We start from the raw sequence: 72,089 nt of genomic DNA, 5'->3' as shown, positions 1-72,089 counted from the left end.
GCCTCCTAGCCAATTCGATTCTGGCCAAAACCATCTGCGGAAAGTTCTCCGCAACTGTTGACACTTTGTTAGCAATTAGTTGGGTCAATGTGGGAGAGGGCGTCAAATGTTGAAAATGGAGTAATTTTGAGGCAACTCATTGGCCAAGCGGAAAGACACAGCGAAATGGAGAGCGACAGATACAGAATGAGAGATAGAGATCTGGAAACTCTGGGAGAATATTAATTAAAATGCTGCTTTCTTTGCTATTTACTTAACAAATTGCTTCAAATGCGCATAAATCAAATTGTTCACACCATTCGACGGCTGCCAATTTCACAGTGGTCCAGAGTCCGGCAAAATGTATATTCAATTTTCCATCTGTATTTCAATTATTTTGTGTGTGTTTAAAGCCACACTCGAGTGTGGCCACTTGAAAAGGGCACCACAGGACTTTTACAGGATAAAGGGGGGCCCGGCATGTACAAAAAAATAAGAATAAAACGAACGAACACAAAAACATTCCTCTGTATGTGTGTGTGTGTGTGTGTGTGTGTGTGTGTGTGTGTGTGTGTGAGTGTGTGTGTGTGTTTGGTGCCATTTCCTGCGCCTGGCAGCCTGACAGCGTGGCCTGTTTGTGATTCATGCGTTAAATGAAAATTAATCCGATTTAATCTGTCGCTAATTAGGTTTACTCTGGGATTTGTATCGCACCTCTCCAGCTGGCCACATGTTCGGTGTCGATTTCTGTTTGCACAATAAGTATTCTGTGGCCATGGCATCGAGCCATCAATTAGGCCAACCAATTAAATTCTATACTATCCATTAATGCGGCTCGCCTGTGCCTGATTTCTCGATGGCAGCCAGCTTTAATTTCAAATTCCAGCCCATTGCTGACTATCCGAACGCAGCCCAAATCAACGCTGATGATCACACTCATACGCACTGTTGCCTTTCAATCTGGACTGCGGCTGAGCTCAGCCTCCGGCCCAAACTCCTGCAGCACCTGCAATGCTTTTGTAGTTGCTGCTGTTGACAACATTGTTGGTCTAGTCTGGTCTAGTCCTTGTGACTGCCTCATTTCCATAACGCACACTCACACACACAGACACACACACGCACAGATAGCAAAACAAAGCCAAAAATCTGAAGTTTCATTAGGAGAGGATGCGCACCTCCTGCATCCGCCAGCGCATGTTTTTGTGCCTTCGTTTTTGTTCATGTCAAAAACTGGCAAAGCCAAAACAGATTCTGCTCATCGCCTCTGTCGTCGTCATCCTTGTTGTCGTCGTCGTCGTCGGCGTCGTCGTCTGGCTGTCGTCTGCTGTGCCTGCCCAGATAATATGCTTAATACGTTTTTATGTGGCTGGCAGGCTGGCGAGCTGCCTTTTGGAGCCGGTGCCGGGTGCAGCGCCTGCTGCCCCGTTTTCATTGTTATTGCCAACTGGTATTGACTGTTGCCTCGCGTGAAATCAAATTTCCACTGAAATGACTTTTTGGCCCACAGCAGAAGTTTTGTTTTTGCCTGTTTGGCTTCTGGGCCCATTCAAAAGCCATGAATTATGCAAAGGACTCCTGCCAGGCATCGCGACTCATGTTGACTGCCGCTTCGGGCTTTGGTTATCAAAAGCTATTGACCCATTAACGGGTTTTGGTGTTTGGCAGAGGCACTTGTCACTGAGAGCGCTGCCTGCAAACTACAAACTAATTAACATAACGCATTAAACCAGCAAACTCTTTGGAATTATGTCAAGTGTCGAGCGGCAACAGCTGCATCAAAGGATTACGCTTCACTGCCTCACAGCGGCACTGACTGCTTGCCTGATAAGTTTTTGCAACTGACAACCCATTTTTGCATCCACCGAATTGCATTCATAGCCGGGAGCCTGAGTGCAAACGGGTACGCGGGCGGGGGCGGAGGCGGAGGTGGGGCGGTGCTGATGCAACGCGAATTGGACGCGCTTTGACACGCGCTCCCGACACTTAACGCAGCAGCGAAGGCAAGGGCTCAAAGCAGACAGTTTGTTGTTGTTGTTGCAGCGTCTGACAGCAAACAGCTCGCCGTCATTGACGTGGCAGCAATTGGAGGCGAGTCGCGAGACGCTTCGCTGCATATTAAACACCCAAGACTCGAGTGGCGCCACCGAGGAGTGCGTCAAAGGCGACTGCATCTAGTTGAAGCAACTGCATGTGCATTCCAGGCTGGAGCTTTCTTTCAAGTCGTACTTATTAGATAGGTAAGCTGACATTAGACACGACTTCAATAGGGGAACAGTCATCGAGTGCTTATTGACTTCGATGTTGGCATCTTTTCGAACATACATCGAGGCATTCGCAGCTCTTTGGCAGACGGTTAAAAGAATTTATTTGTTGATAAACTCACAGCTACTTCCATAAGGAACACTCTAAGTAAACGCTTTTCTTTTGTTAACCAACATAATTTCCTTACATTATTGCTTCACATTCAATTTGAGTATCCAATGTGTGTACACCGATTCGAGGAAATGCATATCATTTAACCAACATTGTTTCATTTAACTCGACATTAAATTTGCATGTTAATTGCATTATGGCTTTTAAATAAGTCAGGTTGAAATCTGCAAAATCAATTTTAAATTTTAAATTTATAGCAAATACATCCAGTTAATACACTAATACCACAAATTATTCAAAACTGCTCTCTCAGTTTTAATGATACGTCAGCGTAGGATGGATCAATAGATTATAATATGTCGATGTTAAATTGAGTTTTGGAATAAAAGAATCCCCAACGAGAAAAAAAGGTTTGATAGGGTTTTATAAATTTGTGCAATAGGCAAAATGTAAACTAAATACTTGAACAGAATTAATAAAGTCCAAATGACTTATTATTATTATTATTATTATTATTATTATTATTATTATTATTATGATTATTATTATTATTATTATTATTATTATTATTATTATTATTATAATTATTATTATTATTATTATTATTATTATTATAATTATTAATATTACTATTATTATTATTATTATGCACGACGTCCAATTTTAAGGTTTGTGCCAGCCAGAAAATATTAAGACTGCCACATGTATATATTCGCTCAATTTAATTGGGCTTAGTTATTCGAGGAGATGTCTCCAGCCCCGCAGGGGTGGAAACCCTTTATTGTGTCTTTGTCCTCCACCCTCGGTCCACTACTTAATCTGTGATATATATTAGAGTATGCTTAAGAATACTCTGAATCCTTTCTGATAACATCTGCCAAGGGTATCTGCCTGCTGTGTTGCTTGCTTCGAGCATTTGTTCGATTTGGTAACTGATTTTCAATTCTGCAAAACGTTGCCACAATTGCCGACTTTTTGGACTTGTAATTAATGGGACACAAAGCCGGCCATAATAAGCAATTACATAAAAGTTGATGTAATTATTAATTATTTAATGTAAATATGCGTATGTAACATGCAAGTACATATGTATATTAATAAAAGTGAGGCACGTTGCGCTGCTGGCGAATCCTCGTTAGGCCTGTCGCATGTGTGACGCGCAATAAATGTATTTAAATTTATTGCATAATAAAGATTAAATATTTATTTACACAACGTTTCAATTAACTTTCGGCTTTGCCTGCCCCGGCCGGGCCACGCCCACTCGCGCTTTCATTGTTTTCCTTTCGCACCAATTTAATTATAAAATTTATTGTTGAAAATTGCGCCAGCTACAAAATGTCGGTCCAAAACCGGAAGTAAACAAGTTGAACGACCTTCTCGCGTCCGGATACCGGCTACCGAGTGCCATGTCCCTCCGGCTGGGAATGTTCCACATATTATGCGGCCGAGCATATCGTGAATGTGCATGTGCTTGTGGACGTGCATGTAAATCTGGATGTGGGCCGTCGCACCCAGAAACTAGCCATAAATTTAAGGGCCGCACGCGCAGAGCCAAATGGCAAATGGGTTAAGGATTCCCCTAGGAGTCGGGCGACGGCGAGAAGTGGACCATTTGCAGAATTTTTGTGTAAATTTCACTCAATTGACATTGGCTATGATTCGAGTCGAGGCGAGGCGAGTCGAGTCGAGTCAGTGTTGGGTCGGTGGAGTTGAACCGCACACCCCGCTATCTGAATTTGTGCTACCCCCTTTTGGGGCACTTCAAAGTCAACGCAGCTGCTGTCCGGAAAAAACGTGGAAACTGCACGGAAACGGAAGTCGCAGTGGCTGCAGCACCGGCACCGGCACCGTCCCGCACTATGATGACATCAGCTGCGCTGGCCAGCGCCACACTTTGCCCTCCGCTGCCTGTACCCTCCTTGCCGGCCAAATGCCCGGAGAGACAGCCGGAGGCTCAAAGCCAACGTGTGGCACGGGAGGAGCATAGGAAGCGCGGCTGATGTCGCTTTCAAAAATTCATATTCGTAATTGTTGACTGTATTTTCTCTAGCATTGTTGGCAACCGCACAGACGATGGCTACAGTGCACACTCGCTAAATGCGACCGCAGCTTAACCAAAAATTTTCAATGCTTTTTATTTATATACCCTGAACCTATTGAAAATGGGTTTAACAGGCAGAAGAAATGCGTGGTGGACCCCATAAAGCTTATATATTCTTGGTCAGCATCATAAGTCGAGCATATATAGTCATGTCGGGCTGTCCGTATGTATGAACGGGTGGATCCTAAAACCTATTCCGAGTTCGTGCTTGTATTCGGTCATCAATAACCTGTCCGTTAGCAAGCAACTGATGAAAATCGATATCGAAATGCATTTTGTTGATCATCTCTCTTCAATTTTAAGTGTTAGAGTTAGCAACTTTTGCATGAATATAGTATGTACAGATAAAGTATCTTTAATTTTTTATTTTCATATTTTTTAATTTGTTTTTATTTTAAATATAACCGAGTGCTGACCGAACACATATCGGGAGTCCACTGTACTTTGAAATATTTAAGGCCGCCTGTGTATTTGCACTTTATCTCTGGAATTCTGGAGTATGCGAAAACATAAAATATTTTACTGCTAATCTCTGGCGGCGGAACTTTTATGTTCCGGCTCAGTTTTACAAACACTTTCCGTATTTCCGAACGGCTTAACGCATATGTCTTGCATATTCTATGTCTGACAGTCGCCGGGAAGGGATTTGATTTAGGACCATTAAAAGCATATGGAATGCCGTGAACTTCTATGTGGTTTAGTGACCTCTTTCTAAAAACTGATGTCGTTCGGTTTGATCTTCTGGGCTGTCGGAATTATTCACAAACATTTCTCTCTGAGATCAAACCCCCATAGGGAGAAAATATATTTTTACTCTACGCTGATAAGCGAGAAAGTTCTCTCCCAATGCGGCGAGCTCAATGCATACGACTGCACTTAAGAAAATGCCGACTGCTGCCTGCATTATTGGTATAAGATATAACGACCACATATCATATTTATGCTTATTAAAGCCTCTCCACACCCGCACTCGACGGCGACGGCGACTCCCGCGCCCAACTCAGCTCGGAGCCGAAGTCAAGTGCGGAGTCGCTGGCGTTCTGTTAATTGCAGCGGAGGCCGTCGCTGATGAGTTTAATTGAAATAATACGCTTGCCTCTCGGCGGGGGCAGAGCCGGAAAGTGTTTTTGTATTCGGAGCATTAATAATATTTATTCTTTTTTTTTAGTCTATAATGAAGTTTGTGCCGAGAAAGCGAACAAAAAATGAAAGCGACCCTGTCAAAATGTTTAATTGCCAGCAGCGGGGATCGAAATAGTGTTGCGGAGGGAGGGGGCATGGAGGGACGGGGACTCGGGGCGGGTCGATCCATTAGCCAAATGAAGCGCATGATTTGTCACAATTCTGGATTGCAGTTCCGCCCTCTCAATTGGGCCATTTCACATTCTCTCACCCGTTTAGGCAGAGGCAGAGGCAGAGGCAGACCTCATCTGGCAGAGAAAGAACTAGACATTAATGGGTTAAAGTACGGTGACAAATAACTTAATGCATTACAGTGAATTCGCACTAAATGCAACTGTGCTGCAAGTTCGCTCGAGTTGAAAATAATTTGATGTCGCTTCGTCTCAAGTTTTCTGAACTTTGTGCATATTTTAAGACCGAAATGATCTATTGTGCTTATGGGCGGGGCCGCTTTCGCTATTGCCATCAGAGCTTGCGAGGTGAATGCGCAATAAATGGGTTACCCAGACCAATGCGACGAGCATGTTCCCGCCGCCTCCATGGACCAAAACTTGCGGCGGCAACGGCGGCTGCCCAAAAAGTTAAGTGAATTGTGCAAAGTTTTACGCTTTTCGGTCCCAACGAATTTGAGCACAGCAAAAAGTTTTAACCCATCTCTATCTCTCTCTCTCTCTCTCTCTCTCTCTCTCTCTCTCTCTATCTCTCCCTCTCTCTCTATCTGTGCGATAAAAAAATGTGCCCATACCCATGACCGGCGCTAAGGTAAATATGCCCCAGCAGTAGCAGCAACAATAACAACAAGCTGCAGCAACAACAATGAGAAGCAACAATGGCATTGGCAATGGCCACACAATGGGACCCCATAAAATGTGCTGCAAAATGCAAAATGGCTGCTGCGGTTTCAATAGCAACTGCAACTGCAACGTCGACTGCGACTGCGACTGCGACAGAAAGCCGACTGACGCTGTGAAGTTTAACGTTGTGAACTTTTATGGGCCATGATCCCCTGGCTGGCACCAGGTGCAGGCGACCTCGCCCCACACAGCCAGCCACCAGTTGCATGGCCAAACAACATTTAATGCAAGCACATTTTTTTCCTCTGCTGCTCCTACTCCGGCTGGCTCTTGCCGGGAATAAGCAATAAATGTTGCATATAATATATTAGCATGCGCCCATATGATGTGAAATGAGGTGTGTCTGCGCAAACACTCAAGTTGATTTGATCGGGCAGGGCCAAGTGTCAAAAAGTCTCCTAGAAATTTAAAATGTTTCATTCTGTTTTTTCTTTTTCAATTTTATACAACCATTTGAATCTAGTACAAAGCGCATGATGCTGTGCTTCCTCTTCCTTCAGCCCCACACGAAGTGTTCTTAAAGAACTCGCTGAAAGGCTTTCTCAAGATAAAACAGAAATTATAGAAAGCCTAAATCGATATATTTATATGTGATATTAAGTCCCTGGCACAAACTCCTTTGCCGTCCACAGGGATTCGTGGCTAATTTCAAATGGATAGCTTCGTCAAGATGGCACTGAGAATTTAAGCTGACTTATAAAACGTTATTTGTTAAACAAATCGCTGAAAAAATGAATTTATCAAAATCATTTTGATAATGAAGTTCGATATCTGCGGTGTAGTCACTTTCTCATTGATTGGGAGAAGGGTAACTTTAAGCTAATATAGAATTCTCATCACGATGACACCCGTTCACATTGCTCAAAACTGCATATCGCGGATTTGTCTAACACTTCCTATCACAAGTAATTAAATGAAACTTCGTATTAACTTTTGTTTAACTAACTGGTGTAACTCCATATCCAAAGTTATATTTAAGATAAATAAATGATAAAATGCGTTTGAAGTCGATCGGATAATTAACAAGAAAGTTGCTAATTTTCCGATAAATTCTCACAGTGGGTTATTCATTAGGTTCTCATGTAGAGCTAATAGCATTGCCAATAAGTCTAATGTATGTACAAACTCGCAGTCAGCCACTCCCGACTAGAGGCCTCTTACTGTTTAATTAATGTTAGTTGCTTTTTTGCATTGTGAATAATAACAAATGGAATACACTAAGAATTTGAACCGGCGACCTTTTGCTTGTTAGTCTGACGCTTAAACATCTAACTTCTTTCTCATAGTATGCGGGTCGGATTTTTTGTCCTAAAAGGAAGCTTTGTGTGTTGGTCGCCGTTTAGTCAGTTATTCAGTCAGTCAGTTGAGACACATATAAACCGACTTTCTAAAATGTATTTTGTTTAATTTAAGCTGCATAATCTGCCTTAACATTCCGCTTTAAACTAAATCGAGTTACCAACGTGACCACAGGATAATTCGATAGTCGGAAACTTGGAGCTGAAGCTCTAGATATGCTTAAGAGCCAATCGCTTGTATATCAAATACGATAATCGCATAATGAAATTTGGATACCGAACAACGGACACCGTCGCAGGGGCTTAGGGCCGAAAACATGCTCGCTGGCAGCTTTACGGCTTCGGAGAGGCAATTTAAAGACATTACAAGATGATGCCTGGGTAACAGGTACACAGGTATTTCAAATATGTGCGAGCGTAACTCAATACCATAAATCAAGTTGGACACTTCAGTTAAGCTCCCCGCCCCGTTTCGTCCGGCCCAAGCTCCCCTCGCCGACAATGCAGTAAGCCGACTTGGCAGTCGATTAATTGATTGTCTAAATGCACTTGTAAGCGACTCGACAAATCAATGAAGTGTAGAAAACAAGTCAAAGCTGCAAACAATGTTCAAGAGCTCCGTCCTGCAGCCACCATCCCCCATCCCCCATCCTCCATCGCCCAACTATCCGCCGCCTCGATTCCCTGCCACGCCCACACATGACGCTGCCGAGTAGCGTCCATTGACGAGTGAAGAACATAATAGAGAAGGTAAATGGGAAAAAAAAATGCTGTCTGGGAATTGGATTTTGCGGTTTCACGTTTCGAATTACCATCGACAGCAGCTGACAGCAGATCCCCGGCAAAGGCGAAGCCAGCTCCGCGACAGGGTTAGCCATGGTTAATTGTCACTATCGTTGCTGATTTTCGCTACTTCTCTTCCCCTCTTGCCCCTCCCCATTCGCGTTTGGTATGCAATTATGCCCTGTTGTAAGGCAGTGAGCGGGTGTGCGTGTGTCTGTGTGTGTGGCAAGGTTGAGGGAGCTAGTGGCAGCTCTTGACGTAACTCAATCGCAGCCATTGCTGACAATTTGCCAGAATTCACAAGCGAGTGACTTTGGCTGGAATTCGCTTGGAATTCGACTGGGCCACGCTTCGTTGACTGCTCGGCCTCGCCAACTGAGTTGGCAACTTGGCAAGTTCATCAAGTTGTTAAATATTTAACATTTTTCACATCTTTCTCAATCTCAGGCCCAGCTCTGGCCAGCTGGCTTCCTCTGCGCACTGCAGCACGTTTAATCGTGTTAAACATTTTATGAACGCTGCCCGGTTCCCACTTCGGAACCATCCGTAGCAGCAGCGCAGTACGCAGCTCGCCTTTTTGTTGGTGCACCAGAAAACCTTTTTGCGGTTGTCATAATTGTAATTTTGGTCACTGCAGGCTGCAGGCTGCAGGCTGCATGAATTTATGATGAACGACATGGAACCACTCGGCCAGCCTGCGGACCGCTCTGCACGCCATAAATGTCACGGAGAAATATTCGCATGCACATATTGTATGCCCTATCCCGAGTACTATAAAGTCAAATGTAGTATATATTTGAATTTATGTAAATTTTAATTTCCACTGGTCGAAGAACGCAGGCGAAGACCGAAATCGCCCGCAGGATGCGGCTAAGTGCAAGTATTTTTTTATATTTTGGATTTTTTATATAATGGAAAGCAAAAGTTCTGCTGTATATTTAAGTGCATGGTAGGTCTATGTAAATTAAGAGGGAGTGAAACCGAAAATATGGTATGCAGCTAATGTAACTGTATATTTAATCTATCTCTATATATACAACTGTCTGTCCTGGCTAACTAATGCACAGTGCAAGCATACTGAAACTCAAATTTTCAGCGAAGTAAGTGCTTTGGGAAATTCGAAATTCAAAATTCATTTCAGAGGTTTTTAACACTTTTCGGATAATCCTTACCTCCTTGGTATAAATGGTGGGCAAAGATTTGCTGGCTGAAGATTCGTGGTCAATTTCGTTTCCAAAATCTTAATGAAAAGTCATTTGAGAGGTGTTTTACAAAAAATTGAAAGTGCCTCACACTTTTCCCTCCTTTTGGATGATAAATGCGGGACAAAGGTTGTAAGAGTGAAGTATAAAGTTTCCTCCCATCTGCCTAAAACTTATTTTCAAAGCACTACAAAAAACTAAATGAGTGCGTTTTTAAGCGGTTTTGCAAATTACACTTGACAAAAATTTAGCAATTTATTGCTTACCATCATTTAAAAATCTTTGTGAAATGTTATATGGTAAGTTTTCCGCGAAATCCTTATGACCGAAAGTTTATTTTTCGGCTTCAAGGAAACTTAGGCCTGCTAAATAAATTTGGTATGTATAAATTAAATTTATAGTTATCCCGTTCAAATATTTTAACTTAATCTAATCATTGACTATGGTAAACTGCTAGCTTAAAGCAAATAAAAAATGCATGGAATCGAACTTAAAAGCATAAAACATCTCAATTGTGCTTTTTGTTCGTTAGCAAGACCGCAATGACCTGCTCAATGTATTGTTATTTAGAGACTTAGAAATATATTCACTTAGATGTTTGTTTTCAGACCAATTCACTTTTGACTTTTTGCGCAAGGTTTTGATTCGCATTCATTTGGATTCATCTTGGTGCCCTCAGCGGAAATAACAATTGATCCCATTCTGTTGTGCCCATCTCGGGACCTGCCTCAATTTGAACAGCAAACTTTGCAGCCGATGCAACAATGCAATTATTTTTGCGGAGACTGCCGGCTCCTCATCGGTTTTATTGTTCGATGAACATTTGCACAATTTATACGTCAACGTTTATTTTATTTAATACTAAAAACCATTTGCCAGGGCTTAGAGCTGGGCAAAAAACCAACTACCATATATATCAGATAGTTAGCGATATGCAAAAATAGCAAAAATTGCATCAATTGAAATTGTTATCCTCGTTTAAATGGCTGGGGCGGTGGGCCCGGCCGGATTTCCATCTGTCCAGCTGTCCGGCTAGATGGTTGTTATCAATATCTAAACATGGCTGAATTGCTCTTAAATAACCAAACAATAACTGCAAACTAAAAGTTGGGGTGGAAGATGCCAACTGAACAGTTCTTGTATCTCGTATGGTTGTTGTTTATGCTGCGCAACTGTGGACCAAATACAACTGAATAAAAGACCACAGAAATAAAAGTGTTCAATACTCTGGAGTGATAGAACAGGAAAGAGCATAATCGGAGTATGTGAACTATCGAAATCAACTTATTTTATTAGTTAGATTGGGTTACTTAGCAACGTAATTAACTTGAGAAAACATTCGCCAATTGTTCTTTTCAACTATTAATTAAGGGGATTGCAAGTCCCGTCTGTTAAATTGAGAGTTTGAGTCACCGAGCTAATGTTGACCATAATATTTGTCTGTTAATCATGATTTTGGTAATCATACTTTCCATAATTCATCACAAGCAATGTATGATTTGATTTGATTTGATTTGATAACTCTCATTAAAACGTAGCTCAACAATTACTCACATTCTGTTTGTTGAGAATTTTAAAGTGTACTTCGCTTAAAAAATATGCTCTGAGAGTTGAAATCCTAATATACCCTACGCTTGCAGCAACCGCAAAGAACACACATTTATTGGGACGACCAGCTGGACAGGGTGTAGAGCCTCAATTTGTTTTAGCGCTAAAAATACAAATAAAATACGCTCATGCTCATCTGGAAAGTGGACGAGGGTTGCCCCAAACCCGCAGGAACCCGCACCAATTTGCAGCAGCCAACAACAGTTTACGTTAGATATTGTAAATTTTCATAGGACCCGACCACGGGCTAAAAAAAAAACAACAACAACAACGTCAAACCAAAACCATAAAAAAAGGGGGACGTGCAGACAGGATGGCGGGACGAAAAAATATGTCTATTTAAATTTGTTCTGTGGTCTCGTTGTGTTCGTCTGCGGTTCTTTTAGGTAATTTGCACATTTTACACGCCGACAGGACGAGGATGAGTATGAGGATACCGATGGGTATCGAAGGGGCCCCCGGTCGCTATAACGTAAATATTGAAATGTATTTGGCAGCTGTGCTCGAATTTCGGCCAAAAGTAAATAAGACCGATGGCTGTTCCGGCGGCGCCAAGAACAGTAGGCGCGAGGGTCCAGGTCCAAAAACACATTCATGTGTGTACATACATATATGGCATTTTGGGCTGAAACGTGATTTGCATTTTGAAGCACGGGCCTATAATGGGTAATATGTAATCATAACGCAGCGCGAATTAAAGACGCCAAAATATTAATCATACGCCGCGCGGCGCTCATTATGCGGCTCTTGAGAAAATTTGTAAGCCAGCCCAAAGAGGCCACAATGAAAAGTGAAAGGCGCCAGGACGTCAGCCACAAGGCTGCTGCGAAGCCGTCAACTTCTTGCCAGGCACAAGCGGAAGTACGAAAAATGTAATTAGAGCTAGCGGCGCTGCAGGCGCCCACAAAGTGTATGGAAACTCTCAGCCCAGAAGTGTAATTCCAGCCAAGAAAGAAAAGTGGCTAAAGCTGATTTCATTATAGGCGTAGCGACAGCAAGCGGAGCGGGAGTTAAAGTGCGACTTGAAAAACCTTTGCGGCAAGTTTCGCAGAACGTACAGAGTTGCCAGCTAGTGTGAGGTTCGGAAAACAGTTTAAAAATACATCGTACATTGATAGCCAAATTATAGGAGCAAAGGTTCTGGGTGTATGTTGCCTGCAGTCGGACACTTGCATACCTAATAACTAGCGCAGTGGGAGCCAAGCCCCAAGTGGGAGTTGGTGGGCGAGGGGGGCGGGTGGGTTTGGTGGGCGTGTGTGCATGTGGGTTAATAACGTCATTTATTATGCACTTCTTTCCGGCATTTCCGGTATTTACCGCGCACGCGACACGACACATAAATGTTGCCATAAATTTAGCACTGCTGCGCCACAGGACTTCGGGACATGCAGAAAAGTGTGCGGGCGGCTCGAAATGCAGCACACGTAGCAACTACAGCGATGAGGACGTCTTCAGTGCGGTCTCAGGTACAAGCTGCAGGCAGCTCTGAGCTCGGCGACTGCTGCAACTTTTGCTCAAATAACTTGCAATTTATTTAGTGTGTTGCGAAAAGCAACTTCCGTTGACGCCTCCGCCATTTTGTTGGCGCGCCGCAAACGCCATTTTGTAAAGGCAACATGGCCGTAGCGTCGCTAAAAGAAATGCAAATGTGTATGCGAATGTGAATGGGAATGGGAATGAGATGGAGACGGAGACGGAGACGGGTATGTGAACGGGCAGGGGAATGGTAAAGCGAATAGCAACCGCATGCTTCCCACCTGTCTGCCACCTGCCACCTGCTCAACGCTGCACTTATTTATATGTATATATTTTTGCGGTTTATAAATTTTTACATTTCACTCGGTGTTTTTCTCTTTTTTTTTTTGATCTTACGGCGTAAACTTTACGACGTTTTATGCGGCGAAAGTGGCTGTAAATCGAACCCACGCGAAGCAGGCGGAGGAAGCATAAGGAACTTGAGCTGCTCCTGCAGCGTGGCGTTAGCTTCGGCTTATGTGGCGCACATAAATTTCCATTTCGTTGCAGTCATTGGTTTCACATAGAAATTGAGTAGATACTCATAAATCTTGGCGAGTTCAATAACATAAATACCAAATTGAAGGTTGAACTTTTTTAACTTTGCTGCATTTGCATTTATCTTATGCAGATTTCTCAACTGAAAATGGAACCGAACCACAGAATCGGAAGTGCATTAGCTGTGCTTGTATGTGTGTGTGTGTGTGTGTGTGTATGTGTGTGTGTGCTGAATCTAAAGTTTGAGTAAGTTTGTAAGGATTTTGTGGCTTGTATTTTAAACAGGGCTTCAAACCAGCTACTAAGTTTTTGCTCACTTAAAGATTAAGCACAAGTGCACAAGAGTTAAAAAAGGTAATCACTTTAATGTACCCTGTAGCCTGCACTTAACCTACCCTATGCACTCTCCTATAACATTGACCTATTTAAAGCTTTGGTAGAATATACATATGCATATATGCAAGACACTTTACCACTTATTTTGACCCAGACGGGACAAGATAAAAAAACTTTGAATATTCTTAATCTGTGATTGCTAAAAGATACCAACAAAGAGTGTTTGGTTTGGTATTATAATTATGATCTACATTTCTACCGATTTAAACTATTTTGGTTTAATGTAATGAATGGTAGCTCTTAAATATGTCATGAAATGGACGTAATCATACGGATATGCTGGCATGGGCTTAGAACAAATATTATTTCACCAACTTGACAAACATGCCAAAATTGTGTATTTATAAATAAGTTTGTGTGTAGCTAGCTGCTATTTCCCGTCCTTGCCCGGTTCGAGTATTTTCTTCAAATTTTAGACTTTATTCAATCCAATTTCAATTTTTCCATTCCATTTAATCTATCCGATCTTTAAGTCCAAGGCAATTTTTTAGAATGTGTTGATGTTTTAAAAATTACATTGAATAAAAACAAGTTGGCGTCCTTTATTTCAGAAAATATTTTTCGAAATGCTCATATTTAAAAAATCTTTGATAAGTAGAACTTGATCTTTTGATCTTTAAATTATTATTCTACCAGAATGTGTTTTCATATTTATTGAAATTATTGCAGTAAGATTAGAAAAAATCCTAAAATATATTTATAGTTAAGAAAAAAGTTTCCGATGACAAATCGCGAACTAACTTTTAGGGCGAAATATGTCTGTCTTTTTTTTCGTGCGTATATACTCTCATATCTTAATGCTGATCAAAATTATGTTGAGCCATTCATTATACCCCTCTTACTATTATTTTTGCTAGAGGGTATAAGACAATAGACCACACACATTGCACATTGCCGACTAATTAACTGCGAGTTGGAGGGCCACCAACAGCGCAGCTCAATTGAAGAGCATCCAATATTGTCGCTTGAATGCGGCACCATTTGCCGCACCCCCCCCCCCCCCTTTTTGGTGGGAAGTTGACATAAATTACTATCACAACAAATTACAGCTGCTGCTAGAGCGAAGAAAATCAACTCAGACGACGGCTTTTGCTTCGCTTGTGATTGCTCGCCTGCAAGTTTTTGTTATATTTATTGCCATAATTGAAACTCAATTTTTATTATTTTCCATTCGCACTAGACGGGCCGAGTCTAGTGAATTATGCAAAAATAATTATGCGCAAAATGCAACAAAACAACTCGCTTCAGTTTGGTTCGGGTTAGCTTTACAAATTGTGTGCCCCTTCCTGTTCACCCCCCCCCCCTGTCCTCGCCCTGTTACCACACCCACGCATAGAAGCAAATGCAGTTGTAAATATGTGCGTTTATTTGTCTGGCTATCTGGCGGGTCCTGCCGTTTGTTGGCCTGTTTATTTGTTTGCCTTGTTTGTTGTTTTCGTGCACACTGAAAAATTTAAAGCCCATTTGATTTGCATGCATTTTCACACAGCCGCTTTGATATGTGGCACGAGTATCATTTGATTTTCCATACAATTCGACAATGTCCAAAAACTGAAAACAGCAACAACAACAATTTAAATGGGATGCGCATTTATAATTGTTTGGCATTGTGTATTCCACACAGAGAGCTCATTGCTCATCTGCAATGCAGGCCCGGCCCGACCAGAGCTAAAATAATGAAAATGTAATTTCATTGGCGAACAGATCTACCAATTCACTCAATCATTTCAACTAAAACGCATCGCCACGAACCCAACCCCAGAATTTGTTTGCTTTTCGGGTGCTGTTGTTTTTTTGCTGAATGAAATTAATTTTCATTGATTTGGCAAATGTTGAATTCATAATTTTGACGCATTATTTTTGTGTGAATTTCGAATTGTGTTTATCCCAAACGATGGCGCATTAAAAGATAATGAACTATGTGGAACTGGAAACGTGCTCTCTGTACGCCACAAAATTTGCATTTCAATGGGACTAGCTAAGTCTATAATTTTGCGCCTAACGAACCCTAATGGAAACGTAAGAAACTAACAGCGTAGTTGAGGCAACATTTAGTTAAATATATTCACATTTTGCTTTAAATTCTACTTTAAGTTTTTGTCTTAAAGTCGATTACTTGATGGCCTTACAATCTTTTAAAGTGAAGTAAAATGAATTATCTTTTTATACCCTGAACCCATTGAAAATGGGCAAAAGGAGTATTATGTATTTGTGCAAATGTATGTAACAGGCAGAAGGAAGCATCTCCGACCCCATAAAGTATATATATTCTTGATCAGCATCAATAGCCGAGTCGATCTAGCCATGTCCGTCTGTCTGTCTGTCCGTCTGTCCGTCTGTCCGTATGTATGAACGCAACGATCTCAGAAACCTAAAAGAACTAGAGACTTGAAATTTTAGCTGTAGGTCCTCCTAGTCCGATAGTCGATAACTTGCCCGTTTCCAAGTAATCGATAAAAATCGATATCGAAATCCTGTTTTTTGAGCAATTTCGGCAAATAATATGAGCTAGAGTCACCAAACTTGACATGTAGCTTCTAGAAAAGTATATATATATCAAGAATATTTCATTCTATACCTATCGCCTGTCGGAAGAAGAGGGTTCAGGGAGTCGGGAGCTCCCGATTAGAACATCTTACTTGTTATACCCTGAAAAGGGTAAATTTATTTGTGTAAATGTATGTAACAGGCAGAAGGAAGCATATCCCACCCCGTAAAGTATATGTATTCTTGATCGGAACGACAAGCTGTGTTAACATGTCGATTTATTCTCCTATACATATACCTTATTCATTTTATCGACCCATTTCCAATATATCGATACATCGATAATATTCAATATATCAATAAAACGATATTTTTTTAGTCATCATTTTGCCCTTACCCTTGATTTGGGAACCGTTTACCATAGGTCTAGATCGGTGACCAGTTTATGTGGCTAATTGTTAAATTTATTTCATAAAACTGAAACCAAGAAATAACTTCTGGTACAGATACACGCCCCCGCTTTCTGGATTTCAGCCCCAACGAACAGAAACCTTGACATCCTAATTAACCAGCTTGGCAGCTGCTTCATGCCACTCAAGTGGCCAAGCAGCGTGGCCACTTCTCGAGCGACCCCAACGAGCAGCTGAAATTTCAAGAACATTTAACACATTGCCAAATCTAGCGTAACCAGAGCCAAGCCAAAGCCTCGCACTCTGTGCCTTTGCAGCTTTGCAAGGAAACTACAAAATACCCACGCAAGAAGTTCATGAAAATTTTATTTACACGCTGCCAAACGGCCCGAATTAATCTCTTGCCAAATTTATTTGAAAATGTGCCATAAAAATGCATACCAAAAAAATTCAAACACTCTACCTACCCTTCATAGCGAGGGTTGCTGGGCGAGGGTGAAAGGCTGGACAAACAAGCTCTATACAATTTTGCTGGCATTTTCCTTCTTTCTCAGTGCTTGATTTTCGATTTGTTTCTTAATTTTTACGAATTTGTTCTGTGCTCTCGGATTTGGGCAAACACAGCGACAACGAGCTGAAGAGAGCCTGCGGCGAACACTCGTTCCTGCCACATTGATCCATAAATACTTCCCCTGTCAGCAGCTGATTTGCCTCTGATTTATTTGCAAATGCGAGTTTGCTTTTTATGTTTTTATTTTTGTTTACTTTATATTCGCACCACGAATTCAGCAGCAGCAGCCCGCAAATGGGTAAGGCTGTGCCAACTTGCCTTAACTCCCTCTTTGGAGGTGTGAACGTGTTTTCTTTATTTCCACCCAAGCACACACCCTGTCCTCCCACCGATGAGCAATTTTCCCTCATTTTCCCGGCTTCCTCTTGCCTGCTTGCTATTCACTTTTGCCCGAGCAAAACACAGAATAATCATTTCAATTTTAATGCTCCAATAATTTGGAAATAGCTACGAAGGGTTATTTCGATTTTTTCCTCTTCTTCGACTTGTGAACTAGCTGCACGTAAATTCGGCTAAGTATATATAGTCGAGTGTAACCCTGAGTTCATTAGGTAACTGCTTTTTTATGGGAGGTTCTCTAGTTGATTTCTGTTTGCACAAGCTGCAAAATGTGGGTTAAATAAGACGAAGAAAAACTGCAATTGAGGTTGTCCTTAAGCTGAATCTAAATAATATTTAAATAAATAACTTTATCACATTCCTTTTATATCATATTTTGGGCAGATCGAATAAGACTCTCGAGAACTGCCTTTAATTGTGATTGAACTGAATGTAAAGAATATTTAAATATTGTTATCTTATCTCATATGTAAAATGTTCTCTAATGAAGCAATTTTCAACCCTCCACAAAAATGAGTCATATGTTAGAAAGATCAGGCAACTAGGAAATCACAGTTTACGACTATATAACATAGGGAGAGACGCACCCCCAAGACTCTATTCCCAATGCTCGGGTCGCAATGAATAAATGCGACAAATGTCAGTTAACGCCTAACGCCTACCAAGAATAAAAAAGGAGTCACGATGTCTAAATAAATTTGCATTAGCGGCCTGACAGTGGCAGCAGCGGCAGCGGCAGGGATGTTGGAATGGGGGTTGCTTGACAGGAAGGGGTCGTCGCCACGTTCATATGCATAAATTATCCAGCAAAGGACGTACGCAACATTTTCATTTGGAAAGCCGAAAGCAGAACTTGTTTATATTCAAATTAGTAGGCAACACAAACACAAACAGCAACAGCAACAGCCAAATCCAACAACAAGGACGACAGGAGGACCAAGGCTGGCGCCCATGACTCTATAACTGTTTTTATTGTCTGCAAGGACGAAAGGGTGACAACGACTAACGCACAGGACCTTGAGCTTTGCCATTTGCCATTTGATTTGCTTTGGTTTTGGTTTGCCTCGGTTCGGTTCGGTTCGCTTTGGTTTGGTTTGGCGCAGTAATGAGCATTTTATTGGGATTCTCCCCCAAAGCGGAATGAGCCTTGCGAGCCACCATCCTGGCTGACAACTTAATTAAGTTTTCATTGTGTGCGTTAGACGCGGTACACGGATGAGTGGGTGGTGTTCTGGTTAGTTTTCTGGCACAAATACCAGTTACTGGGCAATCAGCGCACATTGTAGGGAACGCGAATGTGAGCCCCGACGCAGATGCCGCTCCCAATCGCACGCCTGCTCCACTGTAACTGACACAGCAGCCGCGCCGCAGTTGAGTGGCACTTCAACACCGGCGGCAGCCCGGCCAACCCACCAGCTCCACAACCCACCAAAGTGGTTCGGCGCCGCCTCGCTATGATAGATCGACCAGGCCGGACCGGAGCAAGCAGCTGACTGTGCAACAAATGGCTGCAATTAATTTCGTGCGTTCGTTAATTAATTAATAACTGTGTCTGTTGCCCGTCCGTCGTGCTTCCCGGTCCTATGTCTTTCGCCACCAACTCCACCCCCCTCCCCACCCCTCATCATGTTGACACTTTGCATAACGACTGCGACACGGGCAACAAGTGGACAAGTGGACCTTGTCAAGAAGTTGTCCCCGCCCTGGCAGCCGTTCGCTTGGAACGAGTCGCTGTTGCTGCCACCGCTGCAACTCATTAGAGTGCAATTGAAATATGATTGTTGCAATGAAAATGCGACAGATGATCAATCAAACAGGTTCGAACTAATTGCCAGAAGGTGTTCTGCAAGCTGACAGTCAAGATACAGTTGTACAACTGTCATTGCGTATACTTAATGTGCAAAGGAAGGGTATGAATGGGATACATTTATTCCAGTAAACTTTGCAGTTTCTCCAGTGTTATTTGTCCCATCTTGTAATAGGGTGCAATATAAAAGATAACAGCTAGGTCAATGTTAGAGAGTTAATTTCAGAGATATGTTTCAGTCAGAAACAACCAATTTGTTTTAAAGACTTTCCTTAATTTAAGAAAATCGCTTCTTACTACATCTTCTTTTTAATATACCGATTTTACGTGAATTTGTATTCTTTAAATCAAAACATTTAAAGATGTGCAGAAGACAATGGAGAACACTTGAGCTCATCTGGAACTTATTTCCTTTTGTATTTAATTCTATAGGACTTGGTTCATTTCTTGAATTCCTCAATATTAAACGACGCAAATGTCTTGGGCACACATTAAGCAACATTTAACACTATTGCGTTCCGCCCCAAAAACAATCATTATGATGCTCAGCACCAGAAATATTTTCATAAAGTGCCCAAAACTGTCAGTGACAAAAACACAAATTACTCTGCCCCGCCCTGCAAATGTGAAATGCAAAGACTCAAAGGCATTGTCTGATGCACGCCCCAACTGGACTCATATTTATTTAAGCAATCAACAGACCGCTGCTGGCCAAGCCTAGCCTGGCCTAGCTGGCATGGAGTCATCTCTGCTCCGTGTGCAAATCAAAAACACAAAACTAATTCCTTTGACAATGCCACACGCCGCCACCAGCCACCAGCCACAGAGCATGGGCTGGGGAAAGGAAAAATGGGCATGGCTATGGGAGCTGGGTCTGTTCGGCTTAACGAGATGTTAGCTGAATGGCAACCGAGCTGAGCTGAATTGAATTGAGCTGAGTTGAGTTGAGTTGTTTCTGCAAGGCAGAGGGGCCTGTCAAAGATGCATTCAAGGATTAAATTAATGTCACAGCAAGTGGACAATAGCCCCTTTCCCAGGGGGCATAGCCAGCTCTGCAATATTAACGCTTAATTGTTTGTAGACAACGGGAGCAGGAGAGGAGAGACGTAAGCTACCTGGCACGGTCTCGGCTACTGCTGCTGCTGCTGAGATGAAGTCATAAAGAACTGGCAGCTGGGTAACCTTTAAATATGGAAATGTATGCCCAGGGTCGTAGATTGCCCCGGGGATCTGTTGCCCTCGTCCATTGCTGCTCACTCCACTTCTTCCTCTTATGTCCATGCCTTTTCATACTTTAAATCAAATCGCATTAACATTTCTTTACAATTTTCTGCTCAGCATCGTGACAAAAAATAAAGTGTTTGTTGGTCGGGGGCCAAAGCGCATAAAAAGGATATTTGACACTTTTAAATGTGCGCTTATTGTGACTAGCCATCTCTCTCCCTCTCCCTCTCTCTCTCTCCCTCTCTCTCTCTCTCTGCAGCCCTGGTCGTTTCTTTTGTCTGTTGAACTATTTGCTGCCTGGCTTCTTGAATTTTTGTTATATTTCTTTCAGACGTTCTTTTTTTTATTGTTTGCTTTTGTGTCTTGGCCTTTGCTGCTTGCCAATCCCATTCCCATTCCCATTCCCGTTCCCGTTCCTATTCCCAATCCCATTCCGCTTCCTGCCTTGGAAAATCAAATCTATTGTCATTTTGCCAGCTACGTCTAGGTTCGTTCTGAGCCTGGGCCCGCGCTTGGTCCTGTGCCTCAGCAGCACTTTGTCGGCGCGTCGTTCCCGTCAACCTTATCGTCCTTGCAGCGTTTAAAAGCCATAAGCGTTTGCTTTTATTGAGTTTTTATTGTTTTTTATACGCTTTCCTTCAGGCTTACTGTTCTTCTTTTTCTCCAAGTTTTTGCTTTTTTTCTACGACGTCACTGCTGATAGTTATATTATCAGAAATCAATGATCTATAAGAATTTTCGCTGCGCCTTCGCGTCACGTTTCTGACTACAGTAAACTCTGCCAATAACTGAAAATCAGTCATTGAATAAAGTTATTATTACTATTTTTATTATTGATTACTATCAATATTATTACGATTAGTTTTATACCCAGAAACCCATTGAAAGGGGCCAAATGCATCTCCGACCCCCTAAATTATATATAGCCGAGTCGATCTAGTCATGTCCGTCTGTCAGTCAGTCCGTCCCTCAATCAGTCCGATCTCACAATCTACAGGTGCTAGAGACTTGAGATGTTGAACGTAGTGTCCGTGCAGTACGAGCTCGTTTCCGATAGCTTGTCCCGTTTCCAGGGAATCGATAAAAATCGATATCGAAATCCTGTTTTTTGTGCAAATTCCTTTGGTTTTAAAATTTATATGCATATCAAGTATCATTAATTCGATAACTACCGACATCCGTCTGGGGCGAAATGCATTTGATGCTGGTAGAGTAGGGTTCAGGGTATCCTCTAGCCAGGTACTCCCGACTTGAGCACTCTAAGTTGTTACTTTTACGATTATTATAAAACTCAATCCATTCACTAGTGTGGATCCTCGTAACTGTTTGTTCTATTGCCGCTTTTTATTTTCTCGTGGTACAACTTTATTTTATTTTGTCTTTAAATATTTAGAGCTAAGCGCCCTTATAAAAATAACTTAGCCCATCGATGCTTATGATAGGTTGATGGTAATCCCCTTGAATGGAAGGGCCTCTGTCAACTGCAGCAACTGCAGACGTTTTCAAAGCCTTCGACTTGCCACTTCATTGCCAGACAATGGGCACTGTGCTCAACACGTCAAATGTATGTCAATAACACTAGCCAACACGGCATTGGGCCCCTGTCAACATGGTCGCAAGCTCTCTCAGTCACAACTGTCTCTATCTCTCTCTCTCTTTCTTATGCTCACGCCCTGGGCTATTGCAATGCCGCAGCGAATCGCATCTCGAAAATTCATTTCATTTCATTTCCAGGAAAAATACACAAAACGAAACGAAACACACAGAAAGCAGCTCCATAAAATTGAGAAATGAGAAATATTTTGCAATCATTCGTTGAAATTATGACAAACGCATTTCTAAGCTGTCGCATTGATTGAATTTTCCTTGCCCTTTCTTTGGCAACACGCGCACCATCCAACTACCCCCTCCCCCCCAATCATGGCATTCTTCTATTGTGCCCGGATTTTTGCACCTTTCAACGCGCGTTGCCCGAAGCCGGATTAAAAATCTATGTCAGCTGTTCGGCTTGTTTGAATTTCATTTTCGGCTTGCAGTTGCATTTCCATCTCCACTTCCAATTCCATTCTCATTGTTGCCTTTGACTGTCAGTCGACACCTCGCCCTTTATGCTCATAATGAGGGATTCCGACAGCTACAACTGCATATTATGGAACGCTTAAAAATCAATTAAAGATATTTTCGCTGCGAAATGCTGACAGCTCGTCTTTGTGGCTTCCCATTGTATTCACCTTTGTGAAAATGTCGCACGGCAAATGAGATTATCAAGCATTAGTTATAATCCAGTGTAGGCAACAAACATTCCCTCATATGAGGTTCCAAATTTGTTTTCTTCTATGTCAGTTAGTTTTCTTTGGAAAGCCGTTCAGTCGGGAGTTTTCCGTATACAATGATTTTTATTTGGTTTGTGCTGGTACTTAATCCACCCAGGCAACCCCCTTTCTATAGCATCCGTAACTGCCTCTAATTGACATTGACATTTGAGTTCGGAGTGCCGTCGAAATCAATTTTCATAAATATTAAGACAGGCGCATAATTGATGCCCCCGCTCCCCTGCCCCTGTCCCTGTCCCTTCCCCTTCCCCATCCCCAGCCCAGGATCGACAGAACTATTTACATTTCCTCAGATAGTTGCAAGTTGATTGATGGATGGACCAGACCATTGACTTGCCGCTTGCTGAGCAGTTGCCTCCAGGCAACCTCCGTAGCCGTAGGCAGTCCCATAATTTATTATCTATTTACCAAATATTTGTTGCGTAAATTTGGATGCCAGTGCCAAGTTGCCCCCTCCATAAGCCAGTCAGCCCCCTACTCATTTCTGTGGCCATATCAAAATGACTACTAATTGACTGATTTTTCCGACTCCCTCTCTCTTTCCCATTCTCTTGGCCACAATCGGGTTTTATTTTCTTTGCGAGAGTTTTTGTTTTATTAATGCGACTGTGGTAGATTAAAATCTGACCGCCCGTTTTCCCCCTCTAAGACAACAACCGCCAGCCGATTGGCCGGGGTAGCGGGGGGTATCTGTGTGGTCGAGTGATCAATCATTTGATTGACATGCTCTGTATGAGAAGGATGTGCTAAATGTGTGGGTGCTTGTTTTCACTTGCAGCTTGTAATGGAAATGTTGACGCCACCTGTTTGGCTAAAACTAAAACAGAAAGTTGTTTGGCCAACCAGCTGATGCCTCTTTAGCAGCTATAGAGAAAGCGCCTGAGAAGACGTAAAATAATGGCTAAGATGTGATGGACAGCATTGGGGCAGCTTCTATAAAACTTACAAATCTGACTGGGCCATAGACCTATGCACACGCGGTACCATAAGGAAAACTATTTCTACACTGCATTTTTGTTTCACAAAATTGATTAAACAGAATATAAATAAATCCTGATCTGCCTTCTACAATTGCATATTGTGTGACTATCATAACATAGAATAGTCTCCCGCCTCGTTCTAAGCCACGTTTGATATCCAACATCAAAGCCACGAAATTAACTCTGCTTGCTCTGAAACGAGCTCTTGTTGTAGGTGCAATGCTGTAGCTGACAGCTTTTGACAGACTGCAGCACAAAGCAGATGTAATTGAATTGCGCCAACTAATTGAGACAAAAGCCTGGCAAACTAATCGCGGAACAAAATTCATTGACATGTAAATAACGCACCAGTTCATCTATATGTGTACACAGATACACCTCTTTTGTTCTCCACCACCTCTCTCTCGCTCTCTCTCTCTCGCATAACTTATAACAAAACAGAGCCGACGAAACACAATGGAACGGGATTTTTGTATATTATTTGATGTGCCTTGAAACGAAACAACAACTAAAGGAAAAGTTGGAAGAGTGGGGTCAGGGACTACGGATGAAGGGGCTATGAGCGGGGGGAGGCGTTGTTCATCACGTGACCGCGCCATTTTGTTGTTAGCTATGGCAGCACATTTTTTTGCCCGAATACACACACACACACAAACGCGAACATTCACAAAAGCTACAACAAAGCAGCAAACAGGCCGCAATGGACAACAACAACTTTTGCTTTCTTTTATTATTGAAAATCGCCAGCACAAAATAAAAATGAAAGAAACGCAAAAACAACGTAACCAAAAATGGGCTGCTAATTGCTTTTAAAACGCAAAAGCCAGCAAAAGAGAGAGAGAGAGAGAGAGAGAGAGAGGCGAGCAGAAGCGAGTGCAGCATCAGCAGGACCAACATTGACTTTGGCAGGACATACGAAAAAGCCGCAGCTGCCTGGCAGTCTGTAATTGTTTACGGCAAAGCCCAGCGAGAACAGGCGCCGGCGCCATCGTGCGGTTAAAATTCGTAATTCGATGCTTTTGCATTTGCTTCGTTTTTGGCTTAATGCTTGTTTTCATTATTGTTTTTGTTCTTTTTTTTTTTGCTTTGCCATTATTAAAAATTGAAAACGCATTCAATTTATTCAGTCGCCGGCAGCAAGGTCGTCCTCATCCATCCAAATCGATTGAACAGCACCGCGGCGGGGGTTGCCCCGAGATGGGAACGGCGCTGTGACTGCCCTGCCCCTCTCCGACTGGGATTAGGGCGTCGCTTGAGTGACGTTTCGTGGCAGTTGTGTGAAATGTTGGCCTCTCGTCGTCGCGTTTTTGTCTTTAAATCAATGTTAAAGCAATTTGTCACGGCCGCCGCATGGTGACAATGAACGGGCCATCCATCAGGGGCAGCCGGGGCGAAGGGGTTGCCACTCGCAGGAGCAGGACAAAAGCGCCATTGTCTGGCAAGAGTGTACGCAGCACTGCCGTTGCCATTGCCATTGCCATTACCTGTCAAGTGAGTTGAAAACAAATCGCAATGGGAATGTCAATAGGCCAACCGCCCAATCGAGAATGCAAAGTGGCGGCAAAAGGGCGACTAGATAGGGGCCGGGCCCCCCAGCTCAATTGATTTAGGATTTAAACTGAACAGAGACATCGATAATGATAGACACGGCCCACAGCCAAATAGAGAGAGAGCGAAAGAGAAAGAGAAAGAGAGAGCAGCGGGGCGATAAAATCTGTCAACGCAAAGCAAGCGACTAATTCGACCCAAATGAAGAGCGTGAAGAGTTCACTTTACACTGAACAAAAATATTCAGTCCACAAATTGATTTTGTTTAATGAAAGTTTTTCAAAGTGTCAGACAGCTTCTTTGATGGGTTTCTTCGATGATCTAAACATTTTCTTTTTTGTTTATGTTTGTATATCACTTGTGGAGATTCATTTACTATACCAAGTATATAATATTTTATTATTATTATAAATATTATTACAATTGTTGCTGATACTTATAAGAAACAGATACGAAAAGTTAACCATACCTATAAAATAGACCTGGCTACCATGGGTTTTGGCTAAGAAACTTTGCTGGCAGCTCAGCCAAACTCTCATGTAAGCCAATGAATCTAAAATGTGCATAATTGAGTATCATTCGGTTGGACAAAACATATCAACTCCATTAAAGTCAAATGCATCCTTATAAGTGCAGAGAAAAGGAGGAGAGCAGCATGGGAGGATGATGACATGAACTGATAATCCATTTAGGCAAGCAGAAAACTAAAATATCAATTAAATAAACCAGCAGCTACGGCATCGATTGCGGCAAGTTCAACCCTTGCAACATTTGCTGCAACTGCAAATGCAACAACAACAACAACAACAATAGCCGCAAACTCAGGTTAAAGTGTTTGAAGTGTGGCGTCGATGTCATTGATAGCCAGCGGGGCGTCGGCTTGCCAAAGGCATTTGTGGCATGCAAAAAGCCGCAGCTGCAGCGGGGGCAGCACACACACACACAGGAGTCATAAACAACGCAACGGATTTCCCGCAAGGAAGGCAACGTCGAAAAGGCGGCAAAGCCAATGCCAGCCAGCCAGCCATGCCGGCAGCTTGGCCTCGGGGAACGGGGGAATCAGCGCGTGCAACGCGTGCAATTCGCATCGATAGCGATAATTACGTGGGCGTGTCTGTCGAGGCGGCGACAACCTGCTGCTGCTGGAGCTGGAGCTGCTGCTGATTCCGCTCTCTCGTGGTGCATCAAAAGCAAATGCCGCACGTGGCGGAGACATCGTCGTCGTCGTCGTCGTCCGCCCATCCGATTCCCCCTCCAATTCGCAGCGTGGGTGCAGCTAACCAGCCGCAACAACCACGGCCGATAATCGCGCCTGATCGGCGGCAGTTTTGCAACTGCGACAACTTTGAGTCAACCTTTCCCCCTCTTCTGGCTTGGCTGCAAAGTTGCACTTCACTTAATTAAATTGCAACCAGCGCCGCCTCACGGATGTGCCGCACTGGAGGCAGTTCCTCTGGCTTTAGCGCGACGTCACTTGAAAGTCGCCGCGCCATAATCGAATTATGCGGCAAGTGCCGGCAAGAAGAATTACGATGGCGAAGCGAAAACATTATTAAAAGCTCATCAGCAATTGGCATGCAACGCAGCGACTGTTACGGGCCCAGTCCACAAGGTGCCCATTGGAATAGGAACAGGGACAGGGATGGGGCGCAGAACGAAACACAATTAAACGGAAACAGCAAACAGCGAAAATGACTTCATTAACCAACATTTTAAGAATGTCGAAAACAATGACAGGTTTCAAGACTCACAAACTGAAGGTAGGCAAAACCCGAAGTGGTCAATAGTTGGGTCTGGTGCGCCATAGCGCATATTTAATCAGCGGTATATCATGATCAGCAGAACTATACATAGAACTATCTATCCACAATGAATATATTGGGCTGTTTTTGGAATTTATTAGAGGTTTTCTCTTTCCTCAAAAAATTGATTTGTAGAACCGTTTGATCATGCTCGAGGTCATGATCAGCAGAACTATACATTGAACTATCTATCCGCAACTAAAATTAGCAACAATAGAATGAATATTTTGGGCTGTTTTTTGGGATTTATTGGAGCTGTTCTCTTTTACGCACAAAATTTATTGACACTTCTTATCTCAGATTAGTTTGAATGTTCTTTATGTGCTGCACTCTTTCATTTAAATAGATAATTCATTTCAAAAACTCGCTTTGTATTTAAAAGTATGAACAAGTATATAGATAATATTCCTGAATGTTCCTCTTACTTAACTTTATCTGACTTAATATCTTAAGGCACAAAATTGTAACTCGTAAGAGAACTCTAGTCGGGAGTGTCCCACCAAGTTTTATCCGATTTGCTTCAAACTTACTTTTAAAGCCCTTACATAAGAACTTAATAAATACATTTTTTCAGCAATTTAGGATATTACATTCGCAGCATTGGTAAATTCATGGAAAACTGTAGAAAAGAGTTTTTTGCTTACCACCCGATGGGCTTCAAAATCATTTTCAGATATTCAGAAATTCATTTGAGACGTGCTTCAAACTTTTCTCAAAATTCGTCACTCTTTTATGATAAATGCGGATCAAAGGTTTAAAATTTGAAGAACAAGATTTACACGGGACAAGATTTACAAGGCCAGGGAATACCCGCTAGTTATGTTATATATACTATGTCAGTTTTCTAAGTGGACTTCTTCAATGTATTCTCCTTGAGCTGGATTTCGATTCATAATAATTGCTTATTCCTCGCTTCCCAGATGCCTTAATGACTCATTCAGAGAACCGAGAAAAGTAATTTAGAATATTTGTACAAAAATGACAACAGAAGCTCGAGTAGAATTTTGTTAAGGGTCCAACCAGAATCACCTCAAGCTGCAATCGCTTTGCAATTCAATTGAAACGAAGCCAAATCAAACACTCACATACCCGTATCCATATAAGTACTCGCAAATGTGCATATAACGTGTGCACATTGCCATGGCCATTATCGGCAACATCAGCCTCATCACCGCCAGCAACAGCAACAGCAGCAGGAGCAGGAGCAGCAACACTCGCAGCCGGCACATCATGACGAGCAGGAGCTGGGGCAGGAGCGGGGCATCGGCCATCGCGTCGCCCATCTCCATCAGCTTCAGCTTCAGCATCTGTGATGCAATTCACGTGCAAGTGTTTTTATGTTTGTTGTTTCTAGACTCGTCGTCGGTTGGGTCGTCATGAATTGAATGCGACAGGAAAATTATGTCCACACATTAAATTGACGCTGGTCGAGGCGGAGGGGCGTTGACATTGGGCAGGAGCAGCGGAACTACACGGAACACGTTTGTACTAGTGCATCAGAGAGCTTGTCAACTTAATTTATGCTCGATTCCGGCCGCCTTGTGACCTGCCTCTGCCTCTGCCTCTGCCTCTCCGCCCCTTTGCCCTAATACCCGGCTGTATTTGGCAAGAGTGCTCAGCTATGGCCATGGCTATTCATCCATCGAGTCCGACTGTATTCGCGGCCCCGCGAGTCGTCATCATCGCTCAAGCGTCTTGTGGCGACATTTTTCATGTCTTCATGTGATCGAAGGCATAAATTATGCACACGTCGAGATCGCAGATCACAGCAGAGTCTAACGAGAGCCACGGCAGGGCAGGGCAGGGAAGGGCAAGGTATCGCAGGTCTGGACCAGGAGCAGGGACAGGAGTGCCAGCCCGTTTGTCTCAGCCCGAGGCATTCAATCTTTGTGTCAACAGAAATTATTTTTAATAGCAACTACAACAGCAGCAGCCAAGCAGCAAAGATCTGAGATGAAGACTCGGCCATGTCGCTGGCATGAGATTAATTGGCTCTGATTACAAATGTATTTCGAATATAGCAAATGCAATGGATCTCGCAACTCGCCACTCTCGGCACTCGCCTCGACTCCATTCGTATTCGTAAAATATGCATTTGGATCCATTAATGCTGAATAGTGTTATTGCCTGACATAAATACTTATGCCTGCCAGCTTTATGTGTACAAAGTTCCCTGATAGATTCAAACATAAACATGGGCAGAAATCATTTCAATCATTCTTTAAACAAGTTTTTATTCTCTTTCGCTCGTGAAATCTCCTACGTTCCAAATCGACATAGCACGTATCTATATATATATTTATATACATATATATATTCTATATATATTGTAATGATAATTTCGATCTCAATCTGAAAATAGATGGCATAAGAATAAAAAAAGCGTTTATAGAATTCCCGATCTGGTAAGGATTTCTGCAAAATCGTTGAAGCATGACTCATATTTAACTAATTTATAAAAGATATAAGAAAATAAGCTTAATCCAATCGGATGGTTAGTGTTAAACAGAATTTTCCAAAATACCGTGCGCTTCCTAGCTCTTGCATTATTCTAAATATACTCGTCCGATTATTTTACTATCAACTATTCGCAGTAAACAGGATTCTAAAAAACATCACCAAAAGAACAAATGAAAGGTTTGAGTAAGAGCAAGAGAAACAAAGGGGAATAAAATGAGAGTGAGTGCAAAATAAGCAATAAAAGTAGTAGGAGTAACGAAAAGTATTTGACTGACAATTAAACTTGAGAATCGCATAGTAGAGTCTTTAAATTTACAGCAAATTTATTCAGCGTTTCCCATAAGAGAACATAGCGTATACAGAAGATTAAATTTCCACAGCTGAGTTGAATTGCTTAATTATATTCTGGTCGATTTACAATCTTCTTTTTAAACTAAGTATGACTCAATTTTTGGTGTTTTTTTATTTGTAATATAACCGCTATAATTGCTGACTATTTCAGTGTGTATTGGACCTGGGCACTTGGCTCTTTATATTAAAAACTCTCGAGTAGGTTGCTAATGCATATGCTTAAGCTTTAAATATGTGTACCTATTATGCCTAAGCCTTATCCTCAATTTACAATATCCCCATTATCCCATTTACTTAAGAAGTTTAACATAATTTCCATCCTATCAAAAGAGTTTTGCGGCTTGCCCAGATCGAGTTGCATTGTCTGTCAAAGTTTCTGCTCGGCGCGAGTAAAGCACTTTGGAGAAATACCTTAATAGTTTATTAATGATTTTGTTGCTGCTTCTGCCTGTTGCAGCAGAAAGTTTATTAAAAGTGCATGCGGCCCGGGAGCCTCGAGAGTCTGACGGCCAGGCCAAAACTATCTGCAACTATCAAACCGGGCCAACACTTTGCTTTCACGTTTCCTTCACGTTTTTTAAACCAATTATAAGAGTATGCAGTGCACAGGAACAGAAGCTGTCTATCGACTGAGTCTGCCTGGCAACACTTCTGCTGCCACTCTGACCTACCTCTGCATCAGCCTCTGCCTCTGCCCGGTGGCGTCTATGAAGCCATCATGTGGAAAAACACTTAATTACTTTAGAGGAGCTGGCGCACAAAAGTGTAAAGTGCCCGGCCACACCCCTTCCATCGGAGCACAACTAGCCGAGGGTTGGGTTCATAAACAGTTAACTAACTAAAGTAACTGCCAGTCGGAACAGAAGTTCTCAGCCGGGATAGAAGCCATCAAAGGTTGCCAGCCTGCGCGCCTGCCTGCCTGCCTGCCAGACCCGACTGATGTGTAGTCATATTTAAATTAGATTTGCCTGAAATCGTGCGTGATTGTCAACGGCGCTAGGAACTGGAACCGGAACGGAACGGGAAGTAGAACTGGTTTGGGGCCTTGGGTAAACAGCAGGCCAAAGAATTTTGCGTGTGTGCTCTCGAAAAACTTGCAAATTGGATTTCGGTTTTTGAGTTTTGGTTCAGCTCAAGACAAGCTTAAGAACTTTGAACTCACACACGCATAGCTCGAGTGTTAAAGTTTCGAGTGCTCGATGGCGTTTCCAGTAACGTGGCTGCCCCATTAGTCGGGCCTCGAAAAATGCGCCCAGCTACGCCAATTCGCTAGTGTCTTTAATTTAAATCTTTCGAATTTTGGGTCAATTAAACTGAAGCTGCTCTCAATCAATTAAAAATACACAGCTGCAATTGTCTGGAGAGGCCCTCCAAAATGAACGCGACATAGTTAAATATATATTTGAGTTCTTTAAAATTCGTCGAGAGGCGAGGAAGGAAATGAATAATTTGGTCGCTCGGTCGGGGCCTTGGACATGTGCTAGCAAATGGTTTAAATTATACGAAAATTTGTCTTAATCAGAAATTGACTTGTGCGAGTCAGAATTACGAGCTGGGAAATAATTTCATAGCATAAACTATCAAGTAAATAGCCAGGCGGTTGAGGGATAGATTCCCAGACACCAGTCTAATGAATTCCAATTTCACGGTCCATTATCATATCAAAAAATCGAATGCACACTTGAGCAGAAAGTCAAACTCGAAGACGAACTTCAACTGAAACTGAAACGGAAGCATAAATAAGAAACAATTAAAGGCATTTTAACGCGCATTTCATGCCGAGGCACCGCAGGACATCAGGCCAAGGCGCTCTTCCTTGGCGTGCATAACACAGATAATAAATGAGGTTTAGGGCACGCCGAGAACGGGGGGGACGAGCTAAACTGTTTTGACTTTGTTAATAAATTGAAAAATTATGATAATGCCCCGAGAGGCAGCTCGAGTACGGGCGAACTGTTGTGTGTTGTGGGCACACAGTAAATTAAAGCAAAAGGACTCGAAGGACGTGCAGTGCGCAACGCAACATTAAACAGGCGACTGGCAACCGCCAACTGGCAAGCAGCAAATGGCAACTGGCGAGGAGGACATTAAGGCCACGGACGAGCGATGATGCAACATATTACCGCTATTCCCCATCCCCTTCGCTCTCTACACGTCTGCTGCTGCTCAGTTTCTCAATGTAACCAAGACGCCGCAAGTGCGCAATTACATTCGACCGTGTCCTGCGTGCATATCCTGCAGCCGGCGCCGGCGGCAACGGCGGCGGCTTCGTTGCAATAAAGTGTCACTATAAATAAATAATAACGCCCACGAAAACGCTCCTGGGCGGCAGAGCTCAGCTGCTGCAGCCGCCCGCTGTGCAAAAATATTGAAAAATTGTAATTGTATCTTATAGATACAATTACGGCACGGCCAGTGACACGTGACTGCCGTAACGCATCACATCGAGTGCCAAAAGTCACCAGCGGCATTTGCCCGCCGGCAACTGCAGCAACGCCGTCACTTAATGGACCAGAGTTCCGAAAAGCAAACAAAAGTAACGCTTGATTGCGAACCCTGGATCACAGGGGAATATTTAGTTGACGCTGCTCGCAAAGGGCAAAGGACAAAAGGGAAGCTGGGAAACCGGGAAGCCGGGAAACCGGGCAGTGCGTGCCAAAGGCGAGCAATGCAAACAAACACATACAAGCGCAAGCCGGAAGCGGCTAACGTGAACGAGATGAGTGCCGCGGGCGCAGGAGAACAGCGCAATGTGTTAAATGTAAAAGGCTGAGAACGACTGAAAGTGTGTTGCAAAAAGTAAAAGTTGGCGACGGTAGCATACACAGAAGGCTAGAAAAGGAAAAAGGTTCTCTTAAGAATTGAAACTATCTTCGAGCGGTTAATTTTAGAAAATTCCCTTCTCGCTAGATGGTTTGTCCTAATGACTGACAGCTGATTTATTAACACATGTTTCTCTCTTCCGATCAGCTTCATTTTAAAGAGCTTTGTGAAAATTTGATAAATACTTACAAATAACACCCATTTCGCAAAAGTCAACCACTCGGAGGGCAGAGAGCGAGAGAGCATAATCTACATAATATAGAGATAGTTGCTAGACTTTCAAAAAATTAATATAATCTCATTAAAGAAGAGATTCATCGGTTACGGAAAATTCATTTTCTTGGCTGGACATGAGGACTCCGGGTAAAAACAGCAGGCCAACAGCGGAAAATTGGTGAAAAAGTGAACGGATAAATTTTAAGAAACTCATTTGAAATGGTTGTATATATGTATTTAAGTGCAACCAACAAAATGTTGGGGTAGCTATTAAACTTGTCAAGTAATCTCCATTTCATTTATTCCACTCTTTTTACCAAATCGTATTAGGATTGGCCATGCTTGGGCTTGTTAATTTCGCCATAATTGCCCCAATGATCTCCGTTTAGACTCACCCAATTACGCCAAACTATTTTATCCCAATTCCAAAGGCTCCCAAAACGCGTCACCTCACAATTTGTTTCGCTTAAAGAGACGCTCGCACATGACCATTCGCAGTGCTCATAACACAGGCTTATCGCAACCATTCCTAATAAAGCCTTGAGCCATTGGAACATGCATGAAACTAAAGCAGGCAGCATGAAAGACGCAGGCGTGCGGAAGCTGGGCCACTTGAAAATCCGAATCCGACAAGCAAAACCCAGCGATGGAAGGGGATGGGGCTGAGTTGGGCTGCCGCAGATTTGAATCCGGGGAGGCCAGAGCGAATCAATTCTGCTTGTGGGACTCTGACATTAATATGACATTTATTTGTCACAAGGCATTGGCTGCTCCGGCCGTTGAGAATGTTTCGATGGCCCGCCAGACGCAGCCCAAGACTGGCAACTGGCGACTGGAGCACTAGCCCCTGCCCCTGTCCCTAAGAACGACAAGACCAGACGCATAAATTCAGTTGCCGTTAAGCACTTGGCCGGTTATCAATGGGTTAATAAACGTTATAAAATATGAGTTCATTACGGCTGAGTTATAAATTTTTGTGCTTGTTGCACTCGACGCGACGTTCGCACTGCAGGGGCTATAAATTCGTGACGCCTGCAGAGACGGAGCAGGAATAAGTCTCGGCGAAGGAGCAGCAGCAGCAGCAGCATATGCCACAGGCTGAGCTCGCTGGGGCGCTTTTGTTGTAGTTGTAATGAGAGATTATATTGCTTTATGCGACTTGGCATCGGGCACACGCGTGTCCTTGTCTGTGGCATGTGCTCGACTAGATCCAGCGCTTTTGAGCCTGGGCTTAAGTTGGACAAGCCGAAACCGCAGTGTCCTTCGTGAGAGATGTGCACCGAGGGTTGCTTCTTGTGATGAGTAGATTGAAATGATAAATTAATCGAATATTGAACATATTATACGACCAAATAACACGAGGATCGCGGTTCGAATCCCTAGTGTTTGGTAAATCCTTGCATATTGTCTTGCCATATCCAAATACTTATAAAAATCATAAAAGAAACGACCCCGTACATAGGGCATGCTTCTCTAAACTACTTACAATGGCTGCTAATTCCGATATTGTTGTCCTGCAAAAATGAATAACTCGAATTACCCATTGTGGTCGAACATTTCTCTCTCTGTGTGGCTTATCCACGTAGCTGCCAAGTTGGCAATACTAATCACGAGGAACGGACAATGGAAATTGATGCCATAATTGGAACTGATGTCCGAAAACAATGCGCATCCGTTGGCCGACAGCAAGATTTGCCCGGATAATGACCATGGATAATGCGCGTAAAATGAGCCAATCCCTAAATGAAGTTGTCCGTTTAACCCTCGGCTCTGTTCTGTTCTGTTCTGTTCTGCGTAATCTGGGTCTGCTATTTGGCACCTGCGGAACAGTACGCACAGCTTCACTAGGCCGTGACTGAGGCTAAATGCAGTGACTGCGGCCGTGACTGGGTTGCTTTTGTGTGGTCTCTCGCAGTGGGAGATGACACCAGGGTCTGTGTCCTGTTTGTCAGACAAAAGAAATTGAACGAAATGAAAAGAAAAGCAAACAAGTAACAGACAATAAATAAACAATTGATTGGTTATTCGTATATTTTCAGGGGCTGTCTTGCTCAGCGCGTTCAGGACATGTGTTTTGAATTTGTCGCCTGCATAAATTTCCACAAACTGATCCTTTCCTTTGCTTTCGTTCTTGAGTGCGTGTTGTGCCTTACAAATTTCATGCTAATGCCCATTTCCTTTGCATCCAGCCTATCCAATATCCAATATTGTGTAAACAAATGATGCCAGTAGGTGTCACCTTACAATTGGTTTCCTTTCCCTACTCCCTCGGAGGGGCCGGGCAGGCTCTTAGGGATACGTTCAAGTGTGTGTCGCCTAGATCAACTGCCTGTTGGATTCGAATCATACCCCCCTCCCCCCTTTCTGACTATAGGCGTATGTTATATTAGTTTTGAGTCATCCACTCATTGACAGTCGTCAGCAGCTGTTCCCCCCCGATGCAGGCCATTATCGTCAGTGTTTATCTCCTGGTCGCCGCCGCCGCTCCTCTACTGAAATGCGGGTGAACTATTGACACAATTGTTTTTGCCACAGCCCGCCAGCCGGCTAGACCTTTTCCACATCCACACCCTGGCATTGTCTCTCAGAGCTCAGTGCTCGGGCTATTTTTAATTATTTGTATTATGTTTCAGTTGCTTGTGTCGTGGGCCTCGTTTGTTTTCGGAGTCTCCTCGACTCGTTAATAACGACACAACGACTTTCAGATAATGCCAGGGGAGAAGAGCGGACGCTTTTTCAATATTTGTCAATGGTTGAGGTTATAGTTACGCAGTTGGCCACTTAACCGACCACCATGGTCTGCGTTTCGGTTTCCAAATCGGTTACATTACTTCAGCTGCCGTTGTTTGTAATGTTATGTTTGCTGCTCTTGCAGATGGGGCTGGGGTAATGTGGTTACTGTGTAAGGTCAACGCTAGGTTTTCTCATTATCGACCCACTAAATACATCTGACTTTCACTCTGCTACACTCACGCCCATAGCTGTCCTCAACATATCCAAATCCTCTCATTGCCTCATCCATCACCATTTGGACAAGCCGAAAATCACGATAATTCCCTTCAAAATTGCAGCTCCCGCTAACATAGAACGCTTTATTACCAGATAATTTAATTATTTAGCCAAAACATAATCAAATGTGCCATATTCATCACATCTAAAGGTACACACACACACAGACACACACATTAATATACAATTAATTTTATAAGCTCATAAAAACGTGTGAAGAAAAGAGAGCCGGAAAAAACCGCACACAGAGTTACAAAAATCAGATAAACTCGCACAAATAGGTAGGTACCTGGGAGGGGACGGCATAGAGTGTGCTCATGGCGATTGCATGTGATAGAGCGAGGGGGAAGCCATAGAAAAATTATATATAATCCCGACGCGCAATCAGCGTGTAAATTATAAGCGGGCCTTGCCTCGAGGGGCGGGGCTGGGGCGAGGCTTGGCTAAAGTACCGCAAACTTGCAAGCGGTTGTGAAAATAAAGTAATGCGAAATAATCCTTGGGTTGTTATCACACACACACACACACACACACGCGCGCACACACACACACACACATGCTCACACATACAAAATGTATCTGCACAGCACGACATTTGCTGAGCTCGCGTGGCACACAAAAGCCTAAAGAGCGCCCGTATTCGGGTAGGACGAAGGGGAAATCAAGAGGGGACGTGGAAAGTGGAAAATGCAAAATGGAAGCGAAGCCATGACAGGAACAGGAACAGGGACAGCGACAGGGGCAGCGGCGGGGACAGGGACAGCGACAGCGACAGCGACGGGCACTGGGACAGGATATTTACACAACGGGGATATTTGCTTAGACGTCTGTGTACATGTATTTGTGACCGTGTCTGTGTGTGAATAGCGGTAATTTGAGCAGAGCAAAAGATATTTTATATGCGGTGAATACATTGTATTGGGCATGTGTGGAAAATATATCAGATTGTCGCTGCGCTACATTGGCAAAGTTGATGCAATTGCGGTCCAAAGGTAAACGTACATAAATGATTATCGCATATATAAAATTGAAAGCGAATGTAATTGAATACTTGCAGGGTGTATCGATCGATTCATAATCATAAACAGCAATAGAAGTAGGTTAGATTTGAGTATAGTATAGAATTCTTATTATATATAAACTAATCAAAATGTTGTTTCTGTATTTCTATTAACATAAGGTTAATTTTGAGCAATTTCTAAGACATTAAATTAATAAATAATATTCAATGCAACAAGAGTAGCTTTTGTAAAGTAACAAAAGTAACCAAATACAAGCAACATTAACTAAAAAGTTGTATGTATTTAGTACTTTGGCTTGAGTAATATTATTATTATAACCTTAGATTATCGATTATAGCAATTGCTTATCTGTATATGCCACCCAAAATTCATTTTGTAGCGCCTTCTGTATGCGAATATTGCCAACTTGCCGTCGCTTAGTTATCATCCTTTTTACTTTTCTCGCATCTACCACGGCAGTTATAATGGTTTTAATGAAATTTTTATCTTTTGTTGCAGGAAGCTCGACAGCATCAGAAGCAGCAGGAGCAGCAGGAGCAACAGCCACCTAAGCCGAAGCCGACGAGGCGTTGACAAGCCGCATTGTCATCAATTTTGCCTTTGATAAAATATACATACACACAACAGGGGAAGGATGATGGATACACGGAATAGGTGGTTGGTCAACCGTTTAATGGGCTTATAGTTTAGATTATGAAACATTTTTTTAATTTATGCACAATTTGGCTTGGGCCCACAGCAGAAGCAGCTCCCACAAATAGGTCATTGTCACAAAATACAAGCGATTGCTTTCGGCAGAGGGAATGGGTATAAGGTGCGAGTACCGCATGGAATTGGCCCCAAAATCAGGTAAAATGTGCGTGCAATCGTTTGTGACCCACGGGTTAAACTGGCCCCGAAGAATGGACCTAAATGGATTAACGCTTCAATGAGAATTCATTTTAAAACTGAATTCAAGCGACGCAAAAGCAACACAACGAACTCGATCCCAGGCTCAAACGAATCCTTTTTTCCAATCAATTGTTCACACAGCCAGACTCCAGTGCTTCGCATCGAGTGCTGAACGGTTTTGAATTACACGACGTCTGAAATATGAGGATGAGTAATTCTTCAACATTTCTGCGGCGTCGTATCGAGATACAAGATGCCAGATATGCTCCGCTCAAGCGCAAAATCTATAACAATTCGTGGAAGTAACATGTTAATTGAATTATCAATGGATGCTAAACACCTACAAGATCTCGCTCGAGCCTCGTTACCAGCCATTGTCAGGCACGATATCTTTGAGTTATTATTTCATTAAAGCAATGAAGGTTTTCGAGTGTCGTTTTCCGGCATGAGAAAAACCCTAAGACCCAACATGATATCTATCTCTTGCAAAGGATTATATTTCACAGTCTTCTCTTTATGCGTTGACAGCTAAAAGATCGATAGTTTTTATTAACAGAGTGATTTATTACTTGAACTAGTTTACTTTAGTATATAAGTTTATAAATATCTGAACCTATTCATACAGCTCTCATATTTAAACATTAGCTTAACTTGCAAGTGCGCTTTGAACCGAAAAGATCCAGATACATATTTCTTCTCAATATGGCACAAAAAGTTTCAGTGGCTATAAGTCAAGCATATCCCGATGGCCTGGCCTCAAAGCAGCCATGCAAAAGAAATAACTCGTGTACTTTTTTATGCCACAGCATTTTATTGATAAACTTGTGCCACAGTCACAGACCACAGCAAATCTCAGGACCACAACTCGATCCAATGTGCAATGAGCCCAGAAAAAGCCAACTCCGCTCCGTGCATGACTACGGCAATAGACGCTTCCATTTTACCCTCGTTTCTGCTCCCTCAAGACCCTGGCGCAATCAAAACCCAGTTGTCGCCGCCCAGAATAGCCTTGGGAAACACTTTTTTCCATGAACTCCCAGAGAGCTCAAACTTTATGGCACTTGTGCTGGTCAGGAGCGAGTTGGGGAAGTACAGACGACACCATTTGCAAATCGAGACAACGCGATGCAGTTGAGGGTCCCCATGCTCGGAATGATTAACCAGTACGCACTCTGGATAGAGTAATGCTGCCACAGTTGGACACAACTGCGAGCTGCTCAAGAAAAATTAATTAAAATCAATAAAATTCAAAAATATTGTGCCATACGTTGGTCTCAAGCAGTGACCGCTCCGCTTACACTCGTGCGACGATGCGAAAAAAACTAATGAGCATTTCCCTACGTTTATGGCGAAAAGTCAGTCCCAAGCGCCTACCGGTTCTCTCGAGCGTACGTGAGGACGCCTCAATGGAGTGTTTAATTTATGCGTCACATATGTCACCAGCAACTAAAAAAGAAAGAGACAGAGCAACAGGCCTCCCTCTACCGACGGACGGAGCCCAGGTACACAAACCTTCTACTAGCTCTGGGCTCTCACGTAGGCTACCCGTCGTCTAGCCGTGGCCAAAAATTTAATTAAATTTCACGTTGCACGAGTGCTTCTATTATTGTTATAGAAGTTCATATGCGGGACTTGTTATTTTCCCGTTCCGGCTCTAGTTCAGTTCTCCAGACGAATCAAGTGCCAAATAATAAACAAGCTGACAGTTAACGGCATTTCTAACAAACCTCAACTGGGAGGACAGTGAAAATATTCTACGTTTTTAGGTTAGTTATGTTATAAGAAGTAGTCAATGTGCCCGGCCAAATAAATATATCTTTAAATTTAAATATATAGCTCATAGTATCTAATACCTCATAATATCTCATAATCTAAGTTTATTCCGTCTTTACATTATTATTTGGCTTTTTGCACCATTGAAACATATTTTAGGTTAGTAAATTGTCAAAAGTCAGAGATCATAAAAGTGGAACAATTAACAGCTAGATTACAAATTTCTGTGAAGAAACTCGTTCCATTATAAACTAAACTCGAACAATTATTTCGCCCATCTGTCTATAAAAATTTGCTATACTCCTTATAACTCTAGCTGACATTTATAGTTGGAAAACTGTTATTGCTTTCCAGTAAGTGCTGTTTAATAGCAACAAATTTCTTAGTGGCCGATACTTATTGCATAAAGTTTAAAAAAAAAACTGTATTACACTCGTATGTAGCCTAGTTTGCGATGGTCGTATTGTATTAAACTTGTAAACTTGTGCTCAACCTCAGTGCATAAATCGCTTTCCTGTTCAGGTCCCACTTACTGCTAATCAGCTTTATTTTACCATCTTGACTACATATTGAAAAGGAGGAGCAGTCGACCCACAGTTGAACAAGGATTACCATTGCCATCCAGACAATATTAGAAGATAGCAAATGGTGCAACTTGATGCGATACAAACCCAAACCCAAACCCAAATCCAGGAGAAGAGCCAGGGGCAGGATTGTGCACAGACACAGACAGACACCGAGACGAAGGCAAATCCGGAGGCATCATTAATCTTCGACCACATTCAATAATCATACATAGGGAGCAGATAGCCCAGCTGCCAGACGAGCTAAATGCCCGGCTGCCCGGCATGCATGCTGTGCACACTTAACCCCACAATGCCCCCGATACTGCAGCAGCAAAAATAATACAAGAGACAAGAGCGAGCAACTGGCAACTGGCAACTGGCAACGAGAGCTGAGCACTGAGCATCGAGCAAAGCTTTAAATTATGCCAATGATTTGTTGCATAAAAGCAAGTGGCAAGTGGCAAGTGGCAATACGGCAATGTGGCAATATGGCAGCTTGGCGATATGCTCGCAAGCGGATAGCCAAAAATGAAAGCCGACAAATTGTGCAACTGCAGTCGAGGCCGGCGCAAACCCAAGTCAGCTTGCCTGCACTACACACACACACACACATATGCATACACATGTGTGTGAGCTTGTGTATGTATGTGCATTTGCTGATTTTGGCAGCAAGTGGCATAGCCACATTTGTCGCTTCAATGGCCCACCCGTCCGCCCTCCACCTTCCGCTGGCCACCATCCACAGCAGTCTGCATAATTTTTATTCTATGTCTCAGCTGTAATGTACGGCCCTCCGAGCTTCCTGCACAGTCCAACACAAACAAGAACAATAACAACAACGGCAGCTCCATTGACAAACGAAAATGATTGAGTTGCTCATTCGACAAATCGATTTTGCAATATGAAGGTGTTCGATGCAGTCCAAAAATTCTACAAAATTAAAAAAAAAAAAAAATTAAAATACACTCTTTTCAGCAAATGGAATCGAATGGAAATGAATTCCTTAAATAATTATTTGTACCTTTTAATTTATATCTTCCGTATTTCAAGAAGTGAAGAACCTATCAACTCATTATATAATTTTCAAAAGTGCGTGTAAATATAGAAACTACGTTTTGGTACAAAATTCTCGGTTGTCTAAGGGATCTCCGACAGGATATTTCCTGAAAGTTCTGTGCTTCATATGTTATATAACACTTAACAACTCACGCTCCAATCATACGAAAAACAAAAAAATTTCAAGCAAACGTTATTCGCGATTTTTCCACGCTAGTGGGTGAAATTTACCAAAAAATTTAAGCTTCACAAAAACATGGGATTTTCGCATGCAATATGATATGGAACTGGATTTCTAAATAAATAAGAATATACGTTCTAATAGATTCGATAAACAAAAATATTTTTTTATTTGATGGAAAATGTAAATATATACTTGTGTAATTATTGTAAGTTTTAATATAAGATTAAATATTTACTGCGTAATTGGTTTGAAGGTTGCAGAAAACCGACTTAGTTAACATACTTATTCGACCGAATGGCATGTTGCGCCATAAAACAACCCGAGCGGACTTCTGTCCCTTGAATCTACTGTGGCAGTGGCTTACGAGTCGCTGTTTGAAAGTTTTGTGTCGAAGCCAATAACGCAGTCGGCGCTATTCCCCACTCGGCGCTGAGTTGGTGCGAGTAGCAGCAGCACTTGCAACAATTAATCACACGTGGGCCTTGGTCCAGTCCTTAGTTGGCGACATATGTGGGAAATTTGGAGAGTCGGGCGGCCAACTCGCTCGCCAGCTAAGCGAAAACAGTTTGGATGAATAATGACAGCTGGCAAAAAGTCAAAGCCGAGTCAAAGGCGCAAAACGGCAACACGACAAACGGCTGTGGAAAATGAAAAATGAATGCAGGTGCCACAGTTCCATATGCGTGCCCGGCATAGTGGGCAAGGGGGGAACAAATCGATTGTCAGTTCCAAAAAAAAAACCAACAAAAAAGTTTTAATGAATTTTCAGAGGCGTGATAATCCAAAAGGAAGTCAGCTCCCATTATCGGCATAGATGTCGCCCCGCTCTGTGGCATGTCTCACATCAAACGCTATTCACGGCAGATCCGAGGCACGCCCGCGTAATTCAATAAAACTTTGCGACAAATGAAGGGCCCACCGCGGAGTTGCAGCTAACTCCAGGCGACATCCAATGATGAGGAGCTGCTGGAGCTGAGCTCGCCGGGCTTGGGGAGCAATGAAGCGATGGCTTGCAAATGAAAATGATTTCCTTCCATGTCATTATTATGTATTTTGCCGCGACGCGACTGTTTTCACTTTTGTCTGGTCTGGTTTGCGCCTTCGTCGCGACATCCACATCGACATCGACTCGGAATCCTAGTCCGCCGCCGCTTTCAATTGCAAGTGCTTGGCTCATCGAGTCATCCCGAGTCGCTGAGATAAAAGGGCAATGGCAGTTGCGTGATTCCTCTTAGCCGCCATCGAATTTGTTGCCGTTTGTCTGCGTTGTATGCTTTCCGTTTCCGCTTCCTTGGCTTTGCAGTTAGTTGCTTCTCCCCGCACCGCCACACGCACCCGCACCCGCAACCCTTGGCGAGTTTTTGAAAATTTTTCACATAAAAAATAACAAGAAAAGTTGTATGCTAATGTTGCTCCTGCTGCTTTCCCCATTTGCCTCAGCTCTTTTTGTTGCTGCGTGTTTTATGTATTGCAAAATAGAAAAGAAATTGAAAAGCAATTTTTGCATTTGGCATTTCTTAGTTTGGGAATTGCGAAGTTTCAAGGCGAGCGCCTTAAGAGAGTCCAATAAGCAGCTAAAGTCAAATACTTAGACATTGATTATGTGCATTCTTAAAGTTGGCGCGCAGCTCGAAAAGTTGCCAAGAGCAATAGATGTGATTAGCTAGGGGGTAGCTCCTTGACGACCATAAAAAAGGAAAATCATCACTGAACCCTTTCCACGAAATTATTCTTTAAGGCAATTCCAAATGAGTTTCGTCAACTTTTTAATTAGTTTTGCAATCAGAAAAACATCAAACTTTCCTGCAATTTAGAACAATCCTGACCAGACCCCGACCCCGAGAAGGAACTTGGCTGCGACCTGCGCCACAGTTAACCACCGATATCAGAAAACTTTGCTTAATAATTTCAAAGGTAAATATTTATTTTTGTGCTAATGCCTTGTGGTCATAATCAACAGCTTCAAAATGGCAACCAAAAAACTGAAACTGCGTTGTGCGCCGTGCGTCGCCCCCTCTACAAAGTAATCAATTTTGAGGCCAGGCGACCCACTTTGGCAAAAAGTTGCTGCAGTTGTTGCCGCCCGTTTCGCTACCAATCCCCACCCAATAAACTGCCGGCCGCCACTGGTCGAGCTCATCCGTTGAAAGTTCAAACATCACCTGGGGTAGCCGCAGGGCTGGCAATGGCTCCGTGGGGGACGGCGCGAACTGTGGGCCGACTCCAGACTGACGACTACCTGTCGTCATTTTGTTTTCGGCTGTTGTTGTTGTTCTAGTTGTTGTTGCTGCTGGCTTTTCGAGTGTGGTGTGTGTGTGTGGTGGGCGTGGTTAGGGGCAAGAAGGGGCGGTCGACGCTGTCAAAGTTTTTGCGCGCACCAGCTACTGAAAAATTGAAATGCTGCCTCACGTGCTGTGAAATTTTTTATATTTGTTGATTTTTGGCTTAGAGTGTTGACCAACAACAAAGTTCCCAGTTGCCTTTTGTTTTTCAATTTTGCCCCTTTTTTTCTCTCTACATTTTCCATTCGTTTGCCCTACGTGTGTGTATGTGTGTGTGTGTGTGTGTGTTGGTGAAGCTCAAGTTTCAATGAGTTCTGCCCCCCTTTCCGACCGTTTTCTGTTTTAGTTGTGTGACTTTTATGGCAATATTCCAGTCGAAAAAAATTCTGTTTCGACTCGCGTTGTTTTTAATAACTTAATATCTTTTGTCAATTTGCTGGAGAGCTTTAATTTGATTGAAACGAAACTGTTCAAAGTTTGCCTTTCGGCTTTTTGATTCACTTCTCTTTATAATCGCACCAGCAAACGGAAAGCTTTAACTCTCTGAATAGCGCGTCTATATAATTGGTCCTTTCATTTCCCATTCACCATAGGATGTATAAAGATAAAAAGAAAAATGTTTTTATAGCAGTTAGCAAACGTTACATTTATCAGTAGCGGGAAATGGTTTAAAATGATATACGTGAGCAATTTTCGTGATATATATATATAGAAAAGGATTAAAAAATTTACAAATATTAAACTATTACTAACCAGAAAGGAAGTAAATAATTATTATGGTAAAAAACTAATACAATACCTGTTCGGTAGTCGATATTAATTCTATAAATCAATCAAAGTTTTGAACAGCTTAACACTATTTCTACCAAAGGTGTGAAAAGAAACCTTTTCATATATACCTTTTTGTATACTCCAACCTTGGTAGAAATAGTGTTAAGCTGATCAATCTAACATCGCCTAAATAAACAGTAAATAGTTTGAGCATATATTCGTATAAGCTTGTAATCTTTAATCTTACTGTTATGTTTTGTTGTTATGCAGAGGCTTTACTGCAACAGCTTTTGTGTTAGCTTTTGATTTTGATAGTGGCTTTGGTTAAATGCCTCGCATCTTAGCTGGGGCACGTGCCGAGCAGCTTGGTGCTCCGAGCGTTTTTTAAAGACGTTGCCAGCGTGAAGAAGGGCAAAAAAAAATGAAATAGAAAGCAGCAAGCAGGAAGAAGGAAGGCGGAAGGACACGAAACTAGTCTCTGGACTGGCTGACGCTGTGACAGGCATATTAAAAAGGACACAGGCAACATCGAGCCGCGCCATGACGTGCCAAAAACTAAGTAGTGTCAGTGCAGGCCATCAAAGGGCATACCATGAAATAGCGTCTACCTCATAAGCTCTACACGCGCTCGACAGGCTCTCCACGTACAGGTGTGGGCAGGCACCTCCTGCTCCAGCTCCTGCTCCGCTTCCACTCCTCAAATAGGCAGTTGGCATTACATGCCTTTTGTGTAGCCAGCACGCTTGGGCTGGCAAAGAGATTGGCTCGTTCTCGTATATGTATATGTGTTGCTGTGTTTGTGTGCGAGTGTGCGGGCTGCAGGTGGTTAACCCAGCCCCCTTCGTTGTGGCAGCGTCGCCTCCGCACGGTAAGCCCAAAACAACGCATTGCTCTTAGCACAAGTTGTTTTAGGGTAAGTGTTGGGCGTGGCTGGGGCTCAATTGTTAGCGATATACTTACACAAGAATATTTTACTTAACTGTCGTTCCATTTCCCATTTTCCATTTTCCATTTCCCCTTTGCAGACGGAGGCAATTCGTGAATGCATTTCTTTGGTTTTGAATTTCATGCACGGACGTTTATTGAAATCGTTTTCATTCGTTATTCTTAAGAATAAAACTCATAAAGGGGAACATAAAACTAATGCGAAATGCTTAAGTATATTACAAAACTTTCAAGTAACACAAATCGTAGGCTCGACTCGAAAGTCCCCGGGATCTTGGATGCTGGTGAACTAAATGGGGAAGTTCTGTAGTGCACCGTTGGATTTCGACATGAAGTCATTAACATTAATTAAATACAATAGATTCGAGTTTTCTAGCACTACGGTCTTAGACATATACATATACATACACATATAAATACATTTACATAGATATTCTATATATTCGATAATATACTTATTTTGCTGTTTATTAACGTCGAATTTATGCCCGAGCTCCTCCAAAGTGGTATACCTTCTTATGGGTCTTGTCTTTAGCTATGTATCTATATAATGTTATGTTATGCTTATGTGGTGACTCTCAGCGAATCCCTAACTGGGTTTTCTTTCGTGAATGTGTCTCTTTAAAATGTATTCTGGTGTTTAAGTTCAACTACTATGTTTCTTGCATTTAAATGTCATCCTATCCTAATCCTAATTACCTAACTGCTTAATACTTATAGAGCAGTGCACAACTTTGCGACTTTTCTTAATCGTGGTATCGACTACTACCCACATTATGAATTAGTAAGTAACTATTTATTGTGGGGGACAACAATGGGCCCTCACTCGTATCCATATCTCCCACATTATCGTTTCTTAGACGCCCCCTTAGGCGCTTTACTTTAAATATGTCTTTGGAAACAAAGTTGCGGACGTCGTTTGCTGCGAAATCTTACGACGTCGCCTTTTGTTATATTTACAGGTCTTGGTGTGCTTCATTACCGCAGGTTAAACATATCTGGTGATCTGTGTATGGAACTCCGATAGGCAGATCTGAAGCTGGCTGAACGAGGGCCGCTCGGCGGGCATAGAGGCCCAGCAGTAGGCCATAATAGTGAAGCTGCAAGTACCAGAGCAAAAGGAAGGCAAGCGTTAAGTTTTCAGTTCGGGATGAAGGCCTTCTACTAGCTAGTTGATACTCACAGTTCGTCGGGACAGTTGAAGGGCTGTGCCAGTCTATAGCCGTCCTTTAGATAATGCTCCATTTCATACGGATCGATCTCGGCGTAGGGCAGCTTGCCCAGCGTGCACATCTCCCACATGAGCACCCCAAAGGACCAGACGTCGCTGCCCTCGTTGTAGTGCGACTTCTGCAGTGCCTCGAGCGACAGCCACTTGATGGGTCGGTACTCCCCATCTCCCAGGCAGTTGTAGTCACCGGAGAAGAGGTCGCGGCTTAGGGCGCTGTCGGTCAACTTCACGCGCAACTGATCATCAATGCTGAGGGAAACGAAGAGCAGAGGATCACAAGTGGTCGATTAGACGAATTACAAGTCAAAGATGACAGACCAGAGATTGGGTTGGCATACGATTAATGGTTGAGGGGCTCAGCTGTACTTACACACAGTTCCTGGCCGCAATATCCTTGTGAATGACTCCATGGTTGTGCAAGTGCTCCATGGCCATGGCCAGCTGGGAGGCCATCAGCACCGTTTGAATGGTGGTCACGCTTCTGGCATACGACGGGTCCTGCAGGAAGGTCTTCAGATTGCGAACACTGCCGGTGGCGGCATAGAGCACGAATGGAGTGGCAAAGTCCTCGATGGAAATGCCGAGCACAGCCATGACATTGGGATGTGTTGCCTCATAGAGCATCATGGATTCCTGCAGCAGAAGGTTTACTTGTAGCTGGCTTGCATGCTGCGCCACAGTCTTGACCAGAACCTCCTGGCAGTCGTTATAAGTGCCGCGATAGATGCGCCCAAAGTTTCCCTCTTGGACGAGGCAGGAGAGGCGCACGCGACATTTTTGGACTGTCAGCTCTTGGAGACGGCGGTTGAACTCCTCAGGCTCATGCTCATATTCGCGAAAGGGCCGCGTCAGCGTCGCATATGTGGGTGTTATCGTCGAGGGACAGACGTAGATCGAATTGTGTGCCGTCGAGGAGATGGTGGGCAAGCGCTGGAAGCTGGACGTCTTAATCAGATGCACGCCGTTCGAGGGATGTCGCTTCGAAGGCCCCTTTGCGCAGTAGGCTATCAAAATAAGGGTCGACACGAGCACCAATGCCAAAATGCCGCCAACTATCAGGGTGATCAGCCCGCTGGTGGGCGGTACGAGAGTTTCCCGCAAAAGTGGATCGTACTCATTGTTCGAGCCTGCCCCAGCAGCACCTCGTCCCACAATAACGGTTGGCTGCTCGGTAACCAGCACACGGTGATTTTCGGTCGCCTTGCCATGGTCGACATTCGAAGGCACGTGGCCGTCGGATATGACATGCTCTGCGGTGTCTTCATTGTGTTCCGTGTAGTGAATATCGTCGTGACCAGTCAGGTCCGGATGCAGCGGTTCCTCGTCATCGTATTCCTCCCGTGCGTCGTTTGGCTCGTCCTTCAAGCAAATTTTCTTACGTTTAAAGATGAGATTCGTATTGTTGTTGGTCGCCCGGTCCAGTATGACCTCTACGCTGATGGTAACGGTCACCTCCGCTGCTCGCGTGCCCGAGCACTTGAGGCTGACGCCCCATGTCTGTGGCTCCTGGGGCACATCGCCAATGCGCGAGATGTTCAGCATCGGCCGTGGCAGCACACCCACATCCGAGGTGGCCACATTGATGCTGTAGGGCAGCGGATGCTCCACCAGCGACTGCCAGGTAAACGTAACATCGCTAATGTTCGCCGGCACCGGCACCGCAAAGTTCAGCGCGTAGTCATTGATGGCTCCCTCCCGCACATAGTAGAGCTCCGCGGAGACGCCTGCAATGAAGCGAAAGCAAAAAGACTTAAGATGCATGTCCGTAACGGCTGCTAACATGGCGTCCAACCCGCCGCACTGGAAATTAATGATACGCCTGGTGACCCAATCGAAGCCGACCAACTTTTGGCCAGTCACTTGAGTCGACTGCATAATCAATCACCAGGGATAACAGTTTTCTTTACTTTGTCAAATTGATTTTCTTCGAGCAATGGCCATGGCCAAGCAGCCGGCTGTTGGCTGCCACTAGATCCTGCATTATCTGTCCACTTAGACATTTCGGTGACATATTGAAGGAGTTAAATAGCCGAGCCCCAGCAACAGCTTCCAATGCCAGACAATTTCTTGTTGCAACCACCCAAAATCAATCAAAATCGACAAACAAGTTGCGCAAGCAAAAAGAGTTCAAACTTGAAGGGCAATTTTAAAAAGTGTTATTCAACTTTTAAATCGCGACATCAACAATGCTTGACTGAGGTTGTGTCTTACTCCTGATAATTCTCAGAGTCCTGCTTATAAGTCGAGCTGATTATTCCATTATTATGTATGATTAACCCAATCTGAGTGTTATTCCCAACACATATCTGATACATGATACAAAACCCGATATATCTTTATGTACTTAGTCGTAGTAGCAAAAGGTCTCCCGATTTTGAGCAGCTATATTATTGCTTAAAGCACAACTTTATATTTATATTCCTTTATATTTATATTTCTTTTGCCATTGATTTAAACTTAAATGAAATCTTAACAGCTCAACTACCTGAACAGCACCAATTTAACCCACATACACGTTAGCTAATCCAAAACAAACTACTTGTAAAGCTTTCCTACGAATATCTACCCTAAAAAAACACCTGGCTATCTTTTTATCTACATATCAGATACGTGTATCGGATAGTTATGACAGGTGTGGGGATCGCTGCTCGCTGGCCCGTCGCCTCGCAATGCATTTAATTAAATTACATTTAGAAATATATACGAGTCGCTCTCCTGGGGATCGGCCTACAGCTGGCGCCTTGCTCGATACCTGCTCTGGCTACACTTGCCACTTGCCCCTTGCCACTTGCCACTTGCCACTTGCTAGTTGCCGCTCTGGCGTGGGCTCAATAAATCAATCAAAATTATAAAATGCGACTTGAACAAAACACAAAGTGGACCCTTACTTGACTCACGGACACGCGACGCTGTGCGGAGGCGTGTCCCGGGGGCAGGTTAAATGTTTATGCTTAATTAATGTTGATGTTGTTGCTTTGTTGCTGCTGTTGCTGTTGCTGCTGTTGCTGCGCATATGTTGCATGCCTCAGTGTGCTCATGGGGCTAGCCGCTGCGGTTTATTTTAGATTATTATCGCAGTCGCAGTCGCAGCCGACGTTGACGTCGCAGTTACATTTAATACTTATGCATTTTATTTTAATTTATGCCACTTATTCGTCCACCGACTATACACATGCATTTATATGCATGTGTGTGTGTATGTCGTACTAATTAGTGGAGCGAACCCAGACCAGGCTACTCCCGTTCCCGTTCCCGTTTCTACTCCCCTTCCCTCCACCCGTTCGTCATACGCTTCGTTTGCACTTTGAAAATGTAATTAGTGAAAGCGGCTGCTGGTGGACCACGCTCTGTGGTAACAGGGCGGGGGTGAAGGAATATGTCGCTTTGCAGATATGAATACTGTCGCATAATGAACCAAGGTAGACAGAGAAGTTGTGATAGCTTCGAAAGGGTTAATGGGGCTCAGACTTCTGAGCTGGAAGAGCAGTTCATTTAATCGAGACAACAAAAAAAAAACATTACAACATTATTGCTTAAAGGCGAAGCAAGTCAAGCAGTTGCCCCATAAAAAGTTGCGTCGGCTGAAACATTCACAATTAAAATTCCACAGACATCAAAACTTTTGCGACCCCACGCACCCCAATTATGGACAAATAATAGCAAATTATTCAGCCCCCACCCCTCCAACTCCAACTCCTCCCCTGCAGCAAACTGCTTTGCATCTCAAGTGCCTGGCGCTAATTAGAGCTGATTGCTCGACAAATGAAGTCGAAGTCGACGCCCCACCCTCCTACACAATATCCAATAACTGAGCTTTTCTCTCTGTTTTCCGTTTCCGCCTGTCACCTGGGAGAAAATCGATTTTCTTTATCCAGCCACCTTCAGCTTGGACGCTGACATAAATACGCGCGGAGTTGCCCCAAAAAGTAAAAGTTACCCCAAAAGTGTAAGAGAAGCTGTGAAAATATGCTTAAAGAGCTACAAATTGCTACAAGTGGAAAATGGCATAATGTAAAAGAAAAGCGGAGGCAAACCCGAACGGAGCACAGCGATAACAGATAGGAGTTATGTGTGGCAAGTTGCTGATAAAGTAAAATGCAAAAGCGGCAACCAAGGAGGATGGCTTCAAAGGAAACTGAGTAGCTGAGTCCAAGACAGCCTAGAGTGTGTCGAGAACTTTAAGAATCAATTATCTCATATAGTTCAGACAAAGACAATATAAACACTAAGATGAGTAACGACCATACATTTGAATGTGACTCCAAATTTCTAGCCTGGCCTTTCATCTGGCCTTTCAGCCGAACGAATGCCAAAGTGTTTTTATTGTCTTTGGTGCACTCAAAAGAATTTAAGAAAGTTTGATCTTGATCTTCACTTCTATGAGGCAAACCTTTATTCAGGTTTCTTCAATATTTGCATTGTTGCCTAAAATAATTATATACATATAAGAACACATTACTCCACAAGCCATGTTTGCCTTAAAACCTATATTGTCTATTAAGATAAAGAGTAAGAGGATCAACATCTCAATTTGTTTAAATCGAATGTTGTTCGAGGTTATTTTATGGCGCTAATCTAAGCTCTAAGCTCTAAGATATTTAAGATATTTAAGACCATTCTTACAGCAAAGCCTTACAAATATTTGCACATATAATTTTGCTTCTTTAACTCTTTAAAACCTCTTCCCATTGCTATGCAGCGAATTTGCCAGAAAGCGATTTGAATTCATGGCACGACATCTATTTAATTTCAATTACAACCCTAAAATACCAGAACAGACGCATAAGCCAAAACTTTCTATGTGCCAAACTGGGAAAAAAAAATGGACGAAAAATGGAATAAAAATGGCAATTTTTGCGCCCCAAATACGCCAGGCCGATGTATCTCACCCATTGCGGCCGGCCCAGCACCGATCCAAACCCCTTTTTCAGCCCTAATTTATGCAAACCAAAAAGCTGAGCGGGATTTAAATGTATGTCTGAATGTATGTCTCGCCTAGCTGGCATAGCTAGTGGATATCATTTTATGTTTTCTTAACATATTTTTTCTCTATGCTAATGCAACGGACTCCATTCGCCCGCCCACAATGCGTCACTTTGTCGTCGTCGTCGTCGTAGTCGGACAACAGCCTGGGGATTTCGCAGGCCATAAATCCGAAATTGTCTTTTGACACATGAATATGTTGTGCATTAAACGCAGACGGAAGACTAGGCCACAGACAGAGCCAGAGTCCGACTCCCACTTTGAGCCAGACGACAGACATTTTTATTATTATCAATGTATGTACGAGTTTTTGTCTGGGCCGAGCTCGGCGTCTCGGCCCGCGGCTGATGATGACATTGGTGGCCACTGAGCTGAAGCTGATGCTGATTTAGGGCCGTTTGGGGTGTGCGTTGGCTTCCGGCAAGGGTTGCGTCTTTGACTATCAAATGATTACCCCATCTGCCTCTACGCTGTGTCTCTGCCCGTCAGAAACTTTTTATGTGCTGCCAATTTGATGCCGGCCACGGGACCAGAGCCAGTCACATGCTAATGTCTTTAGCAAGGGGCATCATAACTCAAGCGAATTCAATTTGTTCACATTTGATTCGGGCCGGGCAGCGTTTGTGTAAGTCGTGCCCAGACAGACGAGTTGGCTAACCCAAAAGTCAAGAGCCATTGCAGCGGCCAGATTCATGATGGAAAGATGTGCTTGCAACTGATTAAATCGCACTGCCAAAGTCAGCTCGCAGCCAGGTAACTCTCGCAGGCCATAGAAGGTCAACAACAAGAAGACAAGCCAACTACATGGCGAGACAGGGCGAGGCAAGGTAATTTTTATGCCCAAATGGTCATGATTCGCAAGCTCGTTTGGGTTCCATGCTCGAATGCTCGAATGGTCGGATAGAGGTTGGCAAGACGTTTCTCTGCGTGGCGTGGCGCGTCGTCTGGCCAAACAACTTCACTTCAGCCCGCTGCAGAGGAGCGTCAGAGTGAAAGACAAACAAGCTAAAGGACATGTGAAGTGCACGATGCTCTCTGGCAACTTCATCCGCAGCCAGACTCAACGTGCAACGCGCAACGTGCAACGTGCAACGTGCAACGTCAACGGTAGCTGCCAAGTATTTCTATTTGTATTTCATCGCCCTGGCCGAGCAGCTGCAATTTATTTGCCTCGGTCTGTGCTGCTGCTGCTCTTGGCGCTCCTTTGGCTCTGGCCACTCGGCTGACGTTTTTGCCTCCAGGCAGACGCAATCAACTGCTGCCGCCCTTCCGCCACCAGAACCCTTTTGGCCGTCTTGCAGTTTATGTTTTTTTTTTCTTTTATATTATCACCTTAACGCTGCGACGACTTCGGTTCCATCTTGGCTTGGCTCGGCCTGGCCTGGCCATAAATTCAAGTTCATTGGGGCCGTGCGGCCAGCGGGTGTTGCATAAATTATGATCTTGTAGATTTCTATGACAAACCATAAAAAACACATTACGTTTATGGTGATGTTGCCATGGACGGTTTGTAGTTGCGTTTTCAATTTAAAATGTAAATACAAGCCCTGTTCACCTCTCCCTTGCCCAGTGCGCATAAATGTGTGTGTGTGTGTGTGTGTATGGTTGATTCCTCTCCATTTCTAATTAGCGCATTGTAAGTAGCATTTAGGTCAAGGCACTCAAGCAGCAAGATATATGCGTAATTAATCTAGCCGATTCCTTAAGTGCCTACCCTTCCAAGGGGGCCACGGCCAGGCCAAGCCCGCAAAGTTAAGCTAGAAGTGCAAATTATTGGGCTATAAAAATCAAAGCAAAATAAAAAGAACAAAACCGGGCGAAAATCGAATGTGATTATCTGGAAAAGTTAATGTGATTATTAGCCCAGGCCCACGCTCGCTTGCGTGAGACAACAAACAGACCTCAGACTCAACACCTGCCACTCACCTCACGGACCCACTCCCCGCCAACCCGCCCACAATCATTCATCAGGTAGCGGTCGGCTGTGATTCCAAGTCGAGCCAAAGCTGGAGCTGGCCATTAACTTGCCACTGGTGTAAAGTTTTCTTTCAATTTCTGGCAGGGCTTTTGCGTGATGTAATGAAATTTTTATCACCTCGGGCCGGAGGCAATCCCAGACCGAACTGTGTCTAGGCGCTGCCATAAAATTTATGGACAGCCATAAAGCGTGGTCGGGGGGCTGCAGCAGGTGCAGCTGCGGTGGTCAGCCGGTGAGTGGCCCAGTTAGTTGAGCTTGTTGCGGTTCCGACTGCTTGGGTCAGCTTGTGTAATGTGTCCTGTGGTTTGATTTGCATGCGCCTTTGCGGCCAATGCCCGAGTAGCCTGGGTGGCCCGTTGGCAATGTTGATCCCCATGCAGAGATCACAGGGGCTGCCGCCAAAAGACATTCTGTGGCGAGGCCCGCAAACTTGTCGATGGATGTGCGTGTGTGTGTGTGCTTAAGTAAACAATAACTTCCTGTGCCGAATTTTTGGGCCAAGAGGTGGAATTTATGAACACTTTTGACATGGCCAAACAACAGCGCTGTGAGCTGACTCTGCCAGCGACACAGGCCAGAGGGAGCTGTGCAAATTGTTCGAGCCCAACACCTCGGGGCAGTGTCCAATACAAACAAACAACAACAACAGCAACACACACAATCAGACGCACACACGCATATATACACACACTTTTCAATAGCACCCCCGGGATGGCGTAATTTATGACTCTGACCGACTGAGCAGCGCCTCGCATTGACTTTTTCCGGCTGCCGACAAGGCAGACGCAGTCGCCAGCTGCTCGGCTAACAATAAGTGCTACTACGGTACCCATTAACAGGCCCAGTCCCAATCCCAATCCGAGTCCCTGTCCAGGTCCCAGTGGCAGTTCCAGGTCTCAGTACCAGGCAAAACAGAATATAAGAGAGATTAGCATGGATGCATTGGGCTGGGTGTATATATATACATACATATATGTATATGTGTGTGTGTGTGTGTAGGCGGTGCCACTGAAGTGGACGCATCTCCTCTTCAAGCTCTGCTGCCCGCCGCTGTTTGTTGAAAAGTTTTTGGCTTTGTTTATGACAACGTTTTTTGCTTTTAGGTCACAAAAGTATACACACTCATGGTACATATGCACACACACACAAATACATATAAATTAATATGTATGTGCATGCATATGTTTTTGATTCTGGTTGGGGTTTTATCATCTTGTTAACGTGACGATGCAAAACTTTTAAAAGAGGACCACACACCAGCTCAAAGCTGCGGCTGCCGAAGGGCTGAAGCAGGGGTAAATGCTGGTGACAATGTGTTAATTCCAAGTCTCGAGCTGAGAAAAAGGCGGAGGCAGTCAAGAGACATCCATAATTAAGAGGTAAGAAGTTGTGGACTACCTAATGAAAACTACAAAATTATGGCTTCGACCTAAGATAACATTGTATAACACATATTATATATTACTGATTCGATTTATAATTCTTCCTCCATTTAACTAATTGCTTTGGTGGGGCTAGCATAAACAAAACGCAGACTCCACCTTGGTTAATCATTCCTTTGATTCATCCACTCTTTGTCGGCACAAAGGCCATCGTTATTAATACATTCTCTCGTTTTGAGCGGCTCGCATTCATTATTCGCTTTGCTTATCCGCATTTAAATATGTTAATGATAATGTTGCTAATATTCTCACACCCGACTCAAAGAGCCACTCAACGCCATTAGCCTGTCCAAATAGAAATATGCGTGTAAAAGAACAACACACACAGATGCACACACAGATACACACAGATGCACAGACATTTCACACAATTTGGTGGTCTGGAACGGGGGGCTTACAAAAGATGGGAATTGATAATAAAGAGAGGCAGACACGATAATAGCCGCGACTAATGCACGGCGGCAAATGAATGTCGAGTGTGTTCGCCGCAACGAATCGCATTCGCAACGGAACGAATCGGGTAAGTACTCGCGTTACGTTACGCCGAGTATCCAAAGCGAATACAATTTATGCGAATATGTTTTTTAGAATGCGTATCTATATGATTGCGTGTACTTAAATGTAAAATGAGCGCTTAATTAAAGTTAAAACAAGCCGCACAATAATCAGGACTCGTCTCTCTTTCAGCTGGCCTTGCTTGTTGCTCTCCATGCAGCTCCAGTTCTAGCCAAGACCCGACCGACCCCTTCTTCGTGTGCCATGTGCGCATTTTATCACGCATGACAAGGAAATTACCGCAGACAGAGCGGCCCCTAGGCAGCTCCTCCTCCTCCAGCTGCTGCTTCTCCTTCTCCTGTATAAAGTCGCCGCTGTCGTCAGTCAGTCAGTCAAACAGTCAGTCGGTTTGATTGAAGGCATAAATTATCTGGCCAGCTAAGAATGTGCTTTGGGTGCTGTTCGAAAATTGATTCCCGCTTGATAATTGGAATAAACGTTTCGCATTTGTCTGCCAGCAGTTGCTTCTTATCAACATCGGCCTGACATCAGGCGACAAAAGTAGGTCAAGCTAAAAAAACAATAATATTTATTTCAAATTTCAAATATATTTAGCGATTAGCACAGCTCTTAATAATACTCATTAGCGCAGACTTAAAAGTAAGTAAACGACATTTTAGCAGCAAATAATTTCTTCTACTTTTCTTCCTTCTAGCTTAACTATGATGCTCCATATACTGATTATCCAACCTCGCCGCCTCATCATATCCCATTATGGCAGAAAGCGCATTTTGAACGCATTAAAAAACCTATTTTGCCCCAAATTTTAATTTCTCGATATTTTAGCAGCAACGAACGTGAGCTCCACTTCATTTTCTCTGCTGTTTTTCCATCTACTTGGAAAAGTTGCGTGGGAAGCTGTGCGAGGGTTGGTCGAATGCACTGGGATACTCGACTAGCCCATCGCTGCGGGCGTGTGAAATTTTCCAATAAGTTGCATTTGGTAATATATCTATAAGTTAATACTTATTACAAGTGAGCGAAGGAATACAGAGGGAAACTGTCGGAGAGAGAAAGAGGGGATGAATACGCTTATTACTCTTGTTCTTTGACCAAGTTTTCGACTTTTACATAAATTTAGTTGGAAACAGGGCACAAAATGGGAGCAAGACTATCGATGAAATGCAACCAAGTAGAGAAATGATTTTTGGGACAATTTGTTCTAATCCATTGGCTCGTTTAGTTCGCCGCATTCCTGGCTGCATTGGATGCATCCACCCCTTTTGCGGCTCTATTCGAATAGCCGATTCCCACAATCAATTTGAAATCAAATGGCCGCCAAACACGCGTCGTGTGCTCGCTTTTTTTGTACTTCTGAGTCAAACAAACAGCAATGAAAAAATTAAATACGAAATAATAAAAAATAATTTACGGGCTCATTAAGAGTCAGAGGGTTGAGCAAGAGAGGGAGCAACGTGGGGGGTGGGGCGAGGCATGGCGCGGCGCGGCGCCCGCTTGGAATTCGCTTGGCAATAAAAATATGCGACGACATCGGCATCAACTGGCTGCGGATGCAGTAGCTCAAGGGGCGGCCGAGGCGGTCCACCCTCGGCTGGCGTTTCAAATAAAGCCCTCAACAACGTGGCTAGCTGCTGATAGAGAGTTTGGGGCGGGGCGGGGCTGGGCGGGGCTGGACGAAGTACCCTTGCTGCGGCGTGCTCAAGTGCTGGCGGCAAGCTCATGCGTTGCCGTCGCATCGCATTTCGCTTCCGGGCTTCGTTTGTTTGCATACGCAGCAGGACGAGCCAGCAGGACGGGCAGGCAGGCAGTCAGGAGCAGAAAAATAACCAGGGACGGAGACGGGACAGGAACAGACACTGTGTTTGCACAGCGCATTTCTGGTCCATTAAGTAGCGTTGTTTTTATTGTTGTTGTTGTTGTTGTTGTTGTTGATGATGTTGTTGTTGTAAAGGTAGCAACCCCCTGAACAGGCAGCGTTTGTCATTGTTGTGTGCGACTTTTCTCACTTTGCGCTGGCTTCGCAGTCGCAGGACATAGAACACAGAAGGGGCGAGAGGGAAAACGTCATATCCACAAGATACAAATAAACGCGGGCAGCACGCGTCACTTACCTTGTTTATTTAGAAGTTTGCTGCAGCTTAGCCCGAGATGCAACAGCCCCAATCAGCAGCATGCATCGCGCAACCCGCAACCCAGAGCCCGCCCTGAGCCGCGTTGTGGGAAGCGTTTTGCGTTGGCTAAGCACAAGTTAATTACGCTAAATGGCGAGCATCCTGAGTCCGCGGATATTCATGAATATCCCGGCATATCCCTTAATGCGGATATTGTTTTAAGCAGCATCATTCCTAATGCAAATATCATGTACTTTATTATCTGCGCCATTCTGTGCGCGCTCATTAACATAATTTAAGCATTTCCAGTGGAAAACTGGCCCGGCAACGCCTCCTTCGAGCCAAAGTCCTGGGATTAGGCGACTGTTTCGATTGCGTTGGTCATAAATTTATGCGCTATTATGCTGGACAGTTGGGCAATTTATCTTTCAAGTTTGAGCCTCGCTTGGGGCTGGGAAATATCTGTCTGTCTATCTGTCTATTCAAATCTATTCATGGCCAGTTTCCACATCGTTGTCAAGTAGGTGTCAGTGATCATTTGACGACCCACATGTGGATGCCATCGGACTCAGACTCCACAATTGCTGACCATTAAATCGCCTCATAATGGGCCCAATTATTTGTCAGTTCCATTAATTGCTGGAGCTGACGCAGCGATTACAACAAAAGAAAAAACTGCATTTCCCAACAAATCAATTGAAACTTGCGCTCGCTCCACTCGCTTTTGCTTTTCAATTGGCTTTTCGGGTTGGGTCCTCCTCCTCCCCCGGGCTTTTCCTTTTGCCCGGTTTCCGTTTCGTGTCTAGCGGCTACCAATCATGCAAAAAGCCAGCCCCCTTCTACGGAAAACCAACACATAAACAATTGAAACTGATTAAATTCATTTGATAACAAGGCGCTGCCGAGTCTGGGGAACGCCACTTGAGATATGCGAGCCGGTCGCTTGGGGGTGCCATATGCAACTACTGGCCTATCCTCATTATCATATGAATGTGTGTGTGCGTGCTAAAACTCATTCGTTGCCGAATGGGAATGTGAAATATGTCCCGAATGTGAATAAATAAAAGTTAAGTTGCTGTCAACGAGCTCAAACTAAGAAAAATGCTGCATTGCAGCTGAAAATATTTCTAATATATAAAAAATTTTTAGCAATAAGACTGCAATGTGAATATGGAAAAGTGTAACAACTTTATTTACATTTTCCATACAATATATATAATATATATATATGGCACGTAAATAAGTATATACAAAGAAATGAAAAATAACAGCTGATGAGAGGCTGCATATTTTAACTTCCAAGATTTAATTACAAATTAATATATGAAATATTCAATTTAAAAAGTGTTAACAATAACAAGGATAATTCCAACAGAAGTCATATTTGATAAAAAGAACATAGCTGATGTTTTCTAATAAAAATTGTAATAAATGGGCGGAATAGTCTTAAGTCAAGAGTTACTTCTTTTAAAACATAGATTGAAAGGATAAAAATATCTCTATTAATTTTCGTACACCCATTTTTAGTTAACACCAATAAATTAGAGTAATTGCAATTTTAATTGCTTGGAATCTTCCAAATCATCAATATGACTTATCCAGTTTTATTGTACGTATTTTTATGTATCTAAATCGGTCTTTGTTAGCATGTTGTTGTTCATGCATCCGTGTGGCACTTATTGTCTACTTGTTGTGTTTGTCACATGCCGCAACACCAACACCAACAACAACAACAGCAACAACATCCAGCAAGCATTTAGCGATTTAATTAAGCGCAAGTGGGCGTCGAATGTTGTCACCGATGCATAGCTTATATGCATGTCTATTTGGGTCTATATATACTATGATAAGTGGGCGTGGCCGGCAATCCATGCAGCGCAAACTGTTTACGCAACGAAGGGCCAATGACTTGCAGTAGCTAAAGAGTAGCAGCAGCAGCAGCAGCAGGATGCCAGCAGGAGGAGCAACTCCTAGCTGGATGTAGGTGGTTTTTGTCAGTGATGTTGCAAGCAGTGCTGACGTTGACACGTGTGGCAACCATGGATAAGTGGCAGCCACACACACACACACACATACTGAAGTGACGGACAACCCTCGAACCACCCTCGTAATTAAGCGCATTGAAATGCAACTGAGATTCCGCTTCATGTTGCCATCGCCAACTCTACTGCAGCGTCATCCTGTCTTTTGCTCTATCCATTTCTCTCTCTTTATAGCTGCATCTCTGCGCGTCTGCTTCTCTCATTCATTTGCCAATTACGCACTGTGCAACAACCAGCCCGCCAGACAGTCAGACAGTCAGACATGGTAACGACATGCCGTCGAGTTGTTTATACTGTCGTCATCCCAGCAGCAGCAGCAGCAGGAACATGCGCGCCGCGCTTTGCATGCGAGCCGGCGCCTGCTTCTGGCTCCGATTTCAGCTGCCACACTGCCTCATCCCCCCCTCATCATCACCCATACCCTTTGCTCCAGCCCCCTGCCCTGTATTTATTAATTATTTTGTGCAGAGTCGTCTCGGCCAAAAATTCGGCACGCACGTTGCGCATTTCTCGCCAAGATTTGGCTGCAATTGGCTTAAAGGGCTTTTCTATTCTTACTTCTGCTGCTGCCTCGGTTGCTGCTGCTGCCTCGGCTGCTGCTGCTGTTGTTGTTGTTGTTGTTGTCGCATTTCACTAATTGAGTTCACATTACTTGGCAAAATAAATGCGCTTGTGTATTTTTAGCCAAATGTTCCCGTTTTATTAGCTAAACGTGAGTTGGCAACATTTAGCAAAAATCTTTGGCTAGCTAAAAGGCTTCTGCTGCGAATGTCAATCGCTCAAATGTGCCTTGAGTTGGGTCATAGTTGGGCTCAGATGGGTTCAGATTAGCAGCGTTGATACACTTTGAGTCTGACTTGCATTATTTGCAATGACATAGGATATGATCAGCAGTCGGCACTCTGCATGGACATAGAATAATATGCTATGGGGCTCTATGAAGCGGGAAGAGGTTGTTAATAGTTCGATTTTTATATTCATTTTACTCATTGGTCCATTTAAGCTCCAGCAAACAAATTATTTCTTTGATTTATTATAAATTAAAACAATATAAAGCACGCTTTATGAAATTAATCATATTATTTTACTTTATATATTTAATCATGCAGTGCTCCAACAAGTTGTCTTTGCGACTGAATCATTTGGCACGACATGTTGAACTGGTCTTAGCCATAGTCTCAAAATTAATAATGAGAATAATCTATGCTAATAAAAACAAATAATAACAAATAATGCTAATAAACAAATAATAGACCGTGACCATGCTGTGTTCTGCGGTCTACTGACTCTTCTTTGTATCAGACTTCTGAGTTAGATGTTGTTCTAGATTCAATGATTGAATATTTGCCAAACTTTGTTTTGCTTAAGTCGATATTATAGCCCTTATGTCCTGTTCTTTTCTTGCTGATCATCAACTACTTTAATTGAACTCTGTCCTGTGGCATTAACTCATGCTCTGCTGCAGCGGTTCCTCATTTATGCTGCAAGTCCATTAAAGATTCTCCGAGTCGCTTGTTCCGCTAACGAGCTGGGGCAGCAGTGCGTCAGTCCCTGACATGGTTTATATACATGTTGTGCATATCTGTGTGTGCAGCCAGCCTTTGGCCAGAGCGCTCTTTAGCCCAGTTCATCCATACTGGCCCCCGCCCACTACCCCCCCCAACGACCACAAGTGTAACCTAACGAGCAGCAAATGACGGGGCTGCAGCAAAGTTGTCGTTCTTTTTTTTTTGTGTAGTCTGACAATTTAATTGATGTACACGCATGCACACAAAGACAGGTCAAACACACATACACACTCGGGTTGGAGTCAAGCTTTTGAACAAACCGCTAAAAAATGACACCTACTACTACACACAGAAAGAGAGAAAGAGAGAAAGAGCCGCCCGAAAGGTAGCCGAAAGTAGGTCAGGCATGCAACCTGCTGTCAACGCTGGATAATTGGAGAGGGTGCCCAGCACTCATCAGTGGGACGGACAGGTTGCAATTGCAGCGCAAAACGATAAATACCACAATGCTCACACACACACAGACAGAGAAACGGATCGATTATTGGCTTAAATTTTGATTTTGTTTGACACGCGGCTGACACAACTAATAAATTTCCATAGCACTTGATGGATCACCCCGTCGGGTGCAGCCTCAACTGGCAATTGGCTGGCGTTCAGTTTTGACTGCCGCTGCGAGTGCTGCACTCTGATTGATTGTCCGGCGCTCCGATAAGCCGAGGTGCGAGCGCAGAACAAACCCAAACATGAATTACGACGAGTGGCACGGCGATAGCTGCCAGATAAATAGATAAGCGCCTGATTAGCAGTCGCACTCTCGGAGTCGTCCAAATATTTACCCAGTTATTCACAACTGACGCGATTTCGTATCCGATCGGATCCACAAGCCCGAATGCTACCCCTCCTACCCCTTCTGCCCATCAATCACCTGGCCTGTTTGCAGGGACAACCGTCGACGTTGAGAGTTGTAAATTTTACAACATAATTTCTGATAATTTAAGCCCGTATCTCTGCTTGTACAGCAAACACTTCGACGCTGGCGAGCACTTTGCATGTGTTTTATGATATTCAACATAGATTTATTTATTTTTTATACATGTCCCCAACAGCAACAACAACAACGGCAACAAATAATACAGCGGCAAAGAGTTTTTATACTGCATTTTTGGCAGCAACTCGTAAAACACTTTGGTTTTATGGTTCTGGGTCGCATGGGCAACAGCTTAGAATATGAAGAATATCTTACCTATTTCTCTGGATGACAAATGTCTAACGAAAAAAATATATATAATCATATTTTTGTGATTCCTGTTGATTTGTGAGCTTACAACACAAGAAGCAATATATTTATAGCGACAAATAAATGAATAGTAAAAAAAAACTAGAAGAAATTGGGCGAGCTCTCAATTTCATAAAAGCGGCTAAGTATAATATTAAATCGGACTTTAAGTCGGACTAAATGTTAAAATAGAATTAGTAATGGAAACAAGTTAAAGTTTCTGTTAACTATAATTAGTATATTCAAAAAATAATTAATTTAAATTTAATTTATTCATTTTAAGTTCAGTTATAACAAGTTGTTGTATTTTTTAAACACAGCCAGTTCCTGTTACCTATAATATTAGTATTTTTAAAAAATAATTAATTGAATTAATCAATTTAGTGGCTTTTCAGTGCAGTTTTAACAATTTATTGTGTTTAATTTAATATTGCAATTTAATCGGCTTTCCATGTAATCTATGCAATCGCAAAGCCTCGATTAAATTTCCCATGAACAATTCTTCACAAATGCTCAACTCATATCAAAATGCGTTTAGTTTTAAATAATTGTACCAACGAAATGGCTGATGATGGCTACTAATTGACATTAGATATTTAATTATTTTCACATTAATTCATTGAAACTATTTATATCTAAATTGGGAGGGGGCAACTCACCGATTAGACGAAGCACCTCGTGTAGGTTCAGAAATATATTCAGATGCGTTTGGCCGCCGCCGAGCAGCGCCAGAAATAATCCGATTGTGAAGAGGCCTTTAAAGTTCTTCTCCATTGCAGCGATGAATAGCACCTTAAATTAGCACTTGGCGCTTTTATTGTTTAACTAATGACTGCTTGTTAATTGTTTGAATTCTTTGCTGTTTTGCTCTGTTGGCACTCGCTAACAATTTGCTATTGCAGCGCACACTTTTCAATATGAATACGAATTTTATAATATGGCGCGCATTTTGCGTTTAAATATTTCACAGTGCGTTTGGCACTTTGCCCCGCCTCAGACAGAGGCGCGCATATTCCAATTGGAATTAACACCTAAACGATGCACTCGGGAGCTGTATAGCCTTAAAGCCAACCTCTAGCAACAAGACAAATTTTCCCCCGTGGGTTCTTGTTTTTCCGCAACGGATTTTCGTTGATGCGCGCACCGTGACGATTTTCCACAAACTGTCAACTGGATAAACAAAACAATGCTAATGCTAAAGTATCTTTCAGACACTTTTAACATACTCTGTAATGTACACGCGCTGTAATGCAAATGCGAATCTATCTTAACATCCACTGTGGATGTTATGTTGCACTGTGAACAATGGAACAGAACAGTCGCTTGATCAGCTGTTTTCGAATTTTCGAATGAGAATGAGAAAACAACAGTCTGTTACACTGCTGTTATTTGAAATGAATGTTTGCTCAGTGAAATAAGTTAAATTTAATAATGTAATTCGATATTAAATAAATAAATGCTTTTGAATGTTTTTTAGTTCATCGACAATTTTTACTCTATGGCATGTTAACAATAGCAAATGCTAATGTTGGTTCCATGTTAAACTTTATTGTGGATGCTGTTGCGCCGCATATTGACCGTTTTAGGTACTATGCGCTGCAGTATAACAGTTGTCTATGTAAGGGGGTGTGTGTGGAAATTTGAGGGGTAAGCTCCGTTTAACATAATTTAAATAAATAAAAATATTTTACTTAAAAATAAAAAAAAAGATAGTATATGTAAGGTCCAAATGTCTGTGACTTTATTTAATTCAGCTTCAAGTTTTATAGAGCTGTGTTTTTAATTGTAATTTTCTGTCACATACATATGTATACGTACTATCTTTGCATAATACATTTTAAATAAATAATAAAAATAAATACATTTTGGACTTAACTACTTAACAGGGACATATGGGTATGTATGAATAAATATCATATAGAAAAAGGGGATTACATTAGCATAATTTGTGACATTCAATCATGATGTATTTTTAGACAATACTATTGTAGAAATATGATTTTAAATACTCTAATTTACTTTTACACATTTGACACACTATTTTGGCCAACATTCATTTAACATAAATAATTCAATTACTTGGCCACAGGCCGCAGTTGTAAAAGTTCTTAATAGACTATTCGCTGACTTTTATCTGCTCCATTGAACTTAGCGTGGCTTCAATTAACAAATTGTAGTCCAATTCATTGAGGCTCGCTTTTGCGGTGAGCAAATCCAGAAATGAGTCCAGCGGCGACAACGTTTCCGCGCTGAGATCTACAAAACAACGAAAATTGCCCATTAAATTGACGAATTGAACAATAACTGCAAGCAGGGACAGGCACTGGCAAAAAACACAGAGAGAAGCGCTGCTTACCAACCGGTAGATGATCGAGATGGAATTGTGGCTAACTAAATGATTACCAAAATGCGGGTCGCTGCTCAAGCACCAAGCGAGCAATGCTTAAAACGGCGGTGGTTAAAATGATAAGCAAAAAAACCAAAAGCAAGGAGTGACAAACGACTGTTGTGGGCTTGCCCAGTGCTGGACCGGGTGATGGATGACAAAGTGCAAATGAGTATGGGTTAAATGAGATGCAAGTGAAGCCGTAGCTGGCCCTTACCGCTTCTGGCATGCATGCGCGATTGCGAGACACCGCCAGATCCGCGTCGCTGAGCCGGCTCCTGATGATGACCCGACAGAATATTAGCCGCATGTTCTCGACCGCGTATCATAAGGCTCTCGGGATGCTGCCAGCATTTGAGCAGACGCTGGGCGCGCTGCTTTGGCAGTGCCGACAACAGCGACAGCTTGCGATCGATGCCCTGCGGAGTGTCCTCAATGTCTGCAATGGAAAGTGGCGACAGGTATTGGCAAAAGTCTAGAGATATTCTACTAGAAACGCACCGTAGACAATGCTCTTCATGACATCAACTTGCAGCTCAAAAACATGATTCTCCACGTATTGCAGGAACATGTCATAGTCTAGGGCGCGATAGCCCAGGTACGTGAAGAACGAGGAGAAGCCTTCAGGCAGCGGAAAGGCAATCGATTCCACGGCCAAGCAATAACGTTCCAGTATAAGAAACAGCGAATGCTGTTGGACGCTGGACATCTGATCACTAAACGAAAAGAAAATAAAGTTAATTAGGAAACAACATACTATATGTGATTGAAGCACCTACATCAACTTGAAGCCGCGCAACGTCTCCAGGCGAGCATCTAGGCCGGCAGCGCGACAGACCAGCGAGCACAGCGCACGCGAAAGCTCCAACTGGGCGGAAACAAACTGCGAAGCAACCGCATGCACATGGGCCGGAGCCTGCGAGCGCTCGAAAAAGGTTTCCTTCAGCCAGCGAAAGCCTGAATGTGGCTTCGAGGAATGCTTAACCAGATGAACGCTTAGCTCTCGCAGGTACTAAAAGATCAATGAAATTTATTTTGGATCAACTTTCAGATAGACTCCTGCAAAACTCACCACAGAAAGCACGTGCTCCTGCTTGCTGGCCGTACAGCCCTCGAGTTCAATAAAAGGCAGCACCTCGTTGCTAAAGGGGAACGAGCTGCCGCTGCTGTAATCGCCAAAGCCACTGCTGCTAGCGTCCGGTGTCATGGGTGTCGTGCAGCGAGAAAGTGCCTCTGGCTGGTAGCAAGCTAAGCTAAAGATCAGTTTCTCCGTCACTTGCTCGGCTGCAAAGCGTGGCTGCTCTTGCTTGGCGGACTCGTTGAGCAGCTCCCAGAGACGCGTCCAAATGTCTGTGCGATACGGAGACAGTCGCTGCTGTGGCGACAATAGCATCATGTTTGTGTTGTGCAGCGCCTCGTGCGAGATGCCAACGCTGATGTCTGCGACCCGCGCTTGAATGGGCCGCGTGGCCACCGCAGTGGTAAGCGGGAGCAGGCGCATCAGTGGCTTCGCCTCCTCGGGCAGGCCGCGCACGGCGGCTGCAAAGCTGCCGGCAATAAGCGCCTCCTTGACAAGTGCCACCGTGTCCAGCGAAAGGGGTCTCTCTAATATGCTGCTCAGCAGCTCGGCCAGAACATCCATATCCGAGGAATGGATCAGAAAGTAGTGTATAATGCTGATGCGGTTATCTAGCGAGTTGTCATTCCGGAATGTTTCGATTAGATGGGCCTTTGGTACACTCAGCGACACCAAATCCAAGGTGGCTGCGTCGAAGGCTAATGCCCCCCATTTCCGCAGCGGCACCAAATGCGTGACGTTGGGAGCACGATTGTTCGCAGCCGGACAGACAATGTGGCATGTGGGCTCGTGCTGCAGACCCACGTCCAGCAGATGCACAAAGAAGGCGGACGATACCAGCAGATGATGTGCACCCTGCAGCGCAAAGGTGGGACGTAACAGACGTGCCTTATGCCAGGGCACGCCCGGCATGACGCAGTGCAGCACACAGCCGTGATGCAACAGCGAAACAGAGTAGGCAAAGTGAACATCCTGCTGCTGCGGCTGCTTCGTAGCTCCCTGTGCATACTGCGGTTGCATGGGCTGGTACAGATAATAGTGACACACGAAGAACATGCCCGAGCTGTCCGCCAGGATGATCAGATTCAGCGAACTGTCGTGCACGCGCAGCGGTACGGCATCGTCATCATAGCTGGGTGCGTTCCCTGCTGCATTTGCGGGCAGCTTTGGCAAATTGAGCGGAATGTTGAGCTGCAGGAGATTAAAAATCAAGAAAAGCTTAATAAGAGCCATTTCTTTTTTATCTGGAGCATGCTTACAACTGTCTCCGTGGGTTGCTTTTCGTTAAACTGAAACGCGGACAGTGTAGGGCTGAGCACCGGCGCAGCCTGTTCACCAATCTGCTCCCGTTCGTCTAGCAAACTGAGGCTGACTGCCTTTGGCTTTAGGTGGATGTAATAAAGTGCTTGGCTCTCGGCATCCCACTGAGCCCAGCTGAAGTTCTTGGCTAGCGTCTCATGCGTTAGTATGCTGACGTCTAAGTGCCAGGCGCTGCCCTCTGCACTGCCCGAATGTGATGTCGTGGAACTCTGTTTGACCGTGCAGCTGAACTGTTTGATGGCTGAAAGGACCTTCGTTAGGCTGTGCTACTTTGTTCAATGGACGCCAACTTACAATCCTCGTGTGTAAGTACCAGCAACTTGTCCTGCCAGCAGGTGCGCGTCGCGCTCTCCACACGCCACAGAAACTGCGTCATTATCTGGCGAGGCGAGGATTCTGCGGTCAGGCATGTCGGCGTGCCGCCCTCGCTGCTGCGCACCTCAACGACAAACGCCTGATAACGCTGCGAATTCTTGACCACATACGACAACAAGGTTATGCTGCTATTAATGCTCGCCTGGATTACTTCTACGCAGCCTGGCAGGGTCCAGAGCACACGCAGCTGTTTTTTCGTGGCATGAAAGTGACCAATGCAAGTTTCCCGCTTGCTCGACTCATCCAAATACTCAAATATCCATGAAGTAAGCAGCGAGCCGTCCTGCTCCTGACCCAAAATGCGCCACTCGTTGGCCTTTTCTGCAATTGGAGGAGGGTTATTTCTGGTTAGCGCGACGCTGTATGTGCCGGGTGGAAGACACTTGCCCTTGTAGCCCTGAGCGGCCAGGAGTCCGCAAAAGTTGGCGGCCAAGTTCTCTTGACGTAACATGCTAATTTTAATTTAATTTCTTTTTAAACAATTTTCCTGTTGCAGCATTGCACAAAAACTTCATCAGAGCCTCTCGAGAAATCAATAAATACTGCAAGTAAGTTGGCAACGCTGCAATCAGCTGTGAGGGTGCCCATATGTTTTGCAACTTGGTACGCAGCGCGTTAGATAAGCACAATAAAAAATCACTTTATTTAATGCACATCAACATAAATTTTATTTGTTGTCGTAAAAGTGTTATAATTCTATTTGCAATAAATAACATAAAATATAAAGTTTGATTACATATTAATACGATGACAGCAGCATTGTATATTTTCGCAACATAATATTATGTGGCAACGCTGAAATATATTTTTAAACATGGCGCTAAGCACTGTTATTTTCAATTTTAAGCTCAAAGTGGAAAAAGCGCGGTACATTAAAAATGCCAAGTGAAATAATTACCCTGCAACTAGGCCAATGCGGCAATCAGAGTAAGTTAAATCACAAATTTACATTTGTAAACAATACTTTTCAATGAAAAACAAACAGTTGGCTTTGAGTTTTGGAAGCGCCTGTGCCTGGAGCATGGCATTTCGCCGGATGGGGTGCTTGAAGACTTTGCGGCCGACGGACACGATCGCAAGGATGTGTTCTTCTACCAGGCGGACGACAACCATTATATACCACGTGCCGTACTTCTAGATCTAGAACCTCGCGTCATTCACAACATCATGAGCTCGCCCTATGCCAAGGTATGTACATATTCATGGACAACAATATACATATGTATATTTGAGAATGTATAACCGATCAATGCAATTTTCAGCTATACAATCCGGAGAACGTCTACTTGTCCAAGCATGGTGGCGGTGCTGGCAACAACTGGGCTTCTGGCTTCAGCCAAGGGGAAAAGGTGCAGGAGGAGGTGTTCGACATAATTGATCGGGAGGCCGATGGTAGCGACTCGCTCGAGGGCTTTGTGCTGTGCCACTCCATAGCCGGCGGCACAGGCTCAGGCATGGGGTCCTACGTGCTCGAACGCCTGTCCGACCGATTTCCGAAGAAGCTCATTCAGACGTACAGCGTTTTCCCCAATCAGGACGAGATCAGCGATGTTGTTGTGCAGCCGTACAATTCGATACTCACCCTAAAGCGGCTGACAAAGTGCGCAGACTGTGTCGTGGTGCTAGACAACACGGCCTTGAACCGTATAGCCACCGAGCGGCTTCACATACAAACGCCCACATTCACCCAGATCAACAACCTGGTGTCTACTATCATGAGCGTTAGCACAACCACCTTGCGCTATCCCTCCTACATGAACAACAATCTGATTGGTCTGACGGCGCCGTTAATTCCTACGCCGCAGCTTCACTTCCTCATGACGGGCTACACGCCGCTGATCACAGACCTCGAGGTGAACAATGTACTGGATTCAGCTAAGATTCTCATACGTTTAACATTTATAAATTTGGTCATCCGCAGACCAAGACAAATGTGCGCAGGACAACTGTTTTGGATGTGATGCGCCGCTTGCTGCAGCCGAAGAACATGATGGTGTCATCCACCGCCGACAAGCGACACTGTTACATCTCCATATTAAACATTATACAGGGCGAGGTGGATCCCACGCAGGTGCACAAGTCACTGCAGCGAATACGAGAGCGCAAGCTGGCGCAGTTTATACCCTGGGGCCCGGCTAGCATTCAGGTAGCGCTATCACGTAGCTCGCCCTACGTCCAGACAGCGCACAAAGTGTCCGGCCTGATGATGGCCAATCACACGGGCGTAAGTGCTCTCTTCAATCGTGCTCTGGCCCAGTATGACAAGCTGAAGAAGCGCAACGCCTTTCTGGATCAGTTTCGGCGGGAGCCCATGTTTCAAGATGATCTGACCGAGCTGGATTTGGCGCGCGACACGGTTGACTGCCTGGTGCAGGAGTACGAGGCAGCTACACAGATGGACTACCGACACTGGAGTCCGCTATCAAATGGTGTCAAGGCGTAAGCCCTTTTAAAAAACATCTTCTAGCGAGCTTATAAAATGAATCTCATAATCTGTGAAGTCTAGCTTAGTAGACTGTGATTATCCACTATCCTGAACCAAATAAAAATAGAAACTAATTAAAAATGTGCGCTGGTTGGCTAGATCTGCAACCCTCAGCAGACCAGTCATGTAATTCCTCTATAAATCGTTGAAGGCTTTCTGTAGGTCTATTTAGCATTACTTTGGTACTGGAATCCAACGATCTTTCAGAATTTGCATATTGTATGAAATAAAAGAAGTTTATAACAAATAAAGAATAAACCATCAGTTTGTATTACCTCTACTTCATTTACGTATTAACCTACATTATTCAAGTATTAACCTACAATGACAGATTATTTAGCTAGCAAAGATATTTTTTATTTGAGCTTTCACCGATTATTCGTAAGATTGTGGATATAGGAATTCCAATCTACCTATTTGTAGATATTTCTTAAAATCACGGCTACGAAAAAAAATTGGCTTTAGGTCAATGCATCATCTTTAGGTTCAGTGCGTGAAGCTGATTTTCTACATCCATGAACTCGGACTTGGACTTGAACCTGGTTTGTCTCATGTTTTTTTATTATTAAATTTAAGATTAAAGGTTCCCCTATAATTAAAAAAAAAAAATCTTAAATTCAATATATTTTCCGTATAAAACTGGTTTAAAATTTGAAAATTACCGTAAATTGGAAACATCTATATTACACTAGCCGACCCCAATTTTTAGAAAAAACTTGATGTAACCCCTTGCCAATTGAGATATTTCAAAAAATCATCAAAACAGGTTGAATTTACAAACGAATCGGTTTTTGGTCAACCACTTTTTTTAACCCATCGATTTTTAAAATGTTTGAATGCCAATTGATCGTGTGCCTGTCTGTCTGTGTGCCCGTCTGCCGGTGTCTCTGTCTACATATCTGTCTGTCTGTAAGTCTGAATGTATGTCTGTATGCCTGTCTGTCTGTCTCTTTTTTCAGTCTGCCTATGTGTATGCCTATCTGTCTGTATTTCTGCCTGTCTGTCTCTGCCGGTGTGCCTGTCTGCGAGGCTGTAGGTATTTCTGTCTGTCTCTCTGTCTGTCTGTCGGACTGCCTATCTGTATGCCTATCTGTCTGTATTTCTGGCTGTCTGTCTCTGCCGGTGTGTCTGTCTGCGTGGCTGTAGGTATTTCTGTCTGTCTCTCTGTCTGTCTGTCGGACTGCCTATCATCCTGTCAGCCTTTCTGTCTGTTTGTCTACGAATATGTAGTTTTAATTATCTGTCTGCGAGTCAATAGGTCTCTCTCTCTCTCTCTCTCTCTCTCTCTCTCTCTCTCTCTCTCTCTCTCTCTCTCTCTCTCTCTCTCTCTCTCTCTCTCTCTCTCTCCCTCTCTCTCTCTCTCTCTCTCTCTCTCTCTCTCTCTCTCTCTATGTCTATCTGTCTGAATGTCTGTCTGCATGCCTGCCTGTCTGTCTATTTTCCAGTCTGACAATCTGTGTGCCTATCTGTCCGTATGTCTGCCTCTGCCGGTGTGTCTGTCTGCGAGGCTGTAGGTATTCCTGCCTGTCTGTGTATCTCTCTCTCTCTCTCTCTCTTCCTGTGTGTGTATGTCTGCGAGTTTGTGGGTCTGCGTGTCTGTCTGCCTGTCTGTCGGCCTATCTGTTTCTGTCTCTGCCGTACGTCTGACTGTCTGCGAGTCAATTTGCCTGCCTTCCTGTCTATTTGTCTGCCTTTCTGTCTGTCTTTCTATGT

General features: G+C 43.5%; 3 protein-coding genes across 4 annotated transcripts; 1 reads left to right on the top strand and 2 right to left on the bottom strand.

Annotated features, from left to right (window-relative positions):
- Positions 1-45,131: 45,131 nt before the first annotated feature.
- Positions 45,132-63,884, bottom strand: drl (derailed). The gene is made up of 4 exons (XM_064691593.1): positions 63,392-63,884; positions 47,244-48,597; positions 46,826-47,122; positions 45,132-46,742 (listed from the first exon to the last, which is right to left on the bottom strand). Exons 1-4 carry the CDS (start codon positions 63,504-63,506, stop codon positions 46,631-46,633), a joined length of 1,878 nt encoding a protein of 625 aa, XP_064547663.1. The 5' UTR covers positions 63,507-63,884; the 3' UTR covers positions 45,132-46,630.
- An 842-nt stretch (positions 63,885-64,726) lies between these two features.
- pigeon (protein) lies at positions 64,727-68,437 on the bottom strand. 2 transcript variants are annotated; one of them, XM_064691586.1, is made up of 8 exons: positions 68,279-68,437; positions 67,811-68,212; positions 67,456-67,757; positions 66,191-67,387; positions 65,898-66,130; positions 65,620-65,834; positions 65,336-65,557; positions 64,727-64,988 (listed from the first exon to the last, which is right to left on the bottom strand). In XM_064691586.1, the coding sequence occupies exons 1-8, from the start codon at positions 68,340-68,342 to the stop codon at positions 64,849-64,851; spliced, it is 2,775 nt and encodes a 924-aa protein (XP_064547656.1). In that variant the 5' UTR covers positions 68,343-68,437; the 3' UTR covers positions 64,727-64,848. The 2 variants fall into 2 exon arrangements, with proteins under 2 accessions (XP_064547656.1, XP_064547657.1); XM_064691587.1 differs by lacking the exon at positions 64,727-64,988 and adding an exon at positions 65,116-65,256.
- Positions 68,438-68,703: 266 nt separating this feature from the next.
- Positions 68,704-70,640, top strand: gammaTub37C (gamma-Tubulin at 37C). The gene is made up of 4 exons (XM_064691591.1): positions 68,704-68,818; positions 68,877-69,079; positions 69,154-69,744; positions 69,813-70,640. Exons 1-4 carry the CDS (start codon positions 68,770-68,772, stop codon positions 70,332-70,334), a joined length of 1,365 nt encoding a protein of 454 aa, XP_064547661.1. The 5' UTR covers positions 68,704-68,769; the 3' UTR covers positions 70,335-70,640.
- Positions 70,641-72,089: the final 1,449 nt, after the last annotated feature.

The sequence above is a fragment of the Drosophila montana genome, unplaced genomic scaffold (genome assembly GCF_035044405.1).
Source record: "Drosophila montana isolate Dmon_TW-CO22-7 unplaced genomic scaffold, ASM3504440v1 contig_3440_1, whole genome shotgun sequence".
NCBI lineage: Eukaryota > Metazoa > Arthropoda > Insecta > Diptera > Drosophilidae > Drosophila > Drosophila montana.
This window is presented reverse-complemented; position numbering and strand designations above follow the sequence as displayed.

Bases quoted from the DNA above. Each gene is read 5' to 3' on its own strand.
- drl (XM_064691593.1), bottom strand. From the start codon at position 63,506: ATGGAGAAGAACTTTAAAGGCCTCTTCACAATCGGATTATTTCTGGCG. The intron at 48,598-63,391 runs GTGAGTTGCCCC...GCTTCATTGCAG, and splicing joins CGAGGTGCTTCGTCTAATCG to GCGTCTCCGCGGAGCTCTAC. The intron at 46,743-46,825 runs GTGAGTATCAAC...TGGTACTTGCAG, and splicing joins TTCAACTGTCCCGACGAACT to CTTCACTATTATGGCCTACT.
- pigeon (XM_064691586.1), bottom strand. From the start codon at position 68,342: ATGTTACGTCAAGAGAACTTGGCCGCCAACTTTTGCGGACTCCTGGCC. The intron at 65,835-65,897 runs GTAGGTGCTTCA...CTTTTCGTTTAG, and splicing joins TTGCGCGGCTTCAAGTTGAT to TGATCAGATGTCCAGCGTCC. The intron at 65,558-65,619 runs GTGCGTTTCTAG...TTTCCATTGCAG, and splicing joins CATGAAGAGCATTGTCTACG to ACATTGAGGACACTCCGCAG.
- gammaTub37C (XM_064691591.1), top strand. From the start codon at position 68,770: ATGCCAAGTGAAATAATTACCCTGCAACTAGGCCAATGCGGCAATCAG. The intron at 68,819-68,876 runs GTAAGTTAAATC...AAAAACAAACAG, and splicing joins AGGCCAATGCGGCAATCAGA to TTGGCTTTGAGTTTTGGAAG. The intron at 69,745-69,812 runs GTGAACAATGTA...GGTCATCCGCAG, and splicing joins CGCTGATCACAGACCTCGAG to ACCAAGACAAATGTGCGCAG.